This window comes from Polypterus senegalus, chromosome 10 (genome assembly GCF_016835505.1).
Source record: "Polypterus senegalus isolate Bchr_013 chromosome 10, ASM1683550v1, whole genome shotgun sequence".
Classification (NCBI taxonomy): Eukaryota; Metazoa; Chordata; class Cladistia; order Polypteriformes; family Polypteridae; genus Polypterus; species Polypterus senegalus.
Window position 1 is genome coordinate 12,572,282 of NC_053163.1, and position 72,089 is coordinate 12,644,370.

The 72,089-nt window shown below is 37.5% G+C and overlaps 2 protein-coding genes and 1 long non-coding RNA gene across 8 annotated transcripts in view; all 3 read right to left on the reverse strand.

Annotated features, from left to right (window-relative positions):
• Positions 1–24,641: 24,641 nt before the first annotated feature.
• Positions 24,642–27,193, reverse strand: LOC120536747. 2 transcript variants are annotated; one of them, XM_039765227.1, is made up of 3 exons: positions 26,886–27,193; positions 25,677–25,997; positions 24,642–25,055 (listed from the first exon to the last, which is right to left on the reverse strand). In XM_039765227.1, the coding sequence occupies exons 1-3, from the start codon at positions 26,917–26,919 to the stop codon at positions 24,703–24,705; spliced, it is 708 nt and encodes a 235-aa protein (XP_039621161.1). In that variant the 5' UTR covers positions 26,920–27,193; the 3' UTR covers positions 24,642–24,702. The 2 variants fall into 2 exon arrangements, with proteins under 2 accessions (XP_039621161.1, XP_039621162.1); XM_039765228.1 differs by lacking the exon at positions 26,886–27,193 and adding an exon at positions 26,115–26,194.
• Positions 27,194–35,310: 8,117 nt separating this feature from the next.
• LOC120536382 lies at positions 35,311–41,153 on the reverse strand. Its single transcript, XM_039764706.1, has 6 exons — positions 41,008–41,153; positions 39,813–40,133; positions 38,897–39,205; positions 38,537–38,644; positions 36,457–36,494; positions 35,311–35,448 (listed from the first exon to the last, which is right to left on the reverse strand). The coding sequence occupies exons 1-6, from the start codon at positions 41,039–41,041 to the stop codon at positions 35,311–35,313; spliced, it is 948 nt and encodes a 315-aa protein (XP_039620640.1). The 5' UTR covers positions 41,042–41,153.
• Positions 41,154–45,757: 4,604 nt separating this feature from the next.
• The window catches only part of LOC120536757, a 33,726-nt gene continuing 7,394 nt past the window's right edge, over positions 45,758–72,089 (reverse strand). Inside the window, exons 5-11 of one of the 5 annotated variants that reach the window (XR_005635178.1) lie at positions 70,769–71,098; positions 59,932–61,794; positions 57,831–57,961; positions 50,557–50,884; positions 49,529–49,826; positions 49,185–49,292; positions 45,758–45,780 (exon numbers count right to left, since the gene is read on the reverse strand). This is a non-coding gene — a long non-coding RNA (uncharacterized LOC120536757). Of the gene's footprint in view, positions 45,781–49,184; positions 49,293–49,337; positions 49,827–50,556; positions 50,885–53,123; positions 53,270–57,830; positions 57,962–59,931; positions 61,883–62,049; positions 62,233–70,768; positions 71,099–72,089 lie in introns of those variants that run through there. The other 4 variants (XR_005635180.1, XR_005635179.1, XR_005635177.1 and 1 more) reach the window with 4 other exon arrangements.

The window sequence follows — 72,089 nt, forward strand, 5'->3', positions numbered from 1 at the left end:
GCAGGAAAAAACCCTGGGCAGGGCACCAGCCCACCGCAGGGATGTTATTGATCATTACCATCTTAATCAAGCACTGTCCTGCATGACGACAAAGATCTTACGTTTTTGAACTGGAAAGTGGTCTGTTGAAATGTTGATTTCTTTCTTTAAGGACATTCAAATTTCTGTTTGTATTGCTTCACTTTTTGCCAAAGGAATGATTGGAAATCTAAATCATGCTCTTTTCTATTAATATACTAATTCTATCCATCCATCCATTTTCCAGCCCGCTGAATCCTAACTACAGGGTCACGGGGGTCTGATATACTAATTCAGATGACATTAAAAACTGTCTAAGGTAAATATTTTTGTGAACTATCTAAAGTGCTTATGACTTTTGCACAGTACTGTATAGTATATATTACAGTATATACACTGTATATATTAAAAATAAAATAATGTTTTTAGACCCACGCAATCCAATTTAGCAGAACGTTTCCCAGCAGCACTGGGTGACCCGCAGAAAAAAGACCTGGATGGAGCACCAGTTCATTGTGGGTCCACTGAGTCACACACTGACACAAGACCACTAATTACTAATTAACCTAACATGCACATTTAGGTAGAGGGGAAACTCAGATGAAGGGAGAATGTTCAAATTCCACAGAGATTGCCAACAGAATCCAAACCCAGTGTGATAAGAAGAGACTCCAGACATCATAAAAGTTTCCTGGTTGCAAAATAATGAGAATTGCAAAACAAAGTGTTTACAAGACTGAGTCCGAATGAAAACTGAAATCCAGAGGAAGGGAGTGAGGTTTTATAGGAGTGTGAACGCTGGCCCTGGCACAGACAGACGGACAACATATTTTGCACCCACACACCGTTTTTATATACACTATTTACAATAACCAAAGTCACGTGCACTCCACGAACCCCAGTGCCTCCAGCACTGATTCCCCAAGTCCAGGGCCCACAGTCTTTGTGCCTTCCTGGCCACCTCCTGTCCTCTCTCCAGCTCCGTCTACTTCCTCCCGACTTCTGACTGGAAGGGGCTATAAATGCTCCCGGATGAGCCCCAGGTGTTCCCTCCTTAGCCGCCCAGCGTGCAGAAGTGTCGGCTGTCTTCCTGGCAGCTCTCCGGCGCCACATAAAGTCTTCCCCGGCACTTCCTGGTGTGGCGGAAGTGCCGAGCTCCCGGATCAATAGGCACTGGGCGCCGCCTGGCGGTAGCCACGGGTTCCCAGGGCTGGGCTTCAAAGCCCCCTACCCGAGGCCCCTGCATAACCAGGCGGGCGCCCCTCGGTCTGGAGGAGGCACCGCCCTCCTCTGGTCCTCCAGCGTCCTGGCGGGCTCCAGCCCGAGGACCCACGGATAAACCGGCATCGAGCGCCGCCTGGCGGTGACGCAGGCCCCAGGCAGGGCTTCCATGCCCTCGACCCGTGCCCCCAACAGAACCAGGACGGATGCCCCTCGTGGTCTGGAGGAGGCACAAGCCCTCCTCACGTCCTCCTGGGCGTCCCGGCCGGGCTCCAACCTCGGCCGGGGACCACAGGAGTCAGGGGGAAGTGATGTCGTCCTCGGGACCGGGACTGGAAGTGATGTGTCCTGAGCTGAAGCGTCGGCTCCTGGCGGGATTTCCCGGGAAAGGTCTGTAGGAGACTTAGAAAAAGAGTTAGTGCACCCTGCCACCCCCTGGGCAGGTGCTTTACAATTATCTTCTAAACCCTTCAGCTGCCTCCCTGTTCGCTGCGTGTGTGACACCAGGTTTCTGCATCTGACAGAGCAGCACTAACCACTGTGCCTCCACACTGTACAGAAATATAATTTGTGTAAGTCTCAGTAAACACATAGATAGATAGATAGATAGATAGATAGATAGATAGATAGATAGATAGATAGATAGATAGATAGATAGATAGATAGATAGATAGATAGATAGATAGATAGATAGATAGATAGTTAAAAATTTTTAAGGAGGTTCTGCAGGACCTGGAAGTGCTTCCAGAGTCTGGTATAAAAGAGATCGGCTCAAACTCATACAGATGACCTGGAGTTGGGAGGTGGAGGGACAAAGCTTACCTGGAGGAGAGTAGAGTAGAACTAATGTATGAACTAATGCTTGTGAGCACACTTTTGCACACTGTGATACACTTTTATAAAGAAAGGACCTGAAAATGGTAATTTTTGAATAATAAAATGTACTTTATTTTGAACCTTTGGCTTTGTATGCACACTGTGACTGTAGTCTGTGGTTCTGTTGTGTCCCCTATCTCTCACAGTGGTTATCCCTGTGCTTCCAGTACAATTCAGAAGATTTGGAAAGACAAGCCTTGACTATCTGCGTACAAATGTAAAGTGTTGCTTTATTAGCTTTTATAGCAGGACATATAATGTGGAACATATCAAAATTGCTCTTACATTATTAATGTGTCATATGTGCAAAGACTAAAGCAAACTATCAGCTAAAACAATATACAGTATATTGGAATAAGCAAAAGGAAATATTTATTATTTTAAACACATCTTCGGTCGGTTTTAAAGAAGGAAATGGTTTACTTGACTGTTTGTCTAAACTGCCAATTAACCACACAGAGACTGTTGTGTATAGCAACTGGACAGCTTACTTATAGTAAGTAAAACTATGCAGTTGAAAAACCTTTTGTTGTGAAGACTTTTGTCACCTTTAGCTACTCCACCTCAGAAAAGTCAAACATATGCAACTAGTTTTATCTAAGTAGCTCACTTACTATAACCATAAAGCTTTTCTTCAGTGGAAACTATGAATAATATCTCTACTGTCTAAAATCTTTAGAGGCTACATTTTGAGATGTTGACAAGCTGATGTGGTTTCAAGGTGACAGTCTGTAAGCTGTCCAGTGAAAATGTGAGAGCTCAAAACAATAGCTGAACTTTCAACCCCTTCCAACTATGCAAACCTCTCTCAGTCACTTTTAATTTCTGGTTCACATGAGTTGATCCTTTATGAGCATTGAGTCAAGTAAGAACTGTCTGATGGGCAACAGTTCATTTCGACAATTATGCACTGCTAATATATATGGATATCAATGTAACTTAAACATCCAGGATACTGGAAACTAGATACCCTTAGATAATCAAATAAACAATGGAAAATCTGAAAACTCAAAAACCAAGCTACAATTTAGTGTAGTTTGGATAGAGCATCACACTTAACCAGACCTGTTTTAGTAATACTTATAATTCTGATTGGCTTTTCAATCAGTAGCATGATGAAATAAGAAAATAAGTGAAAATACAATGACAATTTATTTTATGTAGTCCAAAATCACATAAGAATTCTGCATGGGCTTTAGACAGCCACCTTCTGACAGCCCTAGCTACTTGACTCTCTAAGAAGAAAGAAACCCCAAAAATATTTAGGGAAAAAATTTGGGAAGAAACCTTTGAAAGGCAGTTCAAAAGAGAACCACCTTTATAATCATCATCAATAAATATAAGAAGTATATCAATCATCACAATGTACTTAAGTCTTTTAGGGCAGATGCCCATTCTGGTAGAATCAGTTATAAGATAGATGATAGATGAAGATGATATGATAGCATAGATCAGTAGATAGATAATGTGATAGATAGTATAATAGATAGATAGATAGATCTATCATACAGCAGCTCCTAGAATAAGCATTCTCAACCACTTGTGGTATAATCGCTCCCAATATGCATAGATATGAATTTTACTATAGTAGGCAGGATAAAATTTAAATAGAGGAAGTGTTTTGTATTAGTAGGGATAAATTAGATGATAAAGCTCTCAGACAGACAATTCACCACAGGGATGGGTAACAGTAAGACAGGGTCTAGAAATCCAAAATGCAGTCCCGCACCAGTCACATTGGACAGAATCAGATTTCAACTCCACGAGCACCTGAAACTGAGACATAAAGAGTGCTCATAATTGGTGATTCCTAGTCGCTGAATGTTAGAATTCAAACTATAAACCAGTAGTTAATAGTAAATAGCCTCCTCAGATTCTGATAGAGCGCATTGACTGTCAATTACAAGTATCTACTTATTGCCAGTTGGCACTAATGATATTTATTTACAGCAATCTGAGGTATACAAGAGGAACTTTATCTCTTATGCATCAAAGTAAAAGAAAATGTTGCAATTTAGTTGTATCTGGCCCTTACCAGATTATAAGAGGATTGACTTATAGCAGATTGATTCCCTTACTGCGACTAAAACCTGTGCAAATAAAAGCATAGTGAACAATGGGATGATTTTGGAAAGGCCTGGATTTTCAGAAGAGATGGTCTGCATCTAACTGAGGAGACTTATGTATTATCCAAAATATGCAGAAAACTGCTGTTACTGATTAAAGCATCATCAGGACTCAGTCATCATGTGATTCTTAAATCACGGCTTTGTTTATCACCTGTTACATCCTGAAGCTGTTACCTAAAAACCTTGTGTGGGATCCAGTAAATTTAGTCTTGGATACGATAGATCAGACTTAAGAATGTAATTGATTAAATTAAAAAAATGTATAATTAGAAAGATAACATCATTAAGACTGCTCCATTGAGCATTCTTATAACACTGTTATAAAAATATATTCCAAGTCAAAATAATTTCCCATGAATGTTTTTACTATAGTAGGCCACGATGAATACATTTCTTATAGGACTAGAACTGTTATTGAGTAATATGTATAATATAGTAAAAATCTATCTGATTCTACTAAATGAGCAACAACTGGCTTATAAATGTTAAGACAGTTCAATCACATATAATGCAGTCCGACCCAGGTACCATTGAGACGATCTCAGACTCACTGAGCACTCTAAAGCTAGATCAAAGATGTCAATGGAGATTCTAATTCAATGATTAAATGAATTTTAAAATTGTTATTATTGTTAAATGGTGGACTATCAACAACATGATTTCAATTATAGAGCTATAGACGTGAAATCAATTAAATATCATTAGTGACTTATTTGCACTACTCATTATTTACTATTCTAAGCAATACTGCAGATTAAAATAACATCTAGAGTTTTGCTCAAAGCTAAAGCAAATGATTGAATCAGTGTAATGTTGTGAATTACAATTAATATAACCATTAGACTTAAGATTGACATTCCTTATAAACTAAGATCAAATAAAATCCCTGGATTAGTGAATACGAGTTAATAAGCAATACGCATTGCAACCATTAGTCATGCATTGACAGATAGTAAAAAGCTGTTACACCTAACTGCCAGAATTATGTACTTATAATCAGAATATGGAAAACTCCTGTACTGATTTAACATCAGGCACAAAGTATGATCATTAAATCACTAGTTTAGCATCCACTAATTATGACCTTAGAGCTGACATTAAATATCAATTGTATTCAGCATCCAGTAAATTGGACCAACCTTAGAATTAATTGACCAAAGCTGTACAATTACTAAACCATGTATACAGAGCATTGAGAAGTTCTTAATTAAAACAAGCAACTATTCCTAATTCAGGCCATAGCAATTAAAATGTGCTTTTGCATCTCTTCTAAAATTACAAACTTTTCAATGAATTAGTATAGTACACAAATCAACGCTTCATCACAACCTAGCTAAATATGGAACCCCTCTAAATCTAGTAGGCTCCGCCACAGATGAATCACCAGTCATACACTTGCATAAGATCTGAATTCATGTGAGTCAGTAGATTGGAATAATATTGTAAAAGAATTGATGTAGAACTCTACTAATCATTTGAGGATCATTTATTAATTTTAACGATTTCCAACACATGTAAAATGCATGTTCTTACAGCCACAGCATATTCATTAGTTCTATTGACTAATTTCCATATGTCAATACCTACATCACTGACTTACTACTAAATAATATGTGTCCTCAGTAGTATGAGATTTAATATCACTTGTACTAGCATTTATTATTTTGTAAATTCATGGTTCTTAGATTCCAATTCATCATAACACAATAGATTTATTCGATGATCATTAGTTTAAGCTTATGAATTCAAAGTTGATAAATATTACTCCTAAATAAGTAGAAGTTAATTTCTGGATACTCTTAATACATATTTTGCGATTTAACTCTTGCCACAATCCCAGATTAATTACAAGCAGCTGACATTCTAGTTTACTTCTGCTTCAATGAATTTAATAGATATAATAGTTAAGTCCAGTGTAATTGCTGAATAACCATTTAGATCAGTTAACATTTCTATGTAAATTAGATACAGATTTAGATCATAACTTCATCATTATCAATGTTGACATGCTTGAGGAGTTCAAACTTTCTGCTATAACTCAGTTGCAACCTAAATACAACAAGTGATTCAAAGCACATCTTAGTTTAAATCTCTCAGGTTTAATGAAAATTGGAAGCTCTTAAATAGATGCTGAAAACTGGACTGTCTGCCAGTACTGGAGAACACAAATCAGTATCTCAAATTGCAATTGACTAGAGGTGTTAATAAATATAACTGCCCTTTTAGGTGCTCAAGAATCTATTTACATAATAGATAGCATATAAATCCTCGTCTTTTTAGAACTGGCTAAATCTAACATGGATTCAGATCATATGAAATACCACAGATGTAGCAGTCAGCTTTATGAACTGCTCTCTGTGATGTAGCCAAAATTAAAAATATAAGATCCCAGATCTCACTATCACTAGTACAACAAATTACTATTGCATGACCTGATTTCACATTGTATTTCAGCACTTTAATAATTTTATTGTAACAGATCAGGAAGTCTTTAATTATTCTAATTGAGCCCACTACTGTTTCCCTCATAGTGCAACAAACTAGAAGGGTGCAATGGATGTTCTTGCCAGCGCACTATTTCTAAAAATATCAAATTATTCATTATATTTACTGTAAATTCCTATACTCTAAAATTAGTCTTTAACTTAAATGTCTGTTTAAATTTATGTATTGTATATTTCTTTTGCTGCCTCAAATACTGAAACAATGTCCCAAATTCTCCATTTTTTCATTTTTGATTTATTCCTCTAGAGGTCAAAGCTGGTGCTGTACAGAAGATAGGCACTAAGCCTTAATGACTTCCTGTGATTCTCTATACAAAATAACATTAATGTATTGATTTTAGGGCTTATGACTGTTTTACATAGTGTTCAGACCATTCTATTTTATCTCAGCTGATAATTGTTCATCTTGTGCCTAAACTTCTTTTTGTAGTTACTACAAATGACCAATATACACAAAATGTATTAGAAGATTTCAATTATAGAAGAAGTTGAAATATATGGTGATATGAGATTTAATTTATGAGCTTTATTTTTCCTTGTATTTATGTTTATTTAAGTAGCAAAGCATAAGCTTATTTCAAAATGTATAAATACCATGTATACCTTTTTATCAAATAATTTTAATGTTTTGTTAATTACTTTTGTTTATTAAAGAGCTGAGCAACTGAGAATATTGTCTTCTAATACGTAATACAAGATGAGTTGGCTATTCGTTGGATGGTGAGCTTAGTCACATATCAAATCTGCATATTAACCAGTTGTAATTTTCCATCATTCTCTTGATCACCTGTATATAGAGATTTTCTTTTTAAAGCATTTCTTTAGATTTATTCAAAGTTGTCTGCAGTTTCTTCCTCTAACAAAGTAGAAATTAAAATGCTATTCCAAATAAGAAAAAATGTCTGTAACATAATTTCAAGATATCCAAGTAGGTCAGACTAATGTAGACTGTTATTATGAGTACAAACTGACTTTCTTAGTCTCAATCTACTGTGATCAACAATACTTACAAAAAAAAAATATTTCAGTTCATTCTTTTTACATGGCTCCGGTTAATTTAGGTTTCAAAAATCTCTTAATACTAATAAATGGCCAGGTCAGTACTTTCTAATTATCATGTTCACAACTAGGCATTAGATATCAATGCTCTGCTTAGATTAGGTTAAAAATAAGAATTAAAAATACACAACACATACCCCAACTTTATCTTTTGATCACTTGGCACGTTTCAGGGCAACCACCAATGTCCTTTATATTTCAGAATCCCCACAGTAAGTGATTGAGTTCTCTTATATTGTGCTACGAGTATGTCAATGTTAATGTCAATTTATTTATATAGCACATTTAAAACAACATAGTAATGCTGTGGTCAAAGTGCTTTACGATAATAGAATAAAAGAAAAACAAAAAACAATTAATATAAAACAAATAGTGTGGACTATGGCCTGCAACGTGGAGATGCCCCGGGTTCCAGCAGAGCATCATGGACCTTGGAGTTTCCCTTCACATCCCTGCTGGATACCATGGGGACCACCAGGGGATGCTGCAGGGAGGCACAGGGACTTCTATTTGCCTTATAACCTGGAAGTACTTCCCAGTCGAGGGGACAGAAGCAATGTTGTACTTCCGGGTTGAAGAAAAGGAATTTTCACCTGACCCAGAAGTGTTAAGAGTCACATGGACTGAGGGACAGAAACACTTCCGGGTCGAGAAGTATAAAGGGACTATGGGTAACCCTAGCAGCTGAGCCGGAGTTGGGAGGGAGTGCGACAGAGCTGCTGGGAGGAGTGGAGGATTGATTGTTTATTGTATTGTAGTGTTTATTGGAGTAGTGTGGAATAGTGGTGTTTGTGCACAGTATTATATTAAAAGTTAAAATATTGGACTTATACCAGGTGTCTGACGTGTCATCGGAGGGTTCAAGAGGCGCCTATATAGTGCCTTTATTACAATAGTAATAAAATATATGAACATAAAATAAGATACATAATAAATAGAAATAATGTTATATAATCACAAAGAGGAAACCATCAGTATTACTGAAGGTCACGGAATGCAAGTGAATAGAAATGAGTTTTTAATCTTGTTTTGAACAGTTCAATTGTAGACGACTCCTTTATATAATGAGGTAAAGAGTTCCACAGGCGAGGGGCAGCAGCTGCAAAGGCCCTGTCCCCCTTGGTTTTACACTTAGTACCAGGGACAACCAGAGACAACTGACCAAAAGATCTAAGCACTCTGGATGGCTGGCGTAAAACACACAATTCAGATAAATAGGCAGGAACGAGAACATGTAAAGATTTAAAAACTAGCAACAAGATTTTAAAATCAATTTGAAAACTGACAGGCAGCAGCCAGTGTAAAGAAGCTAAAATAGGGGAAACAGAGTCATACTTCCTTGCCTACAGGGATTAGATGGAAACTGAGGATAACAACATTCTTAAACCACATACAATTTGGCAGAGTTTACAGATACTTACAGATTACAAAGAAAAGCGTAACCCATTCACATCCATATTTAATCTCCTTCACGTGGATAAGCTTCTGTACCACAACATTAAAGCCACCTGCCTTATATTGCTTAGGTCTCCCTAGTGCCATCAATACATCTCTGACCCCTCAAGGCATGGATTTCAGAAGACCTCTGAAGGTGTCCCATGTTATCTGGTACCAAAACATTAGCAGTAGCTCCTTTAAGTGTTGTCATTTGTGATTTGGGGCCTCCATGGGTTGGACTTATTCTTCCAGTACATTCTACGTATCAATGAGTCTTGGGCACACATGACCTTCTCACCAGTTCACCGGTTTTCCTTCCTTGGACCACTTTTAGGTACTGACCACTGCATACCAGAAACACCCATAAGACTTGCCTTAATGGAGATGCTCCGACCCAGTCACCTTGCCATCACAATTTCTTCCTGGTCAAAGTCACTCAAAACAGGCACAATAGTAACAAGATAATCAATGTTATTCACTTCACCTGCCACTGGTTTTACTGTCGTGGTTGATTAGTGTATATAATTAGTCATTTTTGTCCTTTACGTTACACTCAGTAACCCCTAATGACAAAATGAAAGCATGTTTTCAGAAGGTTTGCAAATTTATTAAAAATCAAATACAGAAATCACCCATTTATATATATAACAAATTCAAATTCAAAGAAAGCTGAACCTGTTTTAATCTTGCTATCAAATAAATACATGTGTCAAGAATTAAGAATATTTGTAAATAAAATAAAGACAATTAAAATTATTAGTTACTCTCCTCTAGGATGGATACATTCTTTTAGTTTGGCTCTCTTGCTGGCATCTTTTTGGCTGCATCTCTTTCATGAAGACCACTTCTGATAAGACTTCCCTGGACTGTAAATGGGTGCCCCAATAGCTTCTGCCAGTTCTGCACTGTAGCAGTGCTGGACATCTTCCAGTTTCAAAGTAAGCTTGACATATTTCTCATTTGCTGCAGTCATTTTCCACGGCCGACCACTTTTTCTGAACCTTAGCCTTGCTTGCTTGTTTGTGCTTTTGCAGAAGAGTGTGGACAGCACATCTGGAAACACCCGTCTGCCTGGGAGAGACCTTGATGATGCAGGATGACCACATTGTGTTTCATTGGCTATGTTCACATTTGCCATGGTGTAACAATTACATTTTAAGTCGCCAAATCTACTGTGACCTCATTTTTGTAATCTGGTGGTTCCTTACTCATTATTATGCCCTTGCTTGGCTGTTTCTGTTTCATTTTATCACTTTGGTTCAACCTACATATGATGTTATTGATCATCCATTATCCAACCCGCTATAACTTTACTACAGGGTCACGGGGGAGCCAATCCCAGCCAACACAGGGCACAAGGCATTGTTATTGATCATTACCATCTTAATCAAGCACTGTCCTGCATGACGACAAAGATCTTAAGTTTTTGAACTGGAAAGTGGTCTGTTGAAATGTTGATTTCTTTCTTTAAGGACATTCAAATATCTGTTTGTATTGCTTCACTTTTTGCCAAAGGAATGTTTGGAAATCTAAATCATGCTCTTTTCTATTAATATACTAATTCTATCCATCCATCCATTTTCCAGCCCGCTGAATCCTAACTACAGGGTCACGGGGGTCTGATATACTAATTCAGATGACATTAAAAACTGTCTAAGGTAAATATTTTTGTGAACTATCTAAAGTGCTTATGACTTTTGCACAGTACTGTATAGTATATATTACAGTATATACACTGTATATATTATAAAATAATGTTTTTAGACCCACGCAATCCAATTTAGCAGAACCTTTCCCAGCAGCACTGGGTGACCCGCAGAAAAAAGACCTGGATGGAGCACCAGTTCATTGTGGGTCCACTGAGTCACACACTGACACAAGACCACTAACTACTAATTAACTTAACATGCACAATTAGGTAGAGGGGAATCTCAGATGAAGGGAGAATGTTTAAATTCCACAGAGATTGTGAACAGAATCCAAACCCAGTGTGATAAGAAGAGACTCCAGACATCATAAAGTTTCCTGGCTGCAAAATAATGAGAATTGCAAAGCAAAGTGTTTACAAGACTGAGTCCAAATGAAAACTGAAATCCAGAGGAAGAGAGTGAGGTTTTATAGGGAGTGTGAACGCTGGCCCTGGCACAGACAGACGGACAACATATTTTGCACCCACACACCGTTTATTATATACACTATTTACAATAACCAAAGTCACGTGCACTCACGAACCCCAGTGCCTCCAGCACTGATTCCCCCAAGTCCAGGGCCCACAGTCTTTGTGCCTTCCTGGCCACCTCCTGTCCTCTCTCCAGCTCCGTCTACTTCCTCCCGACTTCCACCAATGACTGGAAGGAGGCGGCCCCTTAAATAATGCTCCCGGATGAGCCCCAGGTGTTCCCTCCTTAGCCACGCCCCAGCGTGGCAGAAGTGTCGGCTGTCTTCCTGGCAGCTCTCCGGGCGCCACATAAAGTCTTCCCCCCGGCACTTCCTGGTGTGGCGGAAGTGCCGGGCTCCCGGGATCAATAGGCACTGGGGCGCCGCCTGGCGGTGGCCACGGGTTCCTACAGGGCTGGGCTTCAAAGCCCCCTACCCGAGGCCCCCTGCATAACCAGGGCGGACGCCCCCACTCGGTCTGGAGGAGGCACACGCCCTCCTCTGGTCCTCCAAGGCGTCCTGGCCGGGCTCCAGCCCCGGCCGAGGACCACACGGGATAAACCGGCATCGGGGCGCCGCCTGGCGGTGACCACGGGCCCCTACAGGGTAGGGCTTCCATGCCCTCGACCCGTGGCCCCCAACAGAACCAGGACGGATGCCCCCTCGTGGTCTGGAGGAGGCACAAGCCCTCCTCACGTCCTCCTGCGCCCCGCCGGGCTCCAACCTCGGCCGGGGACCACAGGAGTCAGGGGGAAGTGATGTCGTCCTCGGGACCGGGACTGGAAGTGATGTGTCCTGAGCTGAGGCATCAGCTCCTGGTGGGTTTTCTTGGGAAAGGTCTGTAGGAAACTTAGAAAAAGAGTTAGTGCACCCTGCCACCCCCTGGGCAGGTGCTTTACAATTATCTTCTAAGCCCTTCAGCTGCCTCCTATTCGCACGTGTGTGACACCAGGTTTCTGCATCTGTGACAGAGCAGCACTAACCACTGTGCCTCCACGCTGTACAGAAATGCAATTTGTGTAAGTCTCAGTAAACACATAGATAGATAGATAGATAGATAGATAGATAGATAGATAGATAGATAGATAGATAGATAGATAGATAGATAGATAGATAGATAGATAGATAGATAGATAGATAGATAGATAGTTAAAAATTTTTAAGGAGGTTCTGCAGGACCTGGAAGTGCTTCCAGAGTCTGGTATAAAAGAGATCGCTCACACTCATACAGATGACCTGGAGTTGGGAGGTGGAGGACAAAGCTTACCTGGAGGAGAGTAGAGAAGAACTAATGTATGAACTGTGCTTGTGAGCACACTTTTGCACACTGTGATACACTTTTATAAAGAAAGGACCTGAAAATGGTAATTTTTGAATAATAAAATGTACTTTATTTTGAACCTTTGGCTTTGTAGGCACACTGTGACTGTAGTCTGTGGTTCTGTTGTGTCCCCTATCTCTCACAGTGGTTATCCCTGTGCTTCCAGTACACTTCAGAAGATATGGAAAGACAAGCCTTGACTATCTGCGTACAATGTAAAGTGTTGCTTTATTAGCTTTTATAGCGGACATGTAATGTGGAACATATCAAAATTGCTCTTACATTATTAATGTGTCATATGTGCAAAGACTGAAGCAAACTATCAGCTAAAACAATATACAGTATATTGGAATAAGCAAAAGGAAATATTTATTATTTTAAACACATCTTCGGTTTCTTTTTAAAGAAGGAAATGGTTTACTTGACTGTTTGTCTAAACTGCCAATTAACCACATAGAGACTGTCGTGTATAGCAGCTGGACAGCTTACTCTATAGTAAGCAAAACTATGCAGTTGAAAACCTTTTGTTGTGAAGACTTTTGTCACCTTTAGCTACTCCACCTCAGAAAAGTCAAACATATACAACTATTTTTATCTAGGTAGCTCACTTACTATAACCACAAAACTTTTCTTCAGTGGAAACTATGAAAAATATCTCTACTGTCTAAAATCTTTAGAGGCGCATTTTGAGATGTTGACAAGCTGATGCGGTTTTAAGGTGACAGTCTGCAAAGCTGTCCAGTGAAAATGTGAGAGCTCAAAAACAACAGCTGAACTTTCAACCCCTTTCCAACTATGCAAACCCTTTCTCAGTCCACTTTTTAATTTCTGGTTCACCATGGTTGGATCCTTTTATGGCAGCATTGGAGTCAAGTTAAGAACTGTCCTTGGATGGGGCACCAGTTCATTTCAGTACACATTTATGCACTGGGCTAATATATAGTGGATAATCAAGGTAACTTAAACATCTCAGGGATACTGGAGGAAACTAGAGTACCCTTAGATAATCCAAATAAACAAATGGAAAATCTGAAAACTCCACACAAACCACCAGCTACACATTTTAGTGTAGTCGTCTGGATGTGAGAGGCATCACACTTAACCAGACCTGTTTTAGTAATACATTATAATTCTGATTGGCGCTTCTTCATTCAGTAGCAGATGAAATAAGAAAATAAGTGAAAATACAATACAATTTATTTTTGTGTAGTCCAAAATCACATAAGAAGTTCTGCAATGGGCTTTAACAGGCCCTACCTTCTGACAGCCCCCCAGCCTTGACTCTCTAAGAAGACAAGGAAAAACTCCCAAAAAATCTTATAGGGGAAAAGAAATGGGAAGAAACCTTGTGAAAGGCAGTTCAAAGAGAGACCACCTTTATAATACATCATCAATAAATATTAAAGAAGTATATGACAATCAGTACCACAATGTACTTAAGGGTTTTTAGGAGTCAGATGCCCATTCTGGTAGAATCAGTTATAAGATAGATAGATAGATAGATAGATAGATAGATAGATAGATAGATAGATAGATAGATAGATAGATAGATAGATAGATAGATAGATAGATAGATCTATCATACAGCAGCTCCTAGAGATAGCATTACTAACCACTGTGGTATAAAGACGCTCCCAATATGCATAGATATGAATTTTACTATAGTAGGCAGGATCAAAATTTAAATAGAGAGAGAAGTGTTTTAGTATAGTAGGCGGGATAACATAGATAGATAAATGCTCTCTCAGACAGCACCAATTCAGCCACAGGGCGAGTGGGTAACAGTAAGACGGGGGTCTAAGAATCCAAAATGTAGTCCCCAGCACCCAGGTCACCAATTCGGACCCAGAACAGATTCTCAGCTCTCCACAGCGCGCCTGTGGAAACTGAGAATAATAAAGTGCTCATAATTGGCGATTCCATAGTGCGGAATGTTAGAATTCCAAACTATGTTAAACCAGCAGTTAATGTTAAATGCCTCGCCGGGGCACGGATTTCTGGCATAGAGGCCGCATTGGACTGTGTTGCCGACGATGAAGTATCTACCTTATTGCTGCATGTCGGCACTAATGATATTTATTTACAGCAATCTGAGGTATTAAAGAGGAACTTCATCTCTCTATGCACCAAAGCTAAAACAAAATGTCGGAATTTAATTGTATCTGGTCCCTTACCAAGATTATATAGAGGGATGTGATTTATAGCAGATTGCATTCCTTTCACTGCTGGCTAGAAACCTGGTGTGCAAATAAAAGCATAGCATTTGTGAACAATTGGGATGATTTTTGGGAAAGGCCTGGATTTTTCAGAAGAGATGGTCTGCATCCTAACTGGAGGGGATCTTATGTATTATCCCAAAATATGGCAGCAAAACTGCCTGGTTGACTGATTAGAGCACCATCCAGGCCGCAGTCATGTGATCTTAAATCACAGGCTGTTGTTTATCCCACCTGTTATTTTCCTGAAGCTGTTACCCATAATCCCTGTTGTGGGGCATCCAGTAAATTTAGTCTTGATACAAACCATAAATTAATTGATAACCAAAAATAAGGTGTATAATTAGACCAAGGGATAAAACCAGACACTCCACCAGGGGCATCTGTAATAGAAATTTAATTCAAATTAAAACAAAAATATATCAGCAGTTCAGAAAGAACCATGCAGTTTTAAATGCTGTTTATTGAACATTCTCTCTTGGCACTAAAGCTGTTTTGGTAAATGATATATATTAAGTACAAAATCTGATCTGTGTCTTCTTACTGAAACCTGGCTTAGTAAATGTGACACTGTTCCCCTAGCTGAGGCGTCACCAGATGGATACTCGTTCCTTCATAAGTCTAGAGATTCTGGTCGAGGAGGAGGCCTTGGAATAATTCATTGTAACAAAATGCAAATCACTCCTAAAAATTTAGGCAACTTTACATCCTTTGAGGCATTCATTTTAAATATTAAAACAGATTCCAACACAATTCTAGTGCTAGTCTACAGACCACCAGGGCCATATTCATTGTTCATGACTGAATTTAGCAACCTTCTGTCTGATTTGGCTATAAATTATGATCACGTAGTTCTGATGGGGGATTTTAATGTACACATTGATGTGGAAACTGACACTTTTAGCAAATGTTTTACTTATTTGTTAAATTCAGTAGGATTTTGTCAGATTGTCAAATCATAACCACACATTAGATTTAATTATAACTTACAAAGTTGAAATTCAAAATTTAAATATTACTCCATTAAATGTAGTTATTTCCGATCACTTCTTAATTACATTTGATTTAGTTCTGCCCATGCCAACACACTCAGATTAAAACAAAGACAGTGCGACATCTAGATTGTAATTCTGCTTCAAAATTTATAGATACCTTGAGTAAGTCGAGTGTAATTGTGGAAAACCATTTAGATCAGTTAACATGAAATGTAAACGTGGAAAACAATTTAGATCAGCTAACATCACATTATAATGTGACCTTGAGAGATGCTCTGGACACAGTGGCTCCCTAAAACAAAAGTGATCAAAGCACATAGAAACTCTCCCTGGTTTAATGAAAATACTCGAGCTCTTAAATTAGAGTGTCGAAAACTGGAGCGCAGATGGAGAACAACAAAGCTACATGTCTTTCAAATTGCATGGACAGAGAGTGTTAATAAATATAAAAAAGCCCTCTTTAAAGCTCGCTCAGAATACTATTCTACATTAATAGATAGCAATAATAAAAATCCTAGGGTACGTTTTAGAGCAGTGGCTAAATTAACAAATGGGAATTCAGATCAACAGTGCAAAATACCAACAGATATTAGCAGTACAGACTTTATGAACTTCTTCAATGAGAAAATTAAAAATATAAGATCCCAGATCTCAGCATCACAGTACAAACCAAATACTAGCTTAGCAGACCCTGTCACATTGCATTCAGCACTTTAATAATTTTAATCCTGTAACTGAGCAGGAAGTCTTAACTTTAATTTCTAAAATGAAGCCCACTACTTGTTCCCTAGATCCAGTGCCAACAAAACTAGTAAAAGTGCAATGGATGTTCTTGCAGCCTATTCTAAACATTATCAATAGTTCATTATTGCATGGCACAGTACCTGATGCACTAAAAGTGTCAGTCATTAAACCTTTACTTAAAAAGTCAGACCTAGACCCACACATACTAAATAACTATAGGCCTATTTCAAATTTACCATTTCTCTCTAAAATACTAGAAAAAGTAGTCGCCAGTCAGCTTCAGTCACACCTTATGCATTACAATTTATTTGAGAAATTCCAGTCTGGTTTTCGCACTGGTCATAGTACAGAAACGGCACTAACACGGGTTGTAAATGACATTCTGATATCCTCTGATGAAGGAAACTCCACTGTAATTATGTTGTTGGACTTAAGTGCAGCATTTGACACCATTGACCATTCTATTTTACTGCACAGGCTAGAAAATGATGTTGGGCTTACAGGCCCGTGCTTGCTTGGTTCAGTTCTTATTTATCAAATCGATTCCAATATGTACAGAAATGTGCTGACAGTACTCTATCATTATACACAGAAGTTCAATATGGTGTCCGCAGGGCTCAGTACTGGGACCTTTACTGTTTTCACTTTACATGCTTCCACTGGGATCTCTCATTAGGAAACATAATGTTAATTTTCACTCGTATGCAGATGACACCCAGTTATACCTTTCATTTAAATCAAATGAAGTTTCTCCGATGTTGTCTTTAATTAGTTGTGTTAGTGAATTAAAGGAATGGATGAATGAGAACTACTTGTCTTTAAATACAGATAAAACAGAGATGTTAATTGTTGGAGGGAATGACGCTGATCACAGCAATATTTTGTTATCATTTAACTCAGTTGGAATCCCAATTAATTTTACTGAATCAGCCGCAATCTAGGAGTTATCTTTGACTCTAGCATGTCATTTAAAGCATATTACAAAGTTGTCCAAAACATGTTTTTCCATCTTAAAAATGTTAGGAAATTAAGGCTTTCTAAATAAACAGGATTGTGAGAAATTAATTCATGCATTTATCTCTAGTAGGATTGACTACTGCAATGCGGTGTTCACTGGCTGTTCAAACTGTTCTCTATACAGCCTCCAGTTAATCCAAAATGCGCTGCAAGAATTATTACAAGAACAAGAAAATATGAACACATAACCCAGTTCTTAAATCTTACACTGGCTCCCAGTTAAGTTTAGGGCAGATTTCAAAATCCTCCTTTTAACATATAAAGCATTAAATGGCCAAGGTCCGCTTACTTGTCTGAACTTATCATGACTTACAAACCTGAGCACATTAAGATCTCAAGATGCCGGTCTGCTTAGGATTCCAAGGATTAATAAAATAACAGTGGGAGGTCGAGCTTTTAGTTACAGGGCCCCTAAACTGTGGATGGTCTTCCTGCTTCCATAAGAGATGCCCCTTCAGTCTCAGCCTTTAAATCCCGGCTGAAGACTCACTACTTCAGTTTAGCATATCCTGACTAGAGCTGCTGATTAACTGTACAGACTGCATCTCTGTTGTTAGTCATTAGCACTAAAACATAAGTAACATGATAATTATATTTGAATACTAACCCTCACCTATTCTGTTTCTTTCTCGGTACCCAAATGTGGCATTGGTGCCACGGCCCACCTGCCAAGTTGTTTGCCTGCCTATGGTAAAGTCATCCCTGATGGAGGATCACAGGAATCATGGGAAAGAGGGTCCTTTCATGGATTCGCAGCACTGTTTCAACCGTGGTATGGCCAAATGGGGAGGCAGCTTGATGGACGAGGTCTCCAGGACTCTAAAAATATCCAAACCTAATTATGTGATATCATCTACTGTTAAACTGTAACTTCTAAAATTTTTATTTTTATGCTGTATTAAGGAATTGTTCTGTTTTGTGTATTGTATTGTATTGTATTGACCCCTACTTTTGACACCCACTGCACCCCAACCTACCTGGAAAGGGGTCTCTTTTGAACTGCCTTTCCCAGGTTTCTTCCATTTTTCCCTACAAGGTTTTTTGGGAGTTTTTCCTTGTCTACTTAGAGAGTCAAGGCTGGGGGGCTGTCAAGAGGCAGGGCCTGTTAAAGCCCATTGCGGCACTTCCTGTGTGATTTTGGGCTATACAAAAATAAAATATATTGTATTGTATATTGTATTTTCAGGGTGTCTTGCTCATGTACTGTCTGTTTTTACACTTAGTGTCTCAGTGTTCATCCTACATCTTTTCTCATCCTTAATTGTCTCATCCTCTGTTTCCCTAACACTTCCTTTTTTGCTAGTATAACCAAACCCAAACTGACCAATCTGATTGCTCTGCAGGACCACACACACACACACACACACACACACACACACACACAGACCACAGCATTTTATTAGATAGATAGATAGATAGATAGATAGATAGATAGATAGATAGATAGATAGATAGATAGATAGATAGATAGATAGATAGATAGAATGTTTAAGATTTATGTAGCATGATGATATTTTTCCTCTTGTTCATTTATGTTGTTTATTTTGAAGTATTCAAAAGCATAAGCTTACTTAAACAAACAATGTATTAAAATACTTCAATGGATAACATTTTTATTGCAAAAATAATTTAGTAATGTTTTGATTTCAAATTACTTTTTTGTTGTTTTATATCTTTAATAAGCTAAGCAATCTGCACAATATATATCTCTCTATATCTGTAAGGTGGAGGCCAATGATGAGTACTGGCTGCAATCTGGATTGGCCACTGTGGCTGCAGCTGGTGTCTCATGCATATCCAGAACAGCATAATCTACACAGTCTTCATATTTTGCCATGCTGTCTCCTTTTGGCTTCACCTGTGTGTATATACAGTTGAGCTCATTTTCATTTTTTGTAAAAGAACATTTCTTTAGATTCTTGTGTGCAAGAGTTGAGTACTGCAGTTCTTTTTCCTCCTAGACAAAAAGAAGAAGAGCTGGCATCATTCAAAATGGAAAGCACTTAGCAACAAAAATAAGAAGATATTAATAGTGCCTGTACAACATAATTTCTCAAGAGCTATCAAAGTTAGAGAGTCAGAGACAAAGTGCAGACTTAGATTAAAGATTAATGAGGAATGAGACGAGCTTTTTCTGGTGAAGAGTTTCTCATATCTTACTCTTGTGAAGTTTCAAACAATGACCAGTTTACAAAAAAAAAAAAGTCAGTCTTCAGTTTGCATCTGCATTGCTATTCAGCCACATTGATTGCTCTTCCGAGTCTGTATGTTAAATTTTTATAGGTTTACGTATCACAGTTTCCAACATTCATTACTGAATACCTTCAATAAATGTGATGCCAATGGTCTTTTAAAGTTACTTTTTACTAAGAAATAACTGCATTGTTTTCACAGGCATACAGTTGCCCATATATTTGATTAATCCATTTATGACATCTGCATACTAATCCAGATCTGATGACGGGGGTCTATAAATATATTCCAATTTACACTACAAAAGCAGTCCTGCAGTTTTTCCTCTTCCTCTTTTTACTAACACTGTGCCACTTTTCTTGAAGGCTTCTCGTAGTTTAGACTCTGCAAATACTGGATGATCAGACTGTTTGAGGGAAGGGGGACAATAGCAATTGGTAAGCCACTTTAATGGTGCACCAATTATCTAGAGTATTAGCACCTGTAATGGAGTAGGTAACATGTTGGTTAAATTTAGGTAAACAATTCTTAAATTTGCTTGCTGTGGTCCCCAGGATCAATAAATAATCCCTAAAGATGTAAAGTTTGTATTCTGTGATAATGTTGTACTTATCATTCAGAACTTTCTTTATGATGGCTTGCAGTATAATATGGTATTAGGTGTGCCTACTCAAAGAATGTTGTGTTAAATACAAAAATAGTACAGCTTGTGCGATTTTAATTAAGAATTATTCCAATTTTGCTACTTCATAGTAGCTTAATATTATGCTTATATATTCTGTTTAAAACAATTCTTTTACCTAATATACAAGAACAATTATTGTAATAGATCCTAAAATAAGTGTGTTGTCAGTGTATTGTATTTCTATGATGAAAGACAAGGTTTTTTCACCGGTGATGATTTACCTCTAACTAGAAATAATCATAAGTAAAGTGAACGAAAATCATGAACCAGACAAGTGGTACTTTTATTTGTACTTTAAGCATCTAAATGAAAGATGTTGATGGCATAATACATGCACTTTAGCACTCCAGCTAAGTTCTACTGAAATTAATTGTTTGTTCTTGGGATTCGATTTAGAAAGATTGAATCTTTTGCAAATTGCCCATCAATATGCTGTGCTGTCATCCTATTAAAAAACAAAACAAAAAACAGCCGTGTAGAGAAGTAGAAAGTTGAGATATTAACTGTAAGATGTTGTAGACTAAAAGGCAAAAGTATCCATAACTAAATCTACTTAAGTAAAGTACAGATGCATGAAAAATATGCTAAAGTACAATAAAGAAATGATCATACTTTCCAACCCTGTATGCTAGATAAATAAATTATTTATTTCAAACCACAAAGAATGGTAAACTAACATGAAGAAAAGAACCCACAGATCAGGAAAAAAGAAGGAAAGCTTAATGATAAGATACTGAAATAGAGACTTAAAAACCAGATTGAGCCAAGATAATAAAGTATTCATCGTGAGATGTGACAGGAGTCCAGTGTCACTAGATAATGTTCCAAAATCTTTAAAGATTCAGTCATGTTGGCACTGCAATCTATTTCTTTATTATTAATTACAGGCAGCCAGTCTACAAATTATGAATGTCTGGCCTATATAGGAAATACGATAAGGAATACAGAAAGACCAGGGGCAGGGTAGTAAGATGGCTGGTTCATTAGATTAGCTTGTTAATTTAGTGTCTTTTAGATTTCTTTTATGTGAAAACTTACCTCTTCTTTGTTCCTTTTGTCTCTGGATTTAGCAGCATCTGATGGAGAATTTAATAAAATTCATATGGATAAGTTTACATTAATAGCAAGAAAGAAAGAAATGTGCAAACAAGACATAATAACTACATAGACGAAAAGGTTACACATTATAAAACACACTAAATATAAGTATGCACTTCAAATGTCTTATAAATATAAATCTGTGGCACAATCCAAGCAGATCTGTCCTCCTCTTACAGCCACATACAAGCCTATTAATGACAGTAGCAGCTCTATCTATGTTATATCCCACCTATTATACTAAAATTAATATCTATCTGTAACACGAATGTAAGTTTAATGTCACTGTGCTCTGTGCAAGAAATTGTTTTATGGATTCATTCACATGTGCAGGACAAGTTTGGCACACAGGGGCTAGTCAGCATTTGGAAACTGCTAGCATTTGGAGAATGAGGGGACAACTGCGAGGGTAGGAATTGTGCTATTCCTGTATTTTAGAGATGGGGTTGAGTCCTTTCCTTTCCTTGTTTGGAGACCAGAGAGGGGCCTGAATGTGGAGCAGACAGTATAAATATGTGGACAAGCAGTCAAACACTTTGAAGCCGTCGGATGGATGATATCATCATCCGTCCCGAAAATCCTTTCAGTGCAGTGACAAAAATGACAAACTGTTAACAAAATGTTGTCATGGCTTTCTTTTGTCTGTTATGCCACATAAATCATCATTAAAGAAAGATAAGTTATTTTGATTTTTACTGCCGTATCACTATGGGAGGGATATTGCCTTTTACATTATATCTATATAGTTTCTGGTTACTTAAGACGGCGCAATTATAAAGCTTATTCCAATTATGGAGCTTTTGCTTTAAAAGGAAACACTATCTATCTATCTATCTTGCCTACTATACTAAAATGAATATCTATCTATCTATCTATCTATCCTGCCTACTATACTAAAATGAATATCTATCTATCTATCTATCTATCTATCTATCTATCTATCTATCTATCTATCTATCTATCTATCTATCCTGCCTACTATACTAAAATGAATATCTATCTATCTATTTATGAAAGAAATTTGCTTAATAAATAAAGTTTCATACATATCAGGTTATGTGGAACAAGGGAAGAGTAAGGTTTTTAGATATTCTTTAAAAATAAAAAAATGAAGAAAAAAAAGAAACCTAAGATCATACAATTTGTTCCATCCATCCATCCATTTTCCAACCCGTTGAATCCAAACACAGGGTCACGGGGGTCTGCTGGAGCCAATCCCAGCCACCACAGGGCACAAGGCAGGAACCAATCCTGGGCAGGGCGCCAACCCATACAATTTGTTGACATTGAAAATTCTAATTCTCTCAAACTAATTTCTGCCTCCTCTTGGGTTTTTTCTCAAACTTCTTTTTATTTAAAAAGCATCCTTTCTAAAGTTTAATTGCCTGCTTTGTGGATTAATTCATTACGATTCTGAGTAAAGTTAGTGCACACCAGACACTACTGACCATTTATAGTTAATTGAGATTTCACTATGAAGTAATAAAGTAGTGAAAGCCCTAAACACCACTAAATCATGTGCAAAAAGAGCAAAAATATGGACAAAAATTATATAAATTTACTAGGATAACAAAATGAATCCACATAATTCCTAACCTATGATGGCAAGAAGTCAGGGCTCATCTCAGCTGTACCTGGTATTTATATCTAAATAACATCAAGGAATTTTTAAAACTATTTTCTTAATCTTCCAATAAGGTCATTGAATGTTCTAAATCAAACATGCAGGAGCAGTATGATAGTTTAGGGCTTTAAAAATGAAATGAAACTCTCCAGCATTCTCTTCCATGTGTATCTGTCACTGAGCACACTGTCATGAACTTATCAAGTATAAGAATTCAATTCAGTAAACTAATAGGGGGCACTTGTTAAAAATTTCAACAGTTACTGAGGTTACAATAAACATTATTAAATTGTGCTGCTTAAAATATTAAAATATAGAATTCACACACTACCAGGTCTGAATGTTCAGTAAAGTGCACCTTCAGATCAAATATTCATGAAAGTGTTTAAAGACGACAGAATCAAAAGATTGCATGCTTAAACTTTTTCCATTATTTTATCATGGATGTCATCTTTACTTTTATTTTATTTATTTTTTTTTATTTACTAAAGTTATGCTGATACACATGAAATTGGACTGATGTCACTGCCAAATATAGTGAAATCAAATTCAAAAATCTAAATATCGGTAATATGAGTTTACAGGGAAACATACAAGTTTTCTTACTAGACAAAAATCATTTTACTTAATGTTCCAGCTGTAATTTAAAAATTGGTATAGACATTATTTAGCTCTTCCTGACTGATAGGTACACTTTTTTCTTTTTTGAGAAATGGAGCCTCACTTTATCATTTATTATGTTATTATTATTATCCATCAGTTTAAGTTATTACCATTGGAAACCGGCAAAATATTTTTCATTGCATTAAATGTTAAAAGAAATTCCCTGCATCTGAGAAAATTAAAACAACAACAACAAATTCAATAAAGTGAACAGACAGACATATAAATAAATAAACAAATAAATAAATAAATAAATAAATAAATGCCTGATCCATGCAGCAAACAGAAACATCTTGCTGCTGCTAATCATCAAATGAAATGACTAAAGTGAATTTGAGGCTAAAGAGCAGCAGTTGAAGTTATATCTAAACCATCCAATACACATGCGTTGTAAATTGTTGAAAATGTAAAATTCTCTGGTTGTTACCTGACTCCGCTGTGGTTCTGAAGAAATTCACAATGAAATAAATGCAGCCCAAAATTATTGGCAGAGCAAGAAGAGCAAATAAATACGCATATTCTAAACCTGAGTCAGCTAGACAAAAAGAAAAAAAAAGTAAACATATTAAACTACAACTTTTTATGATCAATTATTTATTGAATATTTCCAATGCAGTAAATAAAACAATTGTTAATAATTTTATTAATGCCTGGAATAAACGGCACTAGAAGAAAAAAAAAACCATGCATGTTCCATCATCAAGTATTTTACACTATAAAAACACATTATAAAAATAAACTGAAATTATAATTTGCATGTAGCTGAATCGTAGCAATGTGCAACCTCACTTTTCTCTAATGGACTCCTAATGTACTTCTTCAGAGGTCTTCTCAATGATGTATGATTTGCTTCACACCCAATCTCAGTCCCCGGTGCCCACAGTGTCTTGGTGACCAACAGAGTGGAGCTTCGGTTGTATGTGCCAACCTGAAGGGCTGGGCGTGCATCCTGCTGGGTGGCATAGAGCACCTCAGGGAGAGAATGATGCCAGGACAGTGTGAAATCGGAAGAGTAGAAACCCACAGCACTGCAGGTCAGGATTAGGTCTTCAGGATTGTTAGAAGATAAATTGAACTGGAGGTGCAGACTGGGGATGTCTTTGAGGGAAAAAAAAGCGAAAAACAGAAATCTGAGAAGGAATAACCTGGACAAATCACAGTCAATATCACCAGTAAAAATGAATGAAAATGTATTGGATAATTTACTTTTACTTTCTAAAATAATGGTAATGAGACATCAGTAAGATAATGCACATCTGCATATATCCATTCCAGCTACTGTGTTCATGGCCTCAGTGATAGCAATCCAGTATATAATATAAAATAGTAATAATTCAATAATCACAGTTTAAGCAATATTAGCATAAAGGCATTTTTTCTGCCTTGAATAGGCACCAGACCCTCAGACACACTCACACACTGAGGCACCCACGTTCAAGAACTTCTGCAGGACAGATATATTAAAATATATTATCTTCCTTATGGTCATATAGTAAGACTGACGTGAGGTTTAAACCTGCGCGACCAACTCCTGTGGCTTGCAGGCATCAAAAAACTTCTATTACCAACTATAAGAAAGCGGTGGGCTTTACAAACTGTGGTTTTGTTGGAATGTTTGAAATGCACGTGAACATGTTTGCGTAACTATATTAATACAATATTACTGAAATGACGATAAATTAACTTTAAAAGCCGCGCGAACTTTAAAGAATTTCTTACCCATGACCATTAAACGAGTCCCGTTACCACGGATTGTTCCAGGGCTCTGCTTCAAGCACCTGTGGATCACTCGGCAGTAATACAGCCCACTGTCAGAACCCGTCACGTTTTCAACCCTAATAGTGCCGGACACAGAAATCGATATCCGGCTACTATTAAAAAGGTCATGTGTCCTATTTTCGCATTCTGTAGTTTTATTCCAGAAATAACGTCTGACTGCGCAACCTAAGAGACTGCAATGAATAACCGCGGTGTCTCCGACATAAAGCTGCAGAAACGTTGGGGACTGGATAATCTGGAAGATAGCGCCAGTTGCAATACCTGAAACAAAGAAATCAAAAAGGCTTAAAGTGCAAATGTAACAAACAAGTAAACAAACAAACAAATAAATAGTCTTTTTCATAAATTGTGTATTTAATATCTAAAATACATTCTTACGATTCCGCATTATCCATTTTACGGTCGCAGAAGCCAGACCTATCGTGTACTGTGGACAGAGTAGCAGTTCACCGAAGAGCATACAGCCACACTAACACCGAAGTGTATTTGGAATCGCAAATTAACATATAGTGTTTATGTTTTCTAGAGGCCGAAGAGGAAAAACGGAAGTAAAACCTATTCAAACTCAGGAGACGTATTTTACAGCGAAGGTAATAAATTTTGAAGGAGCGGCTAATCACTACGCCAGTTAGAAAGAAAGAAAGAAAGAAAGAAAGAAAGAAAGAAAGAAAGAAAGAAATCCTGTTAACATTTGACAGTGCGGAATACGCATTTATCTTGAATGCAACTTTATTCCCTCTAGAGCTTCCAGAACGTGAAAACAAGATATACGAGGGACGTTCAAAAAGGTTTATTTTAGCTCAATTTATTAAGTATTTCAAAAACAGATCTCATCACTTTTCTACATAGTCACCTTCGTTTGCGATGCAGTTTTCCCAGCGTCGTACCAACTTTTTAATTCCCAATTACTACTAATCCCGCCGTCACCGTTTCCAACGAAAATATGAAAGTGCAGAAACTTTTGGAACGTCCCTCGTACAGATGTATAATGTGGAAACATCGTTTAGATATACATAGATAAATAGACATAACTAAAGCAAAGATATGTTTCAAACTAATAATTTCCTATCAACTTCAAAAAGGTAATGTTAATCAAAGTGAAAGAATAAACCGGAGAAGTTTATAAAAAGTTGATGCGTTATTGCTTACCTATGAGATAGATCCAAAAGTGCAGATGCTGCATGTTTCAAATTTACCCTTTAACTTAGTGCAGAGGACCTTTGACAATGTGGAAATCTTTTAAGATCGCACAAAAATGTTACGTTTGCGAATGTACAGTACAGGCGACAGTATCAAAAGGCTCTCGGTTCTCTACGTCTCTCTCTCTCTCGCACGCGCGCGCGTACTAAAGTTTTTTTAATTGACCTCCGCATATTCTACCCAGTCATCGAAAATGACACTTTAGTCTGTTCAACCTGATTTGTCACTCAGGCACCGCCATATGACAAAGAAAAAAATAGCGGCCAGGTGACAAAATTTTGGAAATCTCGCTTTTTCAAGAAGGTACTGTACTGTGAACTCTTAAAACACACACACACACGCCCACACACACACACACCTTACGTCATTCTAGGAATAATTTTGGCATAACAAACGCATTTGTACATGTTATATTGGTGTATTTTATCAACATATATAACAAACCTATGGTATAAGGAGTGGTGGCTCTCAGGCTAAGGATCTGCACTGGCATCCTGAAGGTTACTGGTTCGAATCCCCGTCACTGCCAAAAGAGATGCTATTCTGCTGGGCCCTTGAGCAAGACCCTTAACCTTCAATTGTACAATGGCTGACCCTACACTCTGACCCCAAGTGGTATGCGAAAACCAAGTAATTTCCTTCAGGATTAATAAAGTAAAATAAAAAAATAATAACTAGATACGGTAGTGCATTGAGGACATTGTCTATGTGGATTTTCCTCTAAATACTCCTGTTTCCTTCCACATATCAAGAAGTGCTTAATGGTGTCTGCAAATTGGATGGCTTCACTACTGAGAATGATTGTGCACTTATTTGCTGTCCAAGGTCTTTGTCACCCAAAACGACCGACAAGAAGATGTGAAAAAAGAAAACAAGAATTAAAAATATGAAAAATACATCTATTGAAACCAAAACAAATTAACTTAAACTACATTCTGATACTAGAAAAATAAATATAGACTTAGATAAATGTTGATAAAAGTTAAGTAGGTATAATAAAATATGCATCTATGATACAGTATATCATTTAAAAAAGAACAAATTGGTATTAGTGGGCTCCTTTCAAAAAATGTTGGGGGCGATTAAAACTGTTATGAAAACTTGGGTTGCAAATCCTTAAAGGTTGAGAAACTCTGCATTAGGTAATGCACCTCAGTATAGGGATGATATATTTGCCTGAATTCAAAGTTTTTATTCATTCTAGTATTAATGTTGTTAGCATTGTTTTATAGTAGTTCTCTACTAGAACAGCTTCCTCACAATAAGGAGTTGGGATCCACATCATGGATGCCCCCTACATGCAGTCTTCAGGTTCTCCCCACGTCTACATGGGTTTCTTCTGGGTTGCTCTGGTTTTCTCCCACAGGCCAAAGACATTTGAATTTAGGTGAACTGACATTGCTAAATTGACCGAAGTGTGTGTGTCTGTGTGTTGACCTGTGATGGACTGGCACCTTGTCCAGGTGTTGTTCCTGCCTTGTGCCTGATGCTTACTGGGATAGGCTCCAGTTCCCCAGAGCCCCTGCCCTGTATACATAAATTCAGAAAATTAATCAAAGTTGTAATATTTTTCTTGAAATGTCAGACACAGGAAGACAACACATTTTTCTCATGCAGGGGAGTCTGAAACTGCACTTCAAAACAACACCTCTAAAATTCCATGTAACAAAAAAGAAAAAAAAAAAGAAAATCATACCCAGTAGTGGCATCCAAAATTAAAGACTGAATTGTTTTACAAACTGTGCTTAGTGCTTACTATCATTAGCTAATTATGTTGATGTACAATTGAATCACATTATTATAAACTGTGAAATCAATTCTGCTTAAATCTAGTTATTATTTTAATAAAAAACAGTTAGTGTTCTACCCACTGCTACAAAGTCACTCACATAAATGTACAATTGATTCACATTTTCCATGTCATGAAATCTTATCAGTTTGTCAACATGCTTGCCCTACTCAAATTAAAATAACATCAAAAAGTATTTATACTTTTAAACCTTATTAATAATGAATCAGACTTACTAAGTTACAAACATCCATTGTGTCGAAACATTAAATTTCATTCTTGATTGCTTTGACATTTCTGTTTAACAAAACTGGGGTTTATCTGATCTCCATCTTATCTTAAAAGGGGATTATGACTGGTACCCTATATCTTTACTGTCTATCAAAAACGTCTGAAGAAGTCTGCCTAGTGCTCAGCATTAAACAGCTTATAGGGAAAAAAGTACTAAAAGAAGATAATAAAAGCCCCCCCCCCAAAAAAAAAGCTAATCACCACAGTAATTAATTCCTTATCTTCCTATTGTTCAGTGCTCAAATGTCCATTTCTTTCATGTGATGTAATTTATGTACAACCACTGCCTCAAATGAAATTATTACTTCTAATGGAAAAACAAACCACAAATTCTGGTTCCTGATCTTATTGGAAGAGCAGCACTGTATGCAGTACCATCTCATAAAATTCTTAAACCAGCTTAATCCAAGTAAGGGTGCATGGCACCAGAGCCTATCCTGATGGCACTGGGCACAGGGTAGGAAATGGCCTTTTTGAGGATGCCAGTCCATTGCCTACTGGTGCGCACACCACAACAGGGCCAATTTTGAACAGCCAGTGGGATTCCAACCAAGAATACTGAAACAGCAGCATTAACCAATGTGCCATCACTTTGTATAACAGAGTAATAATGAAATACTCCACAATATGCTAATATAATTTATTTCACAATGAATCTACTAGAACCTAGCAGAGACCCTGCACTGAATGTCTCTTGGAAAGGCCTTGGTCAGCATTGTGCTATGAGTTTCCTGTGTAACATCAGCTCTTTGTATTTCTCTTTGAAGTACTCCACTATCTTCAAACTCTTTTTCTTCTGAGTTGTTCTAGGTCTCCTTTGTCATTTTATTCATTTTTACCCTTGTTCTCTATACTTGGCACAGTCTTGCAACTGAGAACATTTCTCTTTCATATGTGAATGTGGACTGATTGCTGATTGATCATTTGTACAATGGAGTTTTATAGATGTGCAGAAGAGTCTTGTTAATAAAATAAAAAGTATAGAGCACTAATGGGTTCAAAATAAGCTGGCATCCATTAATGTAAATAAAAGCAGATGCTTGTCCTCTTCCAAGTCAGATTCGCTTCCCAATCTTGTCATACATTAAAAAAAAATCAAACCAGCTAATGACAAAAAAAATACAAAACATCTGGCTTGTGTCGTGTTCAGGCTTTGATATCTTTACTGTACAAAAGATTGTTATGATCAGTGAGTAAATAACAAATGGATATTTCTCTCTGTCTAGCCAGAAAGGCCACTCCTCCAAAACGATTTTGGTAGGAAATAATTCTATTTAATTTTCCTTATACAGTATATACTTCTGCTGGGACAGATAATCAATAGTTTTAAATGTCTCTTTACCATTTCATTTCTGATGATATTCATTTTTACTCATATTTTAAACTTGACAAGACCGAGCAGTCACTTAGCATGACTGAGTGTCTGAATGCCAAAGTCTGGAAGAGTGATAATTAAATGAGGATAACACCGAATTTCTGTGTCTTGCTCCTGATAGCTCTATTCCTACAATTAGACAGACGATTGGACGTTTATCTTTTCATATTCAGCCAAATTTATGGAATGTAGGTGTCATTTTCGACAGTTCTTTAATTTTTGACTCACATGTAAGAATGATGATTATTAGGTCATGTTTCTTTCACTTAAGTAACATCCAATAAGTCTTAGGTGGAAATGTTTATTCATGATTTTATTTCTTTCTCATTTAGACTATTATAATGCACCTTTTACTTGCCTCATCAAGGCAGCAAGGCATCAATCCAACATTTACAGACTGTCCAAAAGGCTGCTGCAAGGCTTTTATCAAGGTCCAACATCCATCCATCCCGTTATATCCTAACTACAGGGTCACAGGAGCCAAACCCAGCCAACACAGGGAGCAAGACAGGAAACCAACCCCGGGCAGGGTGCCAGCCCACCTCAGGGCACACACACCCACGCACCAAGCACACACTAGGGACAATTTAGAATCGCCAATGCACCTAACCTGCATATCTTTGGACTGTGGGAGGAAACCCACACAGACACAGGGAGAACATGCAAACTCCACAAAGGGAGGAAAGTGAAAGGGAAGTGAACCCGTGTCTCCTAACTGTGAGGCAGCAGCACTACCCACTGCGCCACTGTGCCGCCCCAAGGTCAAACAGAAGTTCCCATATTACCCCCATTTTAATCTCACTTTACTGCCTTACCATTACATTCAAAGTTAATTTTAAAATCCTAGTTTTAACTTAACTAACCCAAAGAAGCCTTGGAGTTGCCACTTGATTTGCGTATTTAGCCAGTTTAAAATGGCAGTTATTTTGAAAAGCTATGGTCTGACTGTTCCTCCTCCTACTTTGTGGCTTATATATTTGGCTTCCTTTAGCCCAAAAAAACAATTCTCTGGGTTTATTCAGAGTCCTGCCTCACAGAATGAGTGAAGAAGAGCCCAAATGTGCTGTTCATGTTACTTCCAGGTTATGGAACAGATGACTATGTCATCCAGTGTGACCAGTAGCAGCACACCAAACACCAGAAACAACAATACAAACACAATTTCCCAGTGCAAACAAATGATTTATTGCAGAAATACCTTTCTAATACGGGCTTCTTTCAAACCACCACACAATAAATCCTTCTCTTCCATCATTCTTTCCTTCTCTTCCTCCACTCCTCTTAAGTGAGCTTCATTCTCTTCCCCCAACTCTGACTCTCAGTGTCAGAACCTAGGAGTATTTCTGGAGTTAACACAAGTGCATCCAGGAAGCACTTTCGGGTGAAGTAGAACCTCCCAAAATTGTGAAATCTCATCCTCCTTGCTCTCTCTGGTGGCTCTCACAAGACTGACCAGGGCTGCCCATTGCCCCAACTCCAATTCTAATAGGAGACCCATAGGAGAGGTGTTGTCACCTCTTGTATTAGGAGAACACGTGGCCCAAAGTGGTGGTCTTCTTCCACTCTGACATTAGCAAGGCATCTCAACCAGGTTAGGAATCATCTGTCCTGGCTGTTATGCTAGCTAACCTTTGTCTTTTATGACACCAGGTAGGCGGCACTGAAAGAATTGTGGAGGCAAAAAACTTTCTCCACTAAATGCCTGAAGGTGACTGGCACCCTGTGCAATCTGTATGGAAGAACACGGTATTGCAAATGTTCACTAGGGGTGTTAAATGCTTTCTTTTCCTAGACGTTTTTTTTTTTGGTAAAGGAATTTCCCAGTACTCTTTTATCATGTCTGTGGTTGCCAAGAAATATGCCTTTCCAAGTTCCTCAAGGAGTTCATCCACTTTGGCATCAGTTAGGTATCAAACCAGGAGACTTGATTAGGCCAAAGGAAGTCGTTGCAAAAGCACAAGTGACCTTATGGCTCTAGTAGTAAAATAGTGTGGCTAGTACAGAGACTAAAATTTTTCTCAATAGCTTCAAGATCTAGCATTCGTTTGACTTAAAGCTCCATTTTTGTTTTCTTTGGCTCCAGGAGACAGTATGATTGTTCTCTGACAATCATCCCAAGGTATATAATCACGTGGTTTCTTGTCCACAACTTCTCTAACAGAAGAGATGGCCACTTCCAGCTCTTGTTGTCATTAGTGGTTGAAATTGTCTCCAAAATTGAACTTAGTTATGGGAATAATATGAATGCAGTAGGCTAGTGGGGAGCTTGGGTTCCTGTTCATTTCTTTGCTTCAACAGATTCACATAAATCTTTTCAGCAGGTGGATCATTTGGGTGTTTTGCCAATTGTCTCTTTAATCTCATAGGCCCCCTGCCAATGAGCTAACAATGAAAATGAAAAATTGGAATCGGGACCATGACACAGTCTGCAAGGTAAAGCTCATGGAGTATCATGTCATGATTATATAGTTGGGCATAAGCTACTTGTGCATGCCAAATGTGATCTTGTGGCCACATTTTGTCAAATCTATCACATAATTGTACAACATATTCTAGAATATTGGTGGAAGGAAACACCTTTGTTTTCCATCATTCCTTTACAATGTCCACTAGTGCAACTAGTTTGTCTGCCATATTAACAGCTTAAATGGTGAGAACCCTGTTGAGACTTGAGGAACCTCTTGATTTGTAAAGAGGATGAGGGAAGGAACTGATCCAGTACCTTATCCTCACTGAGCACCTTAGGCGGTATTTGTTTGAGCATGTCAGTCAGTCAGTCAGTCATCGTCCAACCCGCTATATCCTAACACAGGGTCATGGGGGTCTGCTGGAGACAATACCAGCCAGCACAGGGTGCAAGGCAGGAACAAACCCCACTGCAGGGAATAGACACACACACACTAGGGACAATTTAGGATCACCAATGCACCTAACTGAACCCAGGTCTCCTTACTGCGAGGCAGCAGCGCTACCACTGCGCCACCGTGCCACCCCTGTTTGAGCATGTGATTAAACCAATCCACTAAATCATCCATTTGAGGAAGGCATATTGAGGTTTTAATATGCTTAATACTAAATAATTTGGTAATCTGGATGAATGTATCCAAGGTAAAAGGCATTTCTTCATCTGTCAGCACTTACTTATGGATGTCGACATACAAGGAGACTAACTCTTGTTCGATATTTTGTGAATTAGTTTGACATAAAGGAAAAGACTCTGGTTATCAAGTGTTATATTCCACGAGGATTAGAATGTATTCATGTCTTCAGGCTGAGGGTTTGGATGAGCCGACTATATGAACCCCAGTCCACTCAAATGGAATATCTAAAGCAATGGAATGAGAGGAGTACAAATAATTCCTAAGAATCTGACATAATCAACATTCTACACACAAACTACAAAAACAAAGAACCTTGTTATTAATTCCCGGAAAATAAAATCTGAATATTTATATTACATTTTGTTGGAGCTGAGATGGGACACTAAGAGGTGGGAATGTGCTAGTTCTCAAACCTGCTACTGGTAGGATTTTGAAATTAGCAACGTTATCCAGACCGCATCCTCATGCTCTGATACTTGATACAATAGATTATTTTTTAATATAAAATGTAGCCCCTGGAGTGACCTCCCAGGGATGAGTCTCTGCACTCAACGTCTCCTGTGGCGCTTCTTTAGAGATATTACAAGAATACATTGGATTGTCACTTAAGCCATGCTAGGTAGGCCTCGGCTGTACTCTCACGATGTGGTAGTAAACACAGTGTGTATGCAACCTGAAATGGGGATTCCCCATTTTAAATTTAATTATTGAGTGCTTTACACTTATAGAGCTAGAGTGTATTCTATGTATGGTTGACTTCCAGTCCTTTTCTGAAATATAAGTTGAAAGATCCTTTTTCCCACAGTTCCCTGGGATCATTAAAGGGAAGATTCTTTGAGATGTTTTTATATATTGTTCTTGATTGTCTTCAAGGCTGATCAGTATTTGCTCTGGAATAGAAATGGGTGGGAGGTGTGAAAAATTGTGTAGATTTCATTTAAGAAAAACTCTAATTTGAAAACAATGGAAAAACTGTGTTGCTGGGAAGTTAAATTTGGAAGTGTAATTGTTCATAAGATGCAAATATGTTATCTTGTTCTCTAAGTGTCTTTGCAAAGATTAAATACTGAGTAACACTGAGAGGGTTGAGAAGGGTGATATTGTGTAGAAGAGAAATAGATGAAAGTTTTGCTGCCCTGACGTGCCTCCTGCATTGGTTTCATATTCAGAGTGATTGGTGGACAACTGGAGTACTGGTATATTGACAAAAATTAGTATTAACTGGGGAACAAAGAAGAGCATATAAATAAGTAGAGCTAGATTCCATTTCCATTGCTGACCAGGCTGGATGTAAACTCATTAATTTGTGCCAGGTCTTTTTAAGCATGTATATTTTTGCCACCCAATAATAAAATTGAAAGTTAGGTAGTGCCATGCCACCTTCTGTTCAGGTCTTTGCAGAGTTGCCTTTAAATCCATCGATATGGATTTATTATATTAGCATAGTATAGCATTAGTATATTAGAATTTTTATATTTTCTTTAATGGATGTTTCATAATAGGTAACACTTTAAGGTTGTTTTGATTTAAATATTCACATCACATTACATCCAGAAGCATACATATAAACATTTAAACAATTCTTATCTCATTCTTGGAGTTATTAAATGTAAACCGTATCTTTTGCTTTGCATTACTAAACAATTTCATTAAATTCCAAACACAACATTTCTTGTAATAATGAAAAGGCAGCAGTAATTAAGAACTCTTCACCATAAGCCACAGTCCTGTGATGAATCCACGGTAAAACATCTTCCATCCCCTGTGGTATCATCCGAAGTCAGACACGTATCTACCACAGCATGTACATGACTGTCTTCAGATTTTACGAAATCCCCAACTTTCAGCTTCACCTGCTTGTATAAACACTTGGTGATGTTTCTGTTTTTGAATGAAAGGGAATTTCTTTAGGTCCTTGTTCAAGAAAATGGAATACTGCAGTTCAACCTGCTCCTCCTGGACCAAAACAAAAAAATAAGAATTACTTTACAGCTGAGTTTTGCTTAATCTGGGATGAAAATAACCTAAAAAAACTGCATGTGTGTTTAGCCAGACCTTTTCAATACATATTAGAATAAGGACCTTGTAGTCAATTTAGGGGGCTTAAAAGCTGGCAAAGGAGGGCAAAACTTGGATTTAGGGTGAAAAGTCTTGCCCTGAACTCTTATGTTCATTTATTTTCAAGCACTACTGCATGAAGAATTTCAAGTGATTTTGATGGTTTTAAAATTAATTTACAATGAGCATTAAAAGAAGCAAAATAGGGAAATGTTTAAAAACTTTTTACAATTGAGTTATTATCTAAATTGTGAAATTCGATTTGATCTTTATCTAAATGTTACTAATAAAAAATAGATTCTGATTACTAAAATATCACATACTAATTGCAATTTTCATGTGCTTTTTAACACATTTATCCAAAAGTACCTGTGAAGATACAATACAGTATATGAATCTTAACTGACAGAGGTTTCTTTCTCTGTAGTAATTTCAACCAAACCTTTTCTATATATTTTTATCAAAACATCACTTAGTAGGAGTCCTGTTCCAGAGGAGCATCACCTTTTTATATCATTGAGGTTTCTGACCAGAACATTTTAGATCAAATCATACCAGAACATTTCCCTTAGATAAGATCAGGAATTGGTCACTGAAAAACACAACCTTCATTCATGTATATTATCACGGCTCATTCACTCTGGTGATGATACACAATATGGGTTCACAGGAAGAACAAGTGATGGTGGAGGAGATTTCTTAGGACGCTCTGCTTTATTAGAGGGAAAAAACTGGAGCCTCATAGAAAAATGAATACAAATTGTCTACAAATTGTGAATGACTGGCCTTTTTAGAAATACGATAAGGAATACAGAAAGACCAGGAGCACTGTAGTGAGATGGCTGGTTCATTAGATTAGCCTGTTAATTTTAGTGTGTTTTAGATTTCTTTTCTGTGAAAACTTACCATTTCTTTGTTCCTTTTACCTCTGGATGTAGCAGCATCTGATTGGAGAATTTAATAAAATTCATATGAATATGCTTACATTAATTTTAAGAATCAAAGAAATGTTCAAACAAGAAATAACAACTAAATAAAGAAGAAAAAAACACACAAAAAAAAGGGTTACAGAGTATGAAACACACTAAATATTAGTATACACTTCTAATGCCTTATAAATATTAACATGTGCCACCTACAAGCCTGTTGTTAACAGCAGCAGCTCTTTATCATCCAAACCAGACACTTTTATGTGTGTTTGGGGGTTATGGGATGTTGTTTGTTTATACCATATTTATTTTATTTTATTGTATTTTATTTTATTTATGCATTTTTAGGAGCTTTTGTAAAATTTCAATTTCACCTTGGGGACAAATAAATTATAATCTATCTATCTATCTATCTATCTATTATATAGTACCTTATCTATCTATCTATCTATCTATCTATCTATCTATCTATCTATCTATCTATCTATCTATCTATCTATCTACCCTACCAACTATACTAAAATTAATTTATATCTATCTATCTATCTATCTATCTATCTATCTATCTATCTATCTATCTATCTATCTATCTATCTATCTTACCTGCTATACTAAAATTAATTTCTATCTATCTATCTATGTATCCTGCCAGCTACACCAAAATGAATATCTATCTATCTATCTATCTATCTATCTATCTATCTATCTATCTATCTATCTATCTATCTATCTATCTATCTATCTATCTATCTATCTATTTTTATGTACCATTTTGTTTAATTTTAATGCTTAAAACATTTAAAACAAGCATTCACAATTAAGTTGGGGTAACTCACATAATCCAAACTTATGGTGGCAAGAAGAGAGGGATCATTTATGTTTAAATAAATTCAAGGAATTTTTAAAACTATTTTCTTAATTTTCCAATAAGGTCATTGAATGTTCTACATCAGACATTCAGGAGTAGCATTCTAGCTTAAGGCTTTTAAAAATGAAATGAAACTCTCCAGCATTCTCTTCCATGTGTATCTGTCATTGAGCAGACTGTCATGAACTGATCAAGTATAAGAATTGAATTCAGTGAGCTCACAGGGGGCACTTGTTAGAAATGGCAGCAGTTACTGAGGCTACAATAAACGCTGTTAGATTGTGCCAATCAAAATATTAACATAGAATTCACACCCTACCAGGTCTGAATGTTCAGAAAAGTGCATCTTCACACCAAATAATTCATGTAGCATTTACAGGCGACAGAATCAAAAGATGGCATGCTTAATTTTTTTCTATTATTTTATCATGGGTATAATCTTTGCTTTTCATTTTTACCAAAGTTATGCTGATACACTTGAAACTGGACTGATGATTAGTGCCATCACTACCAGACACAGTCAAATCAAAGACAAAACTCTAAATCTTGATAATATGAGTTTACAGGGAACCATTTGAACTTTCTTATTAGATAAAAATAATTTTACTTTATGTTTCAGCTGTAATTTAAAATTTGGTATAAACATTATTTAGTTCTTCCTGATTGATAGGTACATTTTTATCTTTTAGATTTAGCCTCACTTTATCATTTATTATCCATCCATCCATCTATTATCCAACTCGCTATATCCTAACTACAGGGTCACGGGGGTCCGCTGGAGCCAATCCCAGCCAACACAGGGCACACGGCAGGAAACAAACCCCGGGCAGGGCGCCAACCCACTGCAGTATCATTTATTACATCATTATAATTATCCATCAGTTTAATTTATCATTATTAGATGCTGCACTTTTTAAAATATTTTCCTTTGCTTTAAAAATTTAAAAAACACCACCTTTCAGAAAATGAAATCAACAGTGACAACAATAAAATCAATAAAGCAAACAAAGAAACAAATAAATAAATGCCTGATCCATGCAGCAAACAGAAACACCTTGCTGTTGATAATCATTAAATTAAATGACTAAAGTGAATTTGAGGCTAAAGAGCAGCAGTTGATTTTATGTCTAAACCATCCAATATACATGCGTTGTAAATTGTTGAAAATGTAAAATTCTCTGGTTGTTACCTGACTCCGCTGTGGTTCTGAAGAAATTCAAAATGAAATAAATGCAGCCCAAAATTATTGGCAGAGCAAGAAGAGCAAATAAATATGCATATTCCAAACCTGAGTCAGCTAGACAAAAAGAAAAAAAAGTAAACATATTAAACTACATCTTTTTATGATCAATTATTTATTGAATATTTCCAATGCAGTAAATAAAACAATTATTAATAATTTTATTAATACCTGGAATAAACGGCACTAGAAGAAAAAAAAATCATGCATGTTCCATCATCAAGTATTTTACATTATAAAAACACATTTTAAAAATAATCTGCAATTATAATTTGCATGCATTTGAATCATAACAAAGTGTAACCTCACCTTTCTCTAATGGACTCCTAATGTACTTCTTCAGAGGTCTTCTCAATGATGTATGATTTGCTTCACACCCAATCTCAGTCCCCGGTGCCCACAGTGTCTTGGTGACCAACAGAGTGGAGCTTCGGCTGTATGTGCCAACCTGAAGGGCTGGGTGTGCATCCTGCTGGGTGGCATAGAGCACCTCAGGGAGAGAATGGTGCCAGGACAGAGTGAAATCGGAAGAGTAGAAACCCACAGCACTGCAGGTCAGGATGAGGTCTTCAGGATTGTTAGAAGATAAATTGAACTGGAGGTGCAGACTGGGGGTCTCTTTGAGGAAAAAAAAAGTGAAAATAGAAATATAAGAAGGAAAAACCTGGAGGATTGACAGTTACAATTACCAGTAAAATGCCTGAAAATATATTGGATAATTTACTTTTACTGTCTAAAATAAAGATTATGAGATACTAATAAGGTAAAAGGCACAACTGCATATATCCATTCCAGCTACTGTCTCAGTGATAGCAATGCAGTATAATATAAAATAGTAATAATTCAATGGTCAGAGTTTAAACAATATTGGCATAAAGGTATTTTTTTTCTGTCTTAAATGGGGCACCAGATCCTCACAGACACATTCACACACTGAGGCACCCACGTTCAAGAACTTCTGCAGGGCAGATATATTAAAATATATTATCTTGGTTACATAGTGAGACAGAAGTGAGGTTTAAGCCTGTGGCCAACTCCTGAGGCTTGTAGGCATCAAAAAACTTATATTGCCAACTACAAAAAAGCGGTGGGCTTCAGAATCTGTGGTTTTGATGGAGTGTTTGAAATGCAAAATGCCCAGTTTGCGCAACTATATTACTGCAATATTACTGAAATGACGATAAATTAACTTTAAAAGCCGCGCGAACTTTAAAGAATTTCTTACCCAAGACCTTTAAACGAGTCCCGTTACCATGGATTGCTCCAGGGCTCTGCTTCAAGCACCTGTGGATCACTCGGCAGTAATACAGCCCACTGTCAGAACCCGTCACGTTTTCAACCCTAATAGTGCCGGACACAGAAATCGATATCCGGCTACTATTAAAAAGGTCATGTGTCCTATTTTCGCATTCTGTAGTTTTATTCCAGAAATAACGTCTGACTGCGCAACCTAAGAGACTGCAATGGATGACCGCGGTGTCTCCAACATATAGCTGCAGAAACGTTGGGGACTGGATAATCTGGAAGATAGCGCTCGTTGCAATACCTGAAAAAAATAAATCAAAAAGGTTTAAATTGTATATGTAGAACAAAGAAGCAAGCAAACAAACTGATAAATCAATAGTCGTTTTCATCAATTCAATATCTAAAATACCTTCATATGATCCCGCATTATCCATTTTACGGTCGTAGTAGGCAGACCTATTCACCGTGGACAGATCAGTCCATCGAAGAGCATACAGCCACACTAACACCGAGGTGTATTTGTAATCGCAAATTAACACATAGTGCTTATGTCTTCTAGAGGCCGAGGAGGAAAAACGGGCGTAAAACCCATTCAAACTCGTATTTTACAGCGTAGGTAATAACTTTTTAAGGAACGGTGCTAATCACTACGCCACAAGAAAGAAAGAAAGAAAGAAAGAAAGAAAGAAAGAAAGAAAGAAAGAAAGAAAGAAAGAAAGAAATTCCCTTAACATTTGACAGTGGGGAAATATGCATTTATGCTGAATACGATTTTATTCCCTCTAGAGTTTCCAGAAAGTGAAAACAAGATGTACAAAAATAAACTCTATTTATTAAGAATTTCAATAGCAAATTCCATCACTTTTCTGCAAAGTCACCTTCGTTTGCGATGCAGTTTTCCCAGTGTTGTACCAATTTTTTAATTCCCAATTAATACTAATCCCGCCGTCACCGTTTCCAACGAAAATATGTTAAGTGCAGAAACTTTTGGAACGTCCCTCGTGCAGATGTATAATGTGGAAACATCATTTAGATATACATGCATACATAGACATGATTAAAGCAAAGATATGTTTCAAACCAATAATTTCCTAACAACTTCAAAATGGTAATGTTAATCAAAGTGAAACAATAAACCGGAGAAGCTTATAAAAAGTTGATGCGTTATTGCTTACCTATGAAATAGATCCAAAAGTGCAGATGATGCATGTTTCAAATTTCTCTTTAACTCAGTGCAGAGGACCTTTGACAATGTGGAAATCTTTTAAGATCGCGCCGAAATGTTACGTTTGCGAATGTAGAGTACAAGCGACAGTATCAAAAGGCTCTCGGTTCTCTACGTCTCTCTCTCTCTCGCACGCGCGCGCGTACTAAAGTTTTTTTTAATTGCACCTCGCATATTCTACTCAATCGAAAACGACACTTTAGTTTGTTCAACCAGTTATTGGTTTGGCTCTCAGGCACCACCATATGCTACAACAAAGGCAAAAACAGCGACCAGGTGTCACAGAAAGCTCACTTTTTCAAGAAGGTACTGTAAAGTCTTAAAAAACACACACACACCTTACGTCATTCTTGGGAAAATTCTGGCATAAAAACGCATTTTTGATGTATAGGTGTGTTTTATGCAACCTTTATAACTAACCTATGGTATAATAACCAGAGACTGAACAATACTTGATAAGGTGGTGTATTGAGCACATCTTCAGCCTCACATCTCCAACAGCACAGATTGTCTATGTGGATTTTCCTCTGAGTACTCCTGTTTCCTTCCACATCTCAAGAAGTGCGTAATGTTGTCTGCAAAATGGGATGGCTTGCCTACTGAGAATGATTGTGCACTTATTTGAGATCTTCTTTGCCATCCAAGGTCTTTGTCAGCTGAGGCGACCAACACCATTCAATTGAGAAAGCCTGCTCAGAGTAAATATAGATGTTCATTAGGTAATGTACCTCAGTATAGGGATGATTTATTTGCCTGAATATAAATGTTTATATTTATTCCTGCATTAACATTGTTAACATTACTTTATGGTAGTTCACTGAACAGCTTCCTCACAATAATAAGGAATTGGGATCCACATCATGGATGCTCCCTGCATGCAGTCTTTAGGTTTTCCCCCACGTCTGCATGGGTTTCCTCCGGATGCCCTGGATTCTCCCACAGGCCAAAGACATGCATTTAGGTGAACTGACATTGCTAAATTGACCGAAGTGTCTGTGTCTGTGTGTGCTGACCTGAGATGGGCTGGCACCCTGTCCAGGTGTTGTTCCTCCCTTGTGCCTGATGCTAACTGGGATAGGCTCCAGTTTCCCAGAGCCCCTGCCCTGGTTAAGTGTGTTCTGAAAATTGATCATGCAATGGAATTTTTTTAAAAATGTCAGACACAGGAAGACAACACCTTTTTTCTCAAGCAGGGGAGTATGAAACTGCACTTCAAAACAACACCTCTAAAATTCCATGCAAGAAAAAAGAAAGAAAATCATACTCAGAAGTGACAGCTGGCATCCAGTATTGTTTATAAACATGAGACTTGGTGCCAAGAGATTGCAATTTGAAGTCCCGTGAGAGACACTTTAACGCTGCGCGAGACAAGGCAGTGAGACATCATTTAAAACAAGTTCACAGACATCTAACCTAGCAGTTGTTGGAATGCTTTTGGCAGATAGACATCATGTGCTCCCAAGCTCTTAAAACAATGACAAGCGACAAGAAAAACACGCAGCTCGCCAGCAGCAGTAGCAGAAAGCCAGCGGATGATCTGACCGCTTCTCCTTAGCGTGCGTTCAGCCCCTCCTTCACAATGCAAGCAGCGTTATATGTCCTGCGAGAAATAGATTTAACCACGCCCGGGGCCGGAAATTAAGGGCAAGTATTGTTTTTACAAAAGTTTTAAAGTAAAAGTGAAAATAATGGATATGTAACAATTCCCATGAAAATAACAATCTATTTAAATTGTATATCCGGTAAACTAAACACAGGGGTGGAGCCCCCTAGTTATCTAAATTGTGAAATGCCATTTGATCTTTATCTAAATGCTACTAACGAAAATTAGATTTTGATTACTCCAATATCACATACTAATTGCACTTTTCATGTGTTTTTAACACATTTATCCAAAAGTACCTGTGAAGATATAATGTATGCATTTTAACTGATTGAGGTTTCTTTCTCTGTAGCAAATTCAACCAAACCTTTTCTATACAATTTTATCAAAACATCTCTCAGTAGGTGTTCTGTTCCAGAGAAGCATCATCTTTTTATATTATTGAGCTTTCTGACCAAAACATCTTAGATTAAACCATACCAGAACATTTCCCTTAGATAAGATCAGGACTTGGTCACTGAAAAACATAACCTTCATTAATGTACTGTATATTTATTCACTCTGGTGATGATACACAATATGGGTTCGCAGAAAGAACAAGTGATGGTGTAGGAGATTTCTTAGGATGCTCTGCTTTATTACAGGGAAAGACTGCAGTCTCATAGAAAGAGGAACTGTTTGGAAAGGTCACAAGAAATGGAAACCTTAGTAAATCATGGATAGTAAGATCAGTCCAGAACTGAACACGATTTCCTGCCAGGTGACCCTAAAGAGAGATTAAAGGGATGAGGTGCACTTCTGATGTGAGCCACAAAAAAGAAATTTGCCTTAGCAGAGACAAACACAATGTGAATGATCCATAAGGAAGAACAATGAACAGAAAACAATCCATTTGACAATCACGTGGACTTTGTCTCCTGTCTGTTTTGGTGGGCATGGTGACACATCTGAATGAATCAATGATTTGTCTGAGTTGTTTTTTTCAGTGCCATTACAATAAACGATGACTCTCTTAAACAAAAAGATGTATAAACCCTTAACAAATGTGTTTCTTGTGGCTTTTTCAATGTTTTCCCCTGGCACAGCTGATAAAATTATCCTTCCAGTAAAAGACTTTCTATAGAAGACTGTGACTGTGACTGGTGGACCACTAAACTGCTGATAGATTGACAGTAAGAGTTAACTGGAACACACAGGAAATCATACAAGGAGAATTTTTCAGAATAATTTCATTTCATTTACTAGGGAAGCAATTATGAAATTGTAAGTGCCAGGCAGAATTATCCAACATCTTATTTGAATGGCAAAAGCTAACATTTGATTGTAAAAGTACAGTTGTTTGTTTAACCTGAACTCATTTTGGTACTGAGTTACTTCAGATGTCCTGAACAAAGCTTCAGTATTTTGTAGATCTGCTTTTGCATTCACTTTCATGATCAGCCATTTTGTAATTTTGAGTGGTTAGCTTTTTAAGTTTAATGGTAAAATGTACATCTCGATCCCTTCACAATGCAGTTTTTTTTCAATCCAAAAAGTGTCCTTTTGTTTCTAAATGCTTTCCTAATGTCTTTAAAATATTATTTTGCATCTGATTGTGTCCCATTCTCTCCTAAACCTGAGATCCCCAACTGTTTAATGGATATTTTCCAGGCAGGATTATATGGCATCCTTCCAGGAAGAAAAGGGGGCTCCTTGCTGAGAAGAGAAGCCAGAATGAATGGACAGCAATGGACTGGCATCCCATTCAGGATGGGTATGGGACCCTTAACCAGACAGGAGTGTTAAAGAAAGGACCAGTGACTCCTATTTCAGAATATGTTTATTCCCCATTCACTAGATGGCAGCATTCCAGGACTTCAGTAACTCTGAGGGCACCTGCAGGGCATGATGGGAGTTGTAGTGCCATGCTGGGTCTCATGGGTGTCACCTGGGATGTGCTTTGGGGATTCATGGTCCCTTTTTTAGGGGTTTCTGTTTGACTTTGAAATGCTTCCATAAGGCTATGCAGAGGCACCTGAAGAACTCCAGGGTCCAACATAAAAGGAAGCCATCCGGCCTCCTCCAGTTGAGTCAGAGTCAGAAGGAAGGAAGAAAATAAGAAAGAATATTTTTTGTAATCATGCTTGTGTAACCTTGGAGGAACCTTTGTGAGGCATTTTTATAATAAAAATATTATATTTTTATGTCTTAATGGTGCCCCATTTGTCACAGTTATTAACTTTTATACTTCCATTATTACAGGGGACTGCAAAAACATTTTTTCAAGTATTGTCTGCATGCATATTTAACTATATTATACATATCTATAAATGTGAGAAACCTTTGAAATATTTATTTCAGGAAAGTGTGTTACATGCAATTAGAAACCGTACTACACTTACCTTTACCGCATTACAAGCATATCTTGCTCAAGTGGAATAATCCCAACCCACCTTATATAAGTCAGTGGATAACTGATGTTATGTACTCTTTGAAATTGGAAAAAAAATCAAATATTCTCTTAGATGATCTGTTCAAAACTTTTTAAAAATATGGCAAGATTTAATTAATATAATTTTAGAATAAACATTTATATCAGGGGAAGTGACTTTTTTTCCCATGCCATTGACTCTCCTCTCTTTCTCTTCAGTAGGGGTTGAATTCTGCTTTTTCACTTTCATTTTTTAACCTTCTGATCATTTGTTCTATATGTTCAACTTGATTGTATGCAATGTTATTTTCATAATATAAAGAGATATTTTCCACCACAGAAAATGGCCAAGGCATCAACAGAAAACATAAATAAATAAAGCTCTGTCACCAGGAGCATTTTCTTCTTGGGAAAGGTGTGACTGAGGTGTCATTAGGGGCTTTTCCAAACTATGAAGTCAGAAACTTCAAAAAAAGGATTCATATGGCCTTGCTATCTATTTCCTTATTATCAAAACCCATTTACAATGCTGAACTCCTTTCCTTTTAAAGTAATATTACAGATACAGAAACACTAGGGGACTGCTAGAAGTTACTGTGAGATGACAGATCCAATATCGGGGTATCTACTTAGCTTTATTCAGTTTAAGATTTTATCTTTGAGAAAACTTACCGTTTCATTGGTGTCTTCATTTCTGGATTTAGTGGCATCTGAAGGAATGTGAAATAAAAATCCTATGGGTATATTTACATTAATAGTAACAAACAAACAAACAATAACTATAAAAGAAAAATAAACGAGTTACTGATTAAATATAACTATTGTCTATATGCTTAAATAATATTATTCGGTTTACTTCATCTATCCCCATAATCAAAGCCAATTTAACAAGAAGCCACATCTCATCTCAAATATTCCAGGCATTAGTCTCTATATAATTCCAAGGAATGGTTTAAACTCTTTTCATAATATTTAAATAAGATGAATGAGATTTTAAAATTTACATTCAGATGTTATTTTCTTGTTTAGCACCTTAAATAAGAAAATAAATTAATAAAGCATTTGATTCTATGCATATCTATCTGAGAACATTCACAAAGTACAGTAATTGACAAAACAATTAAATGTGACTCCAGAAGGAATCTTGTCAAAATGGCAGCAGTTACTGATGTTACACTGAACACTATGAAGACATGCCGCTCAAAATGTTAAAGAAATGCAAAGTCTGGTCTGAAATGACAGTAAAGTGCACATTCATACCACATCTTTACAAAAGCGTGTTATCTGATGGTGAAAACAAAGCCATGTCTGCTGACAATAAACACTGGATGAAGGCTATGAAGTTGAAATGTTGTGTTTCTAATCTTTTCTGTTTTTTCAGCATGGGGATAACCATTACATTTTATTTATTCCTTTAACACCTTTGCTAACCACACCTGTTTGTGGTCAGCTGTAGCTAAATAAATATATTGTGTCATCTACTTAACTGGAACAGTTTCATGCTGAACTACCTAATGTTATTTTATTTATGCTAGCATAGCTTACTTCATTTAATCTTTTATACATGACAAAAGGAGCAGTTACTTGGGATCTACATTCTAACTTGTGGGATGTAGGCTGTTAAAATGGGATTGATAATTGATACCGTCACCAAGAAAACTAATCATATTTTTGCCACTCTGAGTTTAGAGTGAATAAGTTGAACTTTTTTTTATAAGGTAAGCAGTGGTGTTGTAACATTGTAGGCAAGTAAAAATGAAATACGAGGGATGTCCAAAATGCTTCGGCACTTTTATATTTTCATTGGAAATGGTGAAGGAGGAAGGAGTAGAAATTGGGCATTAAAAAATTGGAATGGCACTGGGAGAAGGTGGCTATGTAGAAAAGTGACTTAATTTGTTTTTGAAACTCTTAATAAATAGAATAAAAAAAAAAAAGGATGAAAACGTTTTGGGTTCAGAGGAAACACCATCAGCACTCACTTTCCCTGACTCTGTAACCCAACTCATGCCAGGATGTTTTCTGAGACTTGCTGGCAGACACATAGCCAGGCCAATTGATTTAAGCAGTGGTGCAGATCTGTCCCCTTTGTTCTTGCTGTCACACACACACAAAACCCACTGCATAACTTCTTTAACAACACTTTAGGTACCGTAAATAATCATCATTTAGTCATTTACATAACAAGAACTTAACAAAGGCTTTTTTTGGTCTTCATAAAATATCAGTAGATGGGTCATTCATCTTCTCAGTGCTGTGTGGCATATTGACATGATGGCAAAATGACTTGTTAATATGAAAGAATCACAGATCTGGTACTAAATACGTATCGTCAAGAGAAATATGTCTTAGTTAATCCACATCAGATCACCACAAAGTGACATTTTGTTAGCAGGTCACATTGCAGAGATAAAAAAATCACTTTACTGATGCTTTGTAAGTGTTATGAAGACCCAAAGAAGTGTTTGTCATGCCTTGTTAGATAATAGTTAATGAGTAATAGATGCATTTTTGCAGTACCTAAACTTATATTACTAACTTCCTAAATGTCATCTGTACTACAGATTCACATGGTCAATCAATATAAAATAGGTTTGGGGTGAAAATTTGATGTCCAGGGTAACGTGTTACCAGGATATTTGTACGAGTAGAAAATGTCTTCAAATCGGTGGTGGGTCAAAACTGACCCAAAACAGATGGCAGTGTTCAAACTGTGCTGCTTTTGTACAGAGATGCGATTTTTGGAAACTTATTTACTTTTTGTAAAGTTGAGACACTTTAATAAAAGCCTTTACACTTCTGAGCTGAAACGATGATATTTAGGATTTTAAGGTTGCAAAAAATAAGCATATTGTAAAGACAGTTGAAAATGGATGTTCTGAAAGACATTGCAGTGTTCAAAATATGTAGCAGCTGTACAGAAATCAAAATGTTTTTGTACAGTTCTTTTTATTTGCTTTTCTAAAGTTAGGTCACTTTACTAAAAACCTTCACATTTCTGAGCTAGAATGACCATTATAGGTGGTATACAAGCAAAGGAAATACAGCAAAAAAATAGTTAAAGTTAATGATGGGCCAAAACTGACACGAGGAACATGGCAAAGAAATGTTGTTTAGATGGTGACATTGCAGAGTTGAATAAAACTTTACTGCTGCTTTGTTAAGTGTTATGAAGACCCAAAGAAGTGTTTGTCACTAACAATAATAAGTTATTATTAACAGTAATAAGACTCTTGAAATGTGCTACTATCATTTTTTATTGTTTTGTGTCATATTAAAAAGTCAAATAGTATTTTGATAACCTGTTAGTAGCTACTTATAAAGGATACCTAAAGTGTTATCGATGTATTTATAAGGTTACACTCCAAATGTATTACATATGAAGGGTACACTCTTTATATGTTCCATTAAAATGTTATGTTATTTTTACTATGTTGTGCATTTATAAGAGTAGCGCAGTGGTAGAGCTGCTGCCTCACAGTTAGGAGACCTGGGTTCGCTTCCCGGGTCCTCCCTGCGTTGGAGTTTGCATGTTCTCCCCGTGTCTCAGGTCTCCTACAGGTACTCGGGTTTCCTCCCACAGTCCAAAGACATGCAGGTTAGGTGCATTGGCGATCCTAAATTGTCCGTAGTGTGCGCTTGGTGTCTGGGTTTGTGTCCTGCGGTGGGCTGGCGCCCTGCCCAGGATTTGTTCCTGCCTTGCCCCCTTTGATTGGCTAGTGTGACCCTGTGTTGGTATATAGCACGTTGGATGACTGACTGTGCATTTATATTTATTATACTGAAAGCGACTTTGTTGTTTCAGATGTTTTATGAAATAAATTGAATATATTATTACTATCCATCCATTCATTTTCTGATCATGTCTAGTTTTATTATTAATACCGTCCTTTTCTAAATTGTTGCCTATTGTATTAAAAATCATAAAAAAATATCTATTATATTTGAAAAAAATAGAAAATTGTGTTCTGAATTGCTTCTCAAAATTCAAATTAACTGACTCACACGAATGTGAGGCCAATGAGTGGCTTTTCCAGCGGTCTAAACGATCTCTGAACCATCCAAGACACGTGCATTTTAACTTGGTGGAAGCTAACAGTTCTCTGGTTGTTACCTGATGCTGCTGTGGTTCTGATGAAATTCACACTGACGTACATGCAACCCAGGATTATTGGCAGAGAAAGAACAGCAAATAAATATTCAAGTTTTAAAGTTGAGTGAGCTGAACACAAAAGAAGAAAGAAGAAAAAATACATTTGAAATCTGATTTTGGCTTGTAGTGTTATTTTATTAATGTACAGCAGTGCAGTCCATCAACACACTAGAAGAAACAAATATTAAATAAAAAACATTCATGCATGTTACATCATTAAGTAATTCACACTATAAAAACACACATTTGAAAAATAAACTGCAGTTATGATTTACATGAAGTTTAATAACAATTTTCACCCTTACATGTCTCGAATGGTCTCCTAATATACTTCTTCAGTGGTCTTGTCATTGACATGTGATCCAATCTCTGTCCCGGGTGTCCACAGTGCAGTGCTCACCAGCAGAGTGGAGGAGGTCCTGTAGGTGCCATTCTCTAGGCGAATGGGGGTGTCCTGCTGGGTGGTATGGGGGACCCCAGGGAGAGAATGATGCCAGGACAGAGTGACATTGAAAGTGTAGAAACCCACAGCGCTGCAGTTCAGGGTTAGGAGCTTAGAGTTAGTAGATTAGAAATTCAACTGGAGATGCAATCTGGGAGTCACTTTGGAAAAAACAAATGTAATAATGAGAATTAGACACTTGGGCCAAATACATCATAAAATTAGCGATAGTTAATATTAACAGTAGTAAAATTTTATATTTAATGCAGAAAACAATGGCTATGAAACATTGTGTGTGCTTGATGCAGATCTCAAACCATCTGTTACAGCTACATTCTTTAAAATAAAGGTGCCACATTGGTTCTTCAGAGCAATGCCATAGTTGAAAATTGTTTGGTTGCAAAAAGACCCATTCAAGTGAAGGTTCCAGAAACAACTTTTTTTATTTAGATCTGAAACAGGTCCCATATGGTAGATGGTTTGTGAAATACCAATAGGTCATGATTTTAAAGAACTCTCGCCACATACAGTAGCACATGCTAACTCCAGGTTTTGTTATTCTGTTAAGGTCTTGCTGTAGCCTACCATACATTAAATAATTCCATTTTAATACATATTAGGCCATTATTGAAAGCACAATGAATCAACTTCATATGCAAAGATCTCTTCCCAGAATGAAATGGTGCTTTGTCAAAGAATGGATCTATGAGAAATCACATTCAAAGCCAGTTGGAAGGCAATTTCTAAACCAAGAGCTAGGGTAAAGTAGGAGAAAGAAAGAAAGAAAGAAAGAAAGAAAGAAAGAAAGAAAGAAAGAAAGAAAGAAAGAAAGAAATTGCAAGCGTCGGCAAACATTTTTAATATTGTCCATAACTTTATAGAATTCCTCACCGATGACTTGTAAGCGAGTCCCTTTCTTCTCCACCACGGGTTCTGTTGCACACCTGGATGGCGGTGCAGTAATACACGCCATTGTCAGAAATCGTCACGTTCACAATCCTCACAGTTCCAGATAGAGATGTAAATCCCGGCTATTATTGAAAAGGTCTTCATGTGATCCCTTTGTCCCATTTTTGAATTCTGGAGTTTTATTCCAGGAGTAAAGTTTGGCAGCCTAACCTGAAAGACTGCAGCTGATGATCGCGGTGTCTCTGGCATGCAGCGACAAAACATTTTGGGAACTGGATAACTTGGAAGCGATGGCATACTTCTGTAACAACTGAGAAAAAGAAGAATAGCTTACTAAGGTAAACCATAAAAGAGTTCAAGAATTATTTGTAGTCTTGGGATTTTGTTCAGTATATATTTACTGTATAAAATTTCTTAACATAAGACCCCGAAGTTCCGTTTTAATACTACTCGTGAGTGAGTGAAGAGAAAGTTGAATACAGCAAAATAAATACATATAATTCTTAAACCAGCTTAACCCAATTGACGATCGCTTGGGACCAGAAACAATCGCAGAAAAAATTGCACCCTTTAAAAATTAAGGTACCAAAGCGGTTCTTCGGAGGCATACCACAAGGGAATAATTTTTGTTTCCCATCCCATGAAAGCCATCCACATAAAGGATCCAGGAAGAACCTTTTATTCAGATCCGTAGCAGGTCCCATATGTAGCAATGCAGATGACATGCTTTCACATGGACTTCTGCTGCATACAATAACCAAAGCATGTACGTTCAGATTTTCTTTATCTATTAGTATCCTGATAGAAAGACTATAGATTTCAGCTTCAGTACATATTAAACCTTTTTAATTTACAGTAGTACCTTGAGATACAAGTGCCCCAACGTACAAGTTTTTTGAGATACGAGCCGTCACTAGGTTGATTTTTTGCCTTGAGTTACGAGCCAAAATTCGAAATACGAGCCATCAAAGAGCTTTTCGCTGCACATTCAGAGGAACCGACAACGGAGGAGTTGACAGAACTACAGACGCGGCAACATACGGAGGTTCTGCAGGAGATCAGTATCGCGGAGGAGGCAGAGGCGGAGGAGGTTATCTCCTAAAGTGAGATAAAGGAAGTGTTTGCAATTTGGGAAAAAGTTTCGAACTTTAAAGAAAAGAAACACCTTGAAAAGGTTGCAACTGGTCGTGCAGCGGCGCTATTTAATGACACTTGCCTAACGCTTGACTTTATTGAAAAGAAACATCCTAAAAAAGTTACAACTGATCACGCAGCTGCGCTATTTAATGACACTTGCCTAACAATTGACTTTATTGAAAAGAAACATCCTGAAAAAGTTACAACTGATTGCACAGCAGCTGTATTTAATGACACTTGCCTAACGCATTTTAGAAACATTCTGAAAGAGAGGATGAAACAGACCTCATTGGACAGGTTTTTATCGAAAACCCCTGCAGATGAAAGTGAGGAAGGTGCGGCGAAAAGGGCAAAAATCAGTTATTCAGTTCAGCCTTTCTCCACCACCTCCGTCAGCATCTTCAACTCGTCTGATCTCCAAGGTAAATGCTGTACATTATACTGTACTTAATAAAAACAGTTTATTGCAGTATTCTATTGCAGTGTGTTTTTATACAATATTCGTTATTTATAAGTACATTTTTCTTATTTAAAAACATGTAACAAAAAATTGCAGTGTTTTTTGGGGGTCCGGAATGGATTAATGGCATTTCAGTTCATTCAATGGGGAAAACTGATTTGAGATAAGAGCATTTTGACTTAAGAGCTCGGTCACGAAACGAATTAAACTCGTATCTCAAGGTATCACTGTATTTTATTTTATTTTTTTTTGTGGGGAGCGATGAAAACAGAAAACCAACATCAGCACTGCAGTATTTTTAAGAGTGCGAGTGCAAGGCAAAAAAAAAAACAGCCGTATAGACAATAGTAAAAAAAATCTAGATTATAAAACTATACATGTACTCTAAATTCACATCAGTATTTGAACAGAAAGTAAAAATCACCAGTTCAGTTCAATTCAATTCATTTTTCTATCGCGCTCCTCACTGAATGCATGCAGGCTAAGTGCCTGTGATAAGTTCGAAGGTAAAATGCACACATAACATTTACAAATTACTGATTACATTTTGATTTCACAGACAGACAGAAAATAGCTGAAACAGACAGCAAATTAAAGTAGTTTGAATGGTACTAGCATGATAAATGGAACAAAACATCTTTAATTGTTGTATGGCTATATAAAGTTAAAACATGATCAACAGCATGACACATAGGACACTATAAGATCTTTAGAGATGCATACTCAAAAGGGGAATACATTTAAAACAGCGCATTTCTTAACGTTGCGTAAAGTAACATTGAATAACGTATAAAAAGGAAAAAACTATATTATTAGGTTTATGCGCTGTGAAAAGAAACCAGTTCAATTCAATTCGACTTATTTTTAACATACATATTTTGTGTCACCCATAAGTGTAGGTGCTGCATGTTTCAAATCGTGCTATTTCTCTTGAAGCTCAGGACCTGTGATGATGGAGAAATCCTTTAAGATTGCACCAAAATGTTGCGTATTCGACTATACTGTACTGGTAATACAAATCAAAGGGTCTGGAGCTCGCTATATATCTCAAATGTGCTCAGGAAGTCCATCTTGTTCCCTTTATGGCGTCTGCGCAATCTATGTAAAAATCAAAAACGACACTTTAGTTTGTACAACTGATCACAATTTGAGGGCCCTAAAGCTATAAACTTGCAGTCAGATAAAATAAAATACATTTCATACAGATCATTTTTTATGGCTCACACCGTTATGGAAGTACAATTTTCTTTCTTTCTTTCTTTCTTTCTTTCTTTCTTTCTTTCTTTCTTTCTTTCTTTCTTTCTTTCTTTCTTAATAACCACATCTTATTGATTGATTGTGCTCTGTTTTGACTTTTTAAGCACAATAACAAACTTTAAGAGTGACGATAAGGTGGGCTTCATTGCCCTCTAACGCATAGAGAGAACAAGATAAAAAAAAGTGAGCACTGAGAAGCAGAGCGACTACATATTACAATTATACAATTATAGGTTATACTGATCAAAATATCAGTGTGCATTGTTAAGCATGCCCCTTAAGATTCTTGGCTGCAGTCTTTCTCTGTTTTCTCACTGACCCTGACTGACAATATTTTATATCCATCCATCCTTCTGTTATGCAACTAACTACAGGGTCATGGGGGTCTGCTGGAGCCAATCCCAGCCAACACAGGAACAAACCCTGGGCAGGGCACCAGCCCACTACAGGGCAAGTATTTTAAATAAGTAACAAAATGCTATTCATTTCACAGTCTTCATTTTAACATTGCACCATTCCACTTTGCATCATGTGAAAATCACTGGTAAGAGAAAGCCCTCACAACTATATTTCAGAAGCTTTTTTTTTTACTGAAATGAAATCCTGTCCTGTGAGAAGCAAAAAGGCAAAAATAAACAGTCAGTATTGTTATTCATATTCTTTCTGCCTCACTGGACTTCCTGTTATACATGCCTGTCTGGCAAATGATTTTCATCCATGCTGCACCGGATATGTTCTCTTGCAATATATTTACATTTACTTGCTTGGCAGACAATACAATGGGGGAAGAATCTTCTTTCATGGCAGCTGCTGCCACCCTGTGTCTGACTGGGTCATTGAGAATTGAAAACGTCTCTTCACTCATCTGTCAGATTTCTGCCACCACAGTTGCTGCTGCTACCGATTGCTCTGTGATGGACTTGTGGAGAGGTGGCGGGGAAGGGAAATGAAGGGAGGAGTCCGCCTGAACCAGCTTGATGGTAAGGATGGAACAGAGGTTTTACTGCATTTTTCCTCAGGAGAGCTTACCAGATAGAACATCATATAATCCATTGCCATCACTAAGTAGCTAGCCTTTTAATGTTTTAATTTTCCTACAGATGAGGGCGAGGATATCTACACTCCAAGTGCTTTGAAGTTATTTCTGTCTCACATGCATCTTTAGGATTATGAATGCCTGTTGCCTATCGGAATTGGCAAAGCTCATATCATACTACAAAAACGACCACAGCACATACTGTATCTCATGGTTCAACAAATAGAAATTTGCTTACATATACAGGCATATCAAAACACACCATCAAGCTCATTATAGTTTTCTCCATAAAAACACACACTGTGTGAAAAGTCGCTCAACTCATTACCATCAACTCACCTTTCCAGTTTCTTAATGCCATTTAGGATACGCATGCTCCAAGTACAGTGGAATTTTTTGGTTTCGCTTCAATTTCTGACAGAATTTTTGGGATCTCCAGTATCATTATCAAAATTGGAAAAAATGGAAAGTGGGCATCACTGTTGTAACCAAAATGGCTGTGGCCTCTGGCTGGAAATTCCAGGGGTCTCTATCTCTCTCTTCTAACCTCTGATAGTCCTGTTTTTATAAACTAGTTCTTATTGAAATCTGGGCTCTGTGGATCAATAGGTCTTTCAGTCCCAACATCAGTAACTGGATTTCTTTTGCCAAGTTTGTTGGGAACTTTATGGTCAGTGGACCAGGCCCAAACCATCTTTATTTTTTAAACAGCCAATTTTTATTTGACCCCCAAATTAATATGCAATGCCAAAAAAAAAAAAAACTGAAGAAAACACAAGAAAACATCATACACAGTATGTAATAAGTTTATAAAGTTTTTTATTTAATGAATAATATTTAGATAGCAGGAATTACTCGGGATTCCGGTTTGTTACCCCCCAGGCAGACACGCGGTCCAGTCCCACCCTCCGGAAATGACCCTCTATCTGCCACAGCCAGGTGTTACGTGGGCAACCCCTTGGCATACTCCAACCACTCGGGTCCCCAACAATGAGGATCTTATGAGCAGGATCATCCTCTGGGAAACGTGCCACATGGCCGTAGTGCCGTAATTGATGCTCCCTCACAATGCAGGTAATGTGCCTCATTTGGGACGCCATGAACAACACAAAGTCAAACCAACGGTACCCAAGGATTTTCTGTAGAGACACAGTACCAACGGAGTCCAGTCTTCGTCTCAGGTCACTGGATAGCATCCGTGTTTTGCAACCATATAGCAAGACAGGAAGCACCAGGACTCTAAAGACTTGGACCTTTGTCATTTTGCATAGATATCAGGAGTGCCACACACCCCTTTCCAGTGACCTCATGACCCACCATGCTCTCCCAATCCGTCTACTGACTTCATAGAAAGAGTCACCAGAGACATGAATGTCACCAACGAGGTAAGTAAACCTCTCGATGAGGTCGACACTCTCTCTGCAGACAGACAAACTGCTGATGGCCATGCCCAAGAGGTCACTAAAGGCCTGGATCTTGGTTTTAATCCAAGACACTCACAAGCCCAGACACTCAGACTCCTCGCTCAGTCTCTCGAGTGCCCCGATCACAGCATTGTCAGCAAAGTCAAGATCCGTGAATCTTTCTTCACCAACAGATGCCCCACAACATTGCCCAACACCCAGTCTGTACAAGCATTGAACATTGTAGGAGCAGAATACACCACTGACCAACCCCAGAATCAACTGGGAAAAACACAGAGGTCCTGCCTCCACTCTACACAGCACTCACAGTTCCCGCGTACAGGCCAGCCATGATATCCAGTTCTATCATTATAGTAAAAAAAAAAAACATTTAAATATATTTACTCTGAGACCCTGCCCTGGATAAGCAAGTTAAGCAAATGGATGGGTGGATTGGTATACAGTATTTGATTATGCTATCAATAACAAACAAACTGAAAAAACTGGCTATAAAATGTAGAATTCAAAAATATAGATGGATGGCCCAAATAGTAACATGTGGTTTTGGAATATGGTGGGTGTTGTCTCTTTAAGGGACTAATTCACCCGCCTGTATAAATTGGCCTAGAATAGGTTTGAAGCCAGGAGTGTGAAGTGATCAACAGCTAACTGAGTGTTTCAGTGAGGAAGTAAAATCCATATGCCTCAAATGTTCACTTTTTAAATTATTTAAACGGTTTATTTTTTATGGGGATTATAAGTATTTTTGAATATATGTATTTTTAAGGGTCAAGGTATTTTAACTAATTGTCTCTGCAAAACAAATCTAATAATGATGCCTGTAACATTTTTCTTTACAATTTTAACAATATTGTTTTTTTGATTTGCCATGCGTTACTGTTACACAGTTTGTTTATACTTTTATTATCATTTAATTACTTCTTGGAAAGTTTGTGGGGTTTTATTGCACATTACAAAGCTCATTTGTATTCATGTTTTAATGGAAGCCTTGATGAGTCGTATTGCATTTTTTTCTGTTTATAATACATTTTTATGACTGCATAAAGACATGAGTATTTATTATATTAAATGCCAGACTTGTGCTACAAAAGTAACATAACACTAAACATGTTATATCTTTTACCCAGTAGCTCTTCTGAATTTTCTGACTTCATAAAACAGTAAAGTGTAAGGCCTTCAAAAATAGCCTACAAAACCAGATCTTACTCTAAGGTAAGCCTGACTCTAGGAAAGTGGGAGGCTTTGGGCTAGATTAGGCCCAAAAATGGTGAACAGGATTTTAAATTCTAAAACAAACAGCAATGATAATAATAGCTCAATAATAATACCTTTCGGGGGAGCTCCATAAATACTCTGACTGGGGTTAGAGACAGATCCACAAAATCTTTATCAAATTGACAGGTAACCCCATCGCTTTGGGGAACCACAGACAAAATAGAGGGATTATAAAACATTTAAAGAAACAGTATATGAATATTCTGCGGTGGGCTGGCACCCTGCCTGGGGTTTGTTTCCTGCCTTGCGCCCTGTGTTGGCTGGGATTGGCTCCAGCAAACCCCCGTGACCCTGTTAGGATATGATGGATTGGATGATGATGGACTGACTGAGTACATAAATATTTTTAAAAATAACAAACAATAATATTTTAAATATATCGACAAAGTCATAAATGAACGGAACAATACTAACGACAATAACCATACTAAATGATTTAAAGTGAATAATGAACAAAAAAGACAAATAAAAGGAACATAAGCCAAGGAAGGAACCTTGGATAAAACATAACAGTTTAATCTTTTTGAGTGAGTTGAGATTTAAGAAATTTTACTAGAAAGAAGCAGAAAATTTTCACATTCATCTTTAAAACCTGTAACTCTCTATGGGACCATATATATATAGATTTTTGCAGCCAAGGTCATCCAAAATAGCAAATGCAGCTGACCCTATTTCAGGCTGTTAAGTCTCCGCGTCTTTGTCATTCATCCAGTGGAGCTGATTCCTCATTCTGTGGTTCGCGTTCTTCAAGCTGAAGACTCTCTGGTCTCCTTGTGGAGACTTCAGTCACGGTGGTACCTAAGTCAAGAAAGCACAGTAACTGGAAGAAACTATATATTCAGCAATGTTTTTCAAAAATATATGAAAAAGACCTTCATCAGAGATATAGTTTTTACACTAACTTTCAACGAAAAGTTTTTGCTTAACTTGGATTCTTCACGTGAAGTTTTACTTGACTTTGGATCTGTATATTTGTAGTACGAGGGCGTTGTACCATGTTAGCCATTTTGAGTGTAATGAGAAGTCAAACATAATGACACCTTTTACTGACTAACTGAAAAGATTACAATGTGTAAGCTTTTGAGGCAACTCAGACCCCTTATTCAGACAAAATGTAATCAGCCTGAAGCCTGAAGAAGGGTCCTGAGTTGCCTCGAAAGCTTATATATTGCAATATTTTCAGTTAGTCAATAAAAAGAGTCATTTTGCTTGACTTCTCATGAGATCTATATATTTGTCATTCATAATCACCATGATGTCAATGTTCAGTTTTGTTATTTTTTTTTTTTAATCAAAGTTTCTAGAGGGTAGTGATGGCAGTGGTAGTATTGTGGTACAGTGGCTACAGCTACTGGCTAACAAATCCAGCATTATTGGTTTGATTCAGATCCAAAGTGACTTTGTGTGGACTTTTCATATTTTATTTGTGGACATTTCTGTACAGTTTGATTTTCCTTCTGCAGTCCAAAGACTTTCATTGTAGCTTAATTTGTTTAGTTTTGAAATATTCTATAAACACAGACGTATTCACAGCCTACTGTGATAAGACTCTTGTGTCCAAGCATTATTATGAGAAAGAGAAATGACCAGGAGATGACAACGTTAGTCTCAAAATAGAGGAAGGGACAGGTAAGGTCAAAATCAGAAGGACAACAATAAACCGAGTAAACAAGACATGAGGGCAAACACAGAAAGTGGAGACAAATGTGTCTGTTATTTTTTTTTTTTTTGCCTAAATATTTTTGCTCATGGGCAGCACGGTGGCGCAGTGGGTAGCGCTGCTACCTTACAGTTGGGAGACCCGGGTTTGCTTCCCGGGTCCTCCCTACGTGGAGTTTACATGTTCTCCTCGTGTCTGCATGTGTTTCCTCCCACAGTCCAAAGACATGCAGGTTAGGTGCATTGGCGATCCTAAATTGTCCCTAGTGTGTGCTTGGTGTGTGGGTGTGTGCCCTGCGGTGAGCTGGCGCCCTGCCCAGGGATTGTTTCCTGCCTTGTGCCCTGTGTTGGCTGGGATTGGCTCCAGCAGACGCCCGTGACCCTGTAGTTAGGATATAGCGGGTTGGATACTGTAATGGATGGATGGATGGATGGATTTCTGTTCATGCTGTTGGCTCTCCTCTCTTTCTCATGGGTGTGGTTTGAATTTTGCTATGTTAGGATTTCTTGTATAAGTTCACTTGATTGTATGGAATATTTTCTTCAAATAAAATTAAAAGTATGGGGTTCAAAAACTAAAAACCAAATCTTAGCACTTTGAATACTTGTTTAAAAACAACTATGGTTAAGGTTTTGGCTTTTTAATCTTGGTACTGCTGCTATATTTATTCCATAACTTCCTTGTAATATCACGAGTGGGATGACTGAGGATATGTGACGAGCCTCCCGTGTCATGTAAACAAAGAACGGGAACAATGGAAGCAGAAAATAACTGCCACAATTAATTACAATTTAAAATAAATTCTACATAATAAAACCCCTCAAAATAACAGAAAATACATGTATAATAACATTTTATTATTATACCTGTGAGACTGGGTATTGCATTACCACTGCAGTTAATCATAGGAAGTATAGGCCAGTTATCAAGGAGCTTATAATTTTAAAAATCAAACCGTAGTGTTACTTTCAGATGCACAATTGCACAGAAAGCAGACAGACATCAAAAAAGTTAGTTACAAGTTGAGAGACCATATAACAGAAACATAGAGAACAAGAGAATATGTTCCTACCATTTCTTACATAAAATATAGATATTATATCCTTACATTTATCTGTTCCTGTGTAATCCACTCCAGGGTTATGGGGAGCTGGACCTTATCCTGGCAGTATTGAGCAAAAAGTAGGAACCCATCTTGGACAAAACACCAGCCTATCACACTCATGAATTCACCCACACAGACTCACATGGGGTCAGCTTACAGTCACCAATTTACTTAACACTTATGTCCATGGGATGTGGGGTGGGGTGGCTTACTAGATTACCTGGGAAAAAAGGACACAGGGAGAACATGCACTCTCATAGTCAGCTTTCTATAGTTATTCTTTTAGTAAATTTAATCTATAGAAGAATAAACTGAAATGCACTGAATACATTTGCATACTGGCAGATACTGCAGAAATAAATCCCATCTGCTAAACTCACATAACCCAATTTGGAATATAAAGGATATGGAACTTCTAATTGAGGCAAGGAAGGGTCCAATCATGGCCACACCAACCTGTTTAGAGTCAATAGGCAAGTTAAAATGTAATTTAGGTCTTTGGAGTGAAAAACTTACATACACTGCCTGGCCAAAAAAAAAAAAGTTGCACACTTTAATATTTTGTTGTACCACCTTTAGCTTTGATTACGGTGCACATATGTCATGGCACTGTTTTGGTTAATGTCTTAATATTTACTGTGTGTCCAGATTTAGATTAACTGTTCTCCAAAGTCTTGTACTGATGATGGGATAGGTAAGTCATTCCATCAAGTCTTCTCCACCACATCACAAAGGATTCCAACAAGGTAGAAGTTAGGGACTCTGTGGTGGCCAATTCATGTGTGGAAAGGATTCTTCATGCTCCCTTAACTACTCTTTTACAATGTGAGCCTAAGGAATCTTGACAATGTCATTCTGGAATATGTCTGTGCCATCAGGGAAGAAACAAATCCATTGATGGGATAATTTGGTCATTCAGTACATTCATGTATTCAGCTGACTTCATTTTATTGCTGCATAATATTGCTGTTCCTAGACCAGGTCAACTAAGGAAACTCCAGATCATATCACTGCCCTCAGTGACTTGTACAGTGGGCACTATGTATGATGGATCCTTTGCTTTGTGCTCTTCACTTCTTACCCTGATACGCTCCTCGCTCAGGAATAGGGTAAATCTGACCTCATCAGACCTAATGATCTTTTCCCATTGCTTCACGGTCCAATCTTTGAATGTGAATATGAAAGCACAGCTGTTTAGTCCCAATCCTGTAAGTTCTTGTTGCGATTCTCATGTAGAACTTTCACTATTAAACATAGATGTGAGTTCTACTGTTGATTTTCTATGATTTGACTTCAACAAGTGTTTCAGTGATCTCCAGTCATGATCATTCACATTTTTTTAACGACCATATTTCTTCCGTGAAGTTGATGGTTCGCCACTGTCCCACCAGGTTTTAACAATCCATGGGACAGTTCGTAATCCAATTCCATTCAGTTCAGCAATCTCCCTAGTTGTCTTCTTTACTACCGGCCAATAATTTGCCTCCTCTAAAACACAGTAACATCTTTTTGGCAAACCACAGTAAATGTCTTCAGACATGGTTGTTTAAATTAAAAACATTATTGCCATCTGAAACACTGCAATCATGATCCGATCATTGGCTCTTAAGTAAGTCTTATTTTTTTTTGGCCATGCAGTGGTAGATGTGATAGGAATGTTCAATTTACACAGTGAAAGTGACTGTGACAAGATTCAAGCCCAGTCTTTCAGAGTGACAATAAATAATAATAACATAAATAATTGGAATCAAAACATTACCTCTCGTCTAATGAGGAAAACTGCAACAATGACCACACAAGCCAAAGTTCCACCTATAGCACAGACTACGGCAACTCTCCATTTCCTGACTTTAGGGACTTCTTGAGCTATGAAAAGTGGAAAACGCACAATAAGCTCCAGTTTTCATTGTGTCACGTGAAGACAGAAGATCAGTGCTGCTGAGGTGTAGAAAGCCTGGAAAATCATGAAAAAAAATTCTTCTGTAATATATTTACATGTGCTTTATGCCTTATGTTAGTACTTTGAAGACATATCAAAATTTAACAATATGAGGAATTTATTAGTATGAACGCCTTCTTTACTCATTTTAAAAAATGAATTGACAAAATTTGTTTCTGTACCCAAAATGAGTTATCTTCCATTGGCTCTAATTCAGTGCCAATTAATCCTGTTGTCTTGCCCATTCTTCCTGCCAAAGATAGCAGATGGCAGAAGATTCCGCAGCATTAAAACCAACACAGCCAGGCCTGTAATAGGTGTATAATTAAACCAAGGGATAAAACCAGACCCTCCACCAGGGGCATCTGTAATAGAAATTTACTTCAAATTAAAACAAAAAATATATCACCAGTTCAGAAAGAAGCATGCAGTGTTAAATGCTTTAGATTTAATTATAACTTACAAAGTTGAAATTCAAAATTTAAATATTACTCCATTAAATGAAGTTATTTCCGATCACTACTTAATTACATCTGATTTAGTCCTGCCCTTGCCAAGGCATTCACAGATTAAAGCAAAGACAGTGTGACATCTAGATTGTAATTCTGCTTCAAAATTTATAGATACTTGAGTAAGTCGAGTGTAATTGTGGAAAACCATTTGGATCAGCTAACATCACATTATAATGTGACCTTGAGAGATGCTCTGGACACAGTGGCTCCCCTTAAAACAAAAGTGATCAAAGCACATAGAAACTCTCCCTGGTTTAATGAAAACACTCAAGCTCTTAAATTAGAGTGTTGAAAACTGGAGCACAGATGGAGAACTACAAAGCTACATGTCTTTCAAATTGCATGGACAGACAGTGTTACTAAATATAAAAAAAGCTCTCTTTAAAGCTCGCTCAGAATACTGTTCAATAATAGATAGCAATGATAAAAAACCTCGGGTACTGTTTAGAACAGTGGCTAAATTAACAAATGGAAATTCAGATCTACAGTGCAAAATACCAACAGATATTAGCAGTACAGACTTTATGAACTTCTTCAATGAGTAAATTAAAAATATAAGATCCCAGATCTCGGCATCACAGTATAAACTGCATACTAGTTTAGCAGACCCTGCCTCACATTGCATTCAGCACTTGTAACTGAGCAGGAAGTCTTAACTTTAATTTCTAAAATGAAGCCCACTACTTGTTCCCTAGATCCAGCGCCAACAAAACTAGTAAAAAGTACAATGGATGTTTTTGCAGCGCCTATTCTAAAAATTATCTATAGTTCATTATTGCATGGCACAGTACCTGATGCACTCAAAGTGTCAGTCATTAAACCATTACTTAAAAAGTCAGACTTAGACCCACACATACTAAATAATTATAGGCCTATTTCAAATTTACCCTTTCTCTCTAAAATACTAGAAAAAGTAGTCGCCAATCAGCTTCAGTCACATCTTACGCATTACAATTTATTTGAGAAATTCCAGTCTGGTTTCCACACTGTTCATAGTACAGAAACGGCACTAACACGGGTTGTAAATTACATTCTGATATCCTCTGATGAAGGAAACTCCACTGTAATGATGTTGTTAGACTTAAGTGCAGCATTTGACACCATTGACCATTCTATTTTACTGCACAGGCTAGAAAATGATGTTGGGCTTACAGGCACTGTGCTTACTTGGTTTAGTTCTTATTTATCAAATCGATTCCAAAATGTACAGAAATGTGCAGACAGTACTCCATCATTATACACAGAAGTGAGATATGGTGTCCCAAAGGGCTCAGTAATGGGACCTTTACTGTTTTCACTTTACAGGCTTCCACTGGGATCTCTCATTAGGAAACATAATGTTAATTTTCACTCGTATGCAGATGATACCCAGTTATACCTTTCATTTAGATCAAATGAAAATTCTCCAATGTTTTCTTTAATTAGTTGTGTTAGTGAATTAAAGGAGTGGGTGGATGAGAACTACTTGTCTTTAAATACAGATAAAACAGAGATGTTCATTGTTGGAGGGAATGATGCTAATCACAACAATATTTTGTCATCATTTAACTCAGTTGGAATCCCAATTAATTTTACTGAATCAGCCGGCAATCTAGGAGTTATCTTTGACTCTAGCATGTCATTTAAAGCACATATTACAAAATCATGTTTCTTTCATCTTAAAAATGTTGGGAAATTAAGGCATTTTCTAAATAAACAGGATTCTGAGAAATTAATTCATGCATTTATTTCTAGTAGGATTGATTACTGTAATGTGCTGTTCACTGGATGTTCAAATTGTTCTTTATTCTGCCTCCAGTTAATCCAAAATGCTGCTGCAAGAATTATTACAAGAACAAGAAAATACAAACACATTACTCCAGTTCTTAAATCCTTACACTGGCTCCCGGTTACGTTTAGGGCAGATTTCAAAATCCTCCTTTTAACATATAATGTATTAAATGGCCAAGGTCTGGCTTACTTGTCTGAACTTATCATGACTTACAAACCTGAGCGCACATTAAGATCTCAAGATGCCGATCTGCTTATGATTCCAAGGATTAATAAAATAACAGTGGGAGGTTGAACTTTTAGTTACAGGGCCCCCTAAACTGTGGAATGGTCTGCCTGCTACAATAAGAGATGCCCCTTCAATCTCAACCTTTAAATCCCTGCTGAAGACTCACTACTTCAGTTTAGCACACCCTGACTAGAGCTGCTAATTAACTGTACAGACTGCATCTCTGTTGTTAGTCATTAGCACTAAAACATAAGTAACATGATAGTTATAATTGGATACTAACCTTCACCTATTCTGTTTCTCTTCTCGGTACTCAAATGTGGCACTTAGGGTTTTTTTGGGAGTTGTTCCTTGTCTTCTTAGAGAGTGAAAGCTGGGGGGCTGTCAAGAGGCACGGTCTGTTAAAGCCCAATGCGGCATTTCCTGTGTGATTTTGGGCTGTGCAAAAATAAATTGTATTGTATTGCAACAGTTTCTCTCCCCAGACTGTCAAACTTGTGAACTCCTACATGTCACCCGGCACCACACCCCTATAACATTACCCCAATCATGCATTATATTGTCACTTTTCATTTTGCACTTTACTATGGACATTGAGCATTTTTTGTCTTATTGCATTGTATTGTTGCACTGGTTTTGGTAATGTTATGGTGTATATTAAATATAATGTATGTTGATTTATTTATACACCTGGGACCATAAGGAATGAAATTTTGTTCAACCATATAATATATAAGTGGATGAATGACCATAAAAGTTGAGTGAGTTTCCCATCTTATATATATATATATATATATATATATATATATATATATATATATATATATATATATATATATATATATATGACGGACATTCAAAAAGTTTCCATACTTTTATATTTTAGTTGGAAAGTCAAGAGGAGTACTAATTGGGAATTAAAAAGTTGATATGATGCTGGGAAAATTGAATCGCAAAAAAAGGTGACTGTAGACGTGTGCTTTGTGCTGACGTGTGCTTTGCAAACGCTAGAGTCTGTTGAGAGTGTTGGTTTGTTCTGTGGTGTGAGATTTACATTAAAAAAATACATTTTGCTCTTAAAACTTGGGTTTTGGTTGCCTCTAAGGAACCGTGTGGGAATTTTTAAAGCTTTTTTCCCTTTAGAAGGGTTTTTTTTTTTGCTTTTTTTTCGCCCGCACAAGAGCAAAAGTAGCTGGGTGTTTGGAAGTGCGCTTGGAAAAGTTATTTGTACTTGTTCTTTTTCTTGTTATCTGTATTTGAATTAGCATCGAGGCGGCAGGGTAGACAGCAGTAACTGATATCGGCATTTGTAATAAATAACCGCGTCGTCGTAACAGCGATTCCTTAGTTTAAAGGAAAGGAAAAGAAAAAAAAGAGGCTGCGGCTGACTTCAAAGCAGTAAAAGGTGGAAACTCAGTAGTGCGCAGGTAAGCGGCCTGCGTTAAGACACCGTCAGGCACAAGGAGCAGTAGGAGCAAATAAGGTAGTAAAGTTTTATTTATTTGTTTATTTTAGATTAAACAGTCCTTAGCGGTCCAGAGGCAGAACAGTTAAGTGGGCGACAGCGTATTGGTTCATTAATACGGGGGAATACAAACAGTGCGAGTGAAGAGCTTATAAGTAAGAAGAGCGCAAAGCTAGAAGAGACAGAGAAAAGTAAAGTTAACCTCATAGAAAGGCAGGCAGCTGAGAGGGAGAACAGTACAGGAGCTTAAGGGGGAAAAGGTGTAAAATATCTGTAGCAGATCTTAGTGTTACCATTTAAGTTAAGGAGCAGCTGAAAGAAGAAGAAATTTAATTTTAAGAAAAAAAAAATATATAGTTAAGGCAGCTTAGTAATCCCAAATCAAATTTTAATAATGAGGCCAGTGCAATGCAAGTCCTGTTGGATGTTGGACTTTTAGAGATGGTTTGGAAGAGCCAGTTGTCTATGAGGGCTACATCTGCAAGAGATGCCAGCTGATCCAGCACCTCGAGCTCAGGGTCGCTGAACTGGAGGAGGAGTTGGCTGACCTGCGTTGTAATAGAGAATTGGCGGACTTGGCCCAGGTGTCCTTTAGAGATAGTGTGCACCCCTAAGGTGGCGGGAGGAGATTCCAGACCAGACAGGTAGGAATAGGTGGGTCACGGTCGCAAGGCGTAAGGTAAAGGGTGCACACTGTCCTGGGGCATCAACCCCAGAATTAGAAGTGTCTAACCGTTATCATGTCCTGGCGGAGCTGGACGGTGACTCTGATAATTCTGAGGTGGTAGGCAGGGTTGAGGAGCCCCAACGGGCCACCTCAAAACCAGTTCCCAAAAAGAGAGAGGTAGTGATAGTTGGGGACTCAATCATTAGGGGATTGAAGCGCAGGTGTGCTCCAGAGAGAGAGAGTCTCGACGGTGTGTTGCCTTCCGGGAGCACAGGTGGGAGACCTCCTGGAAGGGTGGATAGGCTCTTGGCCAGAGCGGGTGGATCCAGTTGTCATTGTCCACGTTAGAACAAATGACATACATAAGGGTAGTTCTGCGATCCAAATTCAAAGAGTTAGGTACCAAGCTGAGGAGCAGAACTGACAAGGTAGTCTTCTCCGAAGTTCTGCCTGTGCCACGCCAGTCCAGGTAAGATTGAGGAGATTAGAAGGCTTAACGCGTGGCTCAAATCTTGGTGCAGGGTAGAAGGGTATAGGTTTATGGGGCATTGGGACTCCTTTTGGAACAGATGGGACCTGTTCGCCGTGACGGGTTACATCTGAACCGGAGGGGCACCAATGTATTGGGGAGGCGTATGTGTAGGCTAGTCGAGGATTGTTTAAACTAGGGAATGAGGGGGCAGGGAGTTTAGGACAGGCCAGATTTAGATCTATACATGGAAGAACAAACAATGGTGTAGAAATAAAAATGCATAGTAATGTAAATTTTAAGCAAACACGTAAAGATAGAAGGATTAACACATTAAAAATAGCTTGCCTTAATGCTAGAAGTATCAAAAATAAGGTAAGTGAGTTGGAGTTGTATGTAGCAGAGCACAATTATGATATTATAGCAATAACGGAAACCTGGCTAAATAACAAAGATGGGGATGAGTGTAACATAGAGGGATACATATTTTTTAGGAAGGATAGACAGAACAGAAAAGGAGGTGGGGTTGCTGTTTATGCCAAACAGGAATTAAATGTAAGTCATCTTCAGTTGGATGATGAGCCCCATCTTAGTGAGGACATGTGGCTTCGCCTGGAAAATATTAGGGAAAAGGTCTCATTTTAGGAGTGTGTTATAGACCACCCAATTCAGACAGTAATTTCAACACACATCTTTTAGTAATATCAAAAGGCAAGTTTACAGGGGATATTATAGTCATGGGGACTTTAATTATCCAAATATTAACTGGGATAACCTTACAGATGGAGGAGCACAAGAGCAGGAGTTTTAGAAGTAATCGCGACTGTTTTTAACACAGCATGTTAAAGCACCAACAAGGGGTGAAGCCTATCTGGATTTAGTATTCTGTAATAATCAGGATAGAATTGAGGGTGTAGAGGTGATTGAACCACTAGGGTCAAGTGACCATAATGTAATACAATTCTCAGTATTTTGTAAGAGTACAGATGCAAAGACTAAAATTGTTAAGTTGAACTTTAGTAGGGCTAATTTTGAGCAGATGCGACAAAGTCTAAGTAGGATAGACTGGGATAAGCTTTTAAATGTGGAGACAGTCGAGGAGCAGTGGAACAGGTTTAAAATGTTTTACATGTAATGCAGGACAGATACATACCTAAATTTGGAAGTAATAGGAAACTAAAAAATCTCCACGATGGATTAATAAAGATTTAAAAAGAAGTTGCAAAGGAAAAACTGCTGTATAAGGCATATAAGACTAATGACTGCAAAGAGAACCGTGAGCGTATGAGAACATGAGGGCAACCATTAAGAAGGATATCAGAGAGGCTAAAAGACAGTTGGAGAGGAATATAGCAGATAAGGCGAAAGAAGACCCCAAGAGATTCTTTCAGTATTTTAGTAGTAAAAGAACAGTTAAGGAGGAGGTCAAGTTCATCAGGAATAGTAAAGGGAATTAAAAGATACAGACAATGAAATAGCAGATGCCCTAAACTTACATTTTTCTGAGGTGTTTACAAGTGAGCAAGTGGATAACCTGCCAGAGGTAAACACAACTACTAAGGAGGTACTGAGGGATTTGGAAATTGTAGAGGGAGAAGTGCTGCTCCGATTAAATAAGATGAAATCAAACAAATCACCAGGCCCAGATAATATTTATCCTCGTGTTCTTAAGGAGGCTAGTGAGTACATATATAAACCCTTGACACATATTTTTAGGAAGTCACTGTGCACTGGAGAGATTCCAAAGGACTGGAAAATGGCAAATATCATCCCATTATATAAAAAGGGTGACAGGGCAGATCCAAGCAACTATAGGCCAGTAAGCTTAACAAGCATCACAGGAAAATTAATGGAAGGAATTATTAAGGATAAGATTGAGCAACACATGACAAGGACAGGAGTTATTCTGAACAGTCAGCATGGGTTCAGAAGGGGAGGTCGTGTTTTACTAACATGTTGGAATTCTATGAGGAGGCAACAAAAGGATACGATCAAAGTGGAGCTTATGATATTATTTATCTGGACTTTCAGAAAGCATTTGATAAGGTGCCACATGAGAGGTTGGGCATCAAGTTAAAAGAAGTGGGAATTCAGGGTGATGTTTTTAGATGGGTGCAGAATTGGCTCAGACACAGGAAGCAGAGGGTGATGGTGCGAGGAACCTCATCAGAACTGGCTGATGTTAAGAGTGGTGTTCCACAGGGGTCAGTGCTAGGGCCGCTGCTATTTTTAATATATATAAATGATTTAGATAGGAATATAAGTAACAAGCTGGTTAAGTTTGCAGATGATACCAAGATAGGTGGATTAGCAGATAATTTGGAATCCGTTATATCATTACAGAAGGACTTGGATAGCATACAGGCTTGGGCAGATTTGTGGCAGATGAAATTTAATGTCAGTAAATGTAAAGTATTACACATAGGAAGTAAAATATTAGGTTTGAATACACAATGGGCGGTCGAAAAATCGAGAGTACACCTTATGAGAAGGATTTAGGAGTCATAGTGGACTCCAAGCTATCAACTTCCAAACAGTGTTCAGAAGCCATTAAGAAGGCTAACAGAATGTTAGGTTATATAGCACGATCTGTGGAGTACAAGTCCAAGGAGGTTATGCTCAACCTTTATAATGCACTGGTGAGGCCTCATCTTGAGTACTGTGTGCAGTTTTGGTCTCCAGGCTACAAAAAGGACATAGCAGCACTAGAAAAGGTCCAGAGAAGAGCGACTAGGCTGATTCCAGGTCTACAGGGGTTGAATTATGAGGAAAGATTAAAAGAGCTGGGCCTTTACAGTTTAAGCAAAAGAAGATTAAGAGGTGACATGATTGAAGTGTTTAAAATTATGAAGGGAATTAGTACAGTGGATCGAGACTTGTATTTTAAAATGAGCTCATCAAGAACACGGGGACACAGTTGGAAACTTGTTAAGGGTAAATTTCGCACAAACATTAGGAAGTTTTTCTTTACACAAAGAACGATAGACACTTGGAATAAGTTACCAAGTAGTGTGGTAGACAGTAAGACGTTAGGGACTTTCAAAACTCGACTTGATGTTTTCTTGGAGGAAGCAAGTGAATAGGACTGGCGAGCTTTGTTGGGCTGAATGGCCTGTTCTCGTCTAGATTGTTCTAATTGTTCTAATTGTTCTAGAAAAGTGATATAATTTGTTTTTGAAATTCTTAATAAATAAGAGTTAAAAAAAGTGTGGAAACTTTTTGAATGTCCCTTGTATATGTTTATATGCTGTATTTCTAATTGATGTTCCTTTTGCTGACATGTAGAACTTCTTATTTTTCTACATGAGAAAGTAGAATGAAATGACATCTTTTATTGGCTAACTAAATAGATTACAAATGCAAGCTTTCGAGACAGCTATTTAGTTAGCCAAATTAAGTTGTACTGTTGCTTCATAGATTCATTGAACTGGGTTTGATTTGTAGACTTTTGAAACTTCCTGCTTTGGGACTGCATGTTGTGCCTTTAAATGACAAAAAATTAATTGGTTATTTTTCATTGGCCCTGTTGATGTGAGTAGACCACACAATGGACTTGTGCCCTGTCAAAGGTTAGCTCTTACTTTGCATGCAATTTTGCTGGCATACACCATTGTCAGCCTCCATAAAGTCAACATGGATTAAGCAGGTCTGAAAATATTTTGCATGTAATATTATATTTCTAATAGATTTGATATTTTGTTATGCCATTTGAACTTTAGATAAGTTGACATTCCTCTACATATACATTCTGTTTTGTTGATTATTTGTAACATTACATGGTCGCATTACCTCTTATTTCAAGCATCACTTCCCCATCTTCACGTGTGTTATTAATTCCCAGTGAATACCGATACAGCCCATTGTCTGATGGTTGTACATCCATGATGTAAAGGGAGAAGTCTCCTTGGCTGATAGTATCTTGGCTGAGAGAAAATCTGGATTGTTGAACTGGTGTTACTTCAGTTTTTGTTCTTCGATAGCTGGCCAGAATATTGTGATCTTTGGTCCAGAAGACATATGTCAGCGTATCACTGTTCAGGTTCTTAATTGTGCAGTTTATTAAGGTATTCATATTTGGGAAGGCTATCTGTGGACTTGGACATTCAACTTTATAAGGCACTATAAGAGAAGTAAGCAAACCAAAAAATTAGAATAAAACACATTCAATCAGTCATGGTTTGGCCACTAATTCAAGTGTAAAAATTCCTTCCAGTTCAATTTTTGATACCAAGTATGGAATCCTATAAATGATGATAACATACATTTACAAGGAGCTTGTTGGACTGTATCATATTCATTTAGGAAATAGTTCAGTTTGCTCCTTTGATTTGTCTGTGTTTAACATCAATGCTGAATTATATGAGGAAGGAGGACGGTTAAAGGAATTTAGATTTTAGTAATTCCCAAACTGGAACTGTTAGCCATGTTGTTATTTTTAAAAAAATGAAAGAGGATAGGGGACCAAAGGGCAGAAACAGGACATCCATCTTCATGGTGTCTGGTAGAAAGGTCTTTTGTCCCTCTTTCAGGAGTGAATTGCAATAATCTGCCAACTTGCAATGAAGACAGGGGTTAGACAAATGAACTCTTATAGTGTACTAGTAACTTATAATATAATATCCATCCATCCATCCATTCTCTAACCCGCTGAATCCGAACAGGGTCACGGGGGTCTGCTGGAGCCAATCCCAGCCAACACAGGGTGCAAGGCAGGAACCAATCCTGGGCAGGGCATCAACCCACCACAGGACACAGACACCCACACACCAAGCACACACTAGGGCCAATTTAGAATCGCCAATCCACCTAACCTGCATGTCTTTGGATTGTGGGAGGAAACCGGAGTACCCAGAGGAAAGCCACGCAGACACAGGGAGAACATGCAAACTCCATGCAGGGAGGACCCGGGAAGTGAACCCAAGTGTCCTAACTGCGAGGCAGCAGCGCTACCACTGTGCCACCCAATATAATATATAATATAATATAATATAATATAAAGTTGGCACCATGTAGAAAAAGTGCCGTCATGTCTATATGATGTGATCAAAATGTATTCAAATTCCCTTAAATGAAAGTCTGAAACGTGCACTTGAATCACTTCTGAATTGTT

Excerpts from the sequence above, each read along its gene's own strand:
- LOC120536747 (XM_039765227.1), bottom strand. The coding sequence starts at position 26,919 with ATGCAGCATCTGCACTTTTGGATCTATCTCATAG. Across the intron at positions 25,998-26,885 it reads CTTTTGGATCTATCTCATAG|GTATTGCAACTGGCGCTATC; the intron begins GTAAGCAATAAC and ends TCTTTGTTTCAG. Across the intron at positions 25,056-25,676 it reads GACTCGTTTAATGGTCATGG|ACATCCCCAGTCTGCACCTC; the intron begins GTAAGAAATTCT and ends TTTCCCTCAAAG.
- LOC120536382 (XM_039764706.1), bottom strand. The coding sequence starts at position 41,041 with ATGCATCATCTGCACTTTTGGATCTATTTCATAG. Across the intron at positions 38,645-38,896 it reads TAGGAGTCCATTAGAGAAAG|CTGACTCAGGTTTGGAATAT; the intron begins GTGAGGTTACAC and ends CTTTTTGTCTAG. Across the intron at positions 36,495-38,536 it reads CAGAACCACAGCGGAGTCAG|ATGCTGCTACATCCAGAGGT; the intron begins GTAACAACCAGA and ends TTCTCCAATCAG.